The 72089-nt window shown below is 38.7% G+C and overlaps 1 protein-coding gene and 1 long non-coding RNA gene across 5 annotated transcripts in view; one reads left to right on the top strand and one right to left on the bottom strand.

Moving 5' to 3' along the window:
* Positions 1–13807: 13807 nt before the first annotated feature.
* On the bottom strand, positions 13808–33325 carry LOC122348372. The gene is made up of 3 exons (XR_006251319.1): positions 33220–33325; positions 15333–15369; positions 13808–13914 (listed from the first exon to the last, which is right to left on the bottom strand). It is a non-coding gene; the product is annotated as an uncharacterized LOC122348372 (long non-coding RNA).
* A 34955-nt stretch (positions 33326–68280) lies between these two features.
* hnf4b (hepatic nuclear factor 4, beta) overlaps positions 68281–72089 on the top strand; it is a 13200-nt gene continuing 9391 nt past the window's right edge. Inside the window, exons 1-2 of one of the 4 annotated variants that reach the window (XM_043245163.1) lie at positions 68281–68701; positions 71778–71985. In XM_043245163.1, the coding sequence (XP_043101098.1) occupies positions 68587–68701; positions 71778–71985 (323 nt within the window). In that variant the 5' untranslated portion in view covers positions 68281–68586. The remainder of the gene's footprint in view (positions 68702–71777; positions 71986–72089) is intronic. The other 3 variants (XM_043245165.1, XM_043245162.1, XM_043245164.1) reach the window with 3 other exon arrangements.

Raw genomic sequence — 72089 nt, forward strand, 5'->3', positions numbered from 1 at the left:
CAAATTGTGGAAATCAAGTCAAACACGTATTGTTCCGCATAGCCAGAACGATCAATATTTATTCCGTCGTATATGTATTTATTAGTGTGTGCAATTTCACTGGTCCAATAGGGGCTAGTTTATATTAATCGTATCAGTGGCACCGCAGGCTCCAAAACTCAAATTGAGATGTGGTCTGGAGCAAAACAAACCTTATAATGCAATTAAAGCCACATCTGTGGCACCGCTAAGAGATATAAATGATATCACATTATTCATGTTCTCGGCCATATTGGAAAAGCATTTGTTTGGTATTCCACGCGTTCGATACTTAGCAACAACGCTACGGCGTTGCTTTTCGAACTCGATGCATCATTACGAACGAGAGCGGTGCTATTTATTAATTCCTTTAAGGCAAGAAGCATTGATAAGTTGAAATATTTTCATCTCGGTAGGGGAACCAATGAGAGATGGATTGTGGGATGCATGTTGGTATGGATTAGAGTGAGCGCGTGTATGATTTGTAGATACGTTCTAATAAAGAGTGTTCTATGAGTGGTCATGCGTTTGCTTCTGTGTGTTTAGCCGAGCGGGAGGGAAGCGAAGCATGAATCCCAGAGGACCTCTGATCTGCGTGTGTGTGTGTGTGTGTGTTCTAGCTTGTGTGTCCCTGTTTGTGCATCACAGCCATAAAGCATCAAATCACTCTCTCTCTCACACACACACACACACACACATATCCCCATCCCCCTGGGTTCATGCAGCCGATTACTAGCACCAAACACATCCATACACTTTAGGCTAGCTGTCAGAGAGCGTCCTCATTACCCTAGAGTCCAGCGCTATACACTGCACCTCCTCAACTACTCCAACCGCGGAGAAACACACACAACACAAAACCCTGATTTCACCGTTCTCGGCCTCCCTCGCGCTGAAACGGCAAGCTCCAAAATCAAATTACAGCTTGATACATAAATCAATGAAATCAATGAGGTATTTGTACTACGACAGGAAACTCATTGATTATTCAGTTGCCACTCAGTCTGTCTGTCGAAAGAACAGGAAACATGATCATTTCATTGGACAGTTCGCACCGGTTCGTTTGCCTTTCAGCAAAAATCAAGTTTCTGAAAATCAGAGACAATTGCAACAATGACTAAGGGCAAGTTTAACATTAAAAAGCATTGTGAATCAACTTATTTAATACTTAAATGAAACATATAGAACCTATATTATTATAACTGAAATTAGTTGAACCGTTTTTCAAAAAAAATATACCAATTAGCTGATAATTTTTTTTTAAGGATTAAATTATACATAAGGAATAAATTATGCAATTTTTTAGGATTAAATCAAACAACTAATTTCAATAATTGCGTGAGTGTTCTGTGTGACTAAAAATGCTAATTTTAATTGTTCTACTTTAAAATTAATTATTTTATTAATTTTACTACAAATTTTGAGTGAAAGCAGCCAAAGTAGAGTGAAAATTGCTTCAAATTAAATCTTACACCATTTTTATTTTCAGTGCAGTGACTGTTAGCATTTGTCATGCATGTTAACTTAACCGACACATTAAAAAGCCTTAATGCATTAAAATATTGATAACTGATAAGGCAGATAAAAAATAATCTTAATAAATGATTATTTATTTATTCATTCATTTCTCAAGTAGAGACAGATTCTATCAAGCATGTGAAATCAGTCGAACAATGTTACAATTTTAATATAATACTCCAAATTATTATTTGTAAAAATGTGTGATAATGTTTCCATTTGTCTGCACTTTCGGTTTTTAGCCCCACGAAGTTCAACGTCAAACTTTTTGCGTCATTATCAAATTTTAAAGTTCACGTAATGAAATAAGAGAGTCTGTGTCCTAAAAAGGTGACAAGTCAGCGTTGGACGACTCTAATCAATACAGAGTGAGGGAAGTGAATTGAGCTGATAAAAAAAGAATAAAATAAAAGAGAGAAAATGAAGTTCGGAGAGACGGGGGACCAATCCAGCTGCCAGCCAGTTTGCTCAGGTGACTTGGTCAATAGTAGAGAGACACTCCTGCAATATGCTGGCAGCCTCTCCAGCCTGTCAGGGGCGGATGGGTGATATGTGTGACACACTCGGCTGTGTTCCCGCCGAGACCCACAGGAGAGCGGCCCGCCGTGCCTCCGTCTCTCTCAGCTTCATAAAACCACCGCCTCTTCCTGAACATCAATCAATGTGCGGCTCAACAGTACAAAGCCATTAACACACACACACACACGCAAGCCATCTCTCTCACCAGACTATGAGATGCAAGGTTTTAGGGACTTCTCGGTCCCCAAGGAGGTTCATTGTAGATTTTTTCACGCCGGGTTATTGCCAGAGTCTTGAGAGGTGCGAGGTGTGTGTGTGTGTGTGTGTGTGTGTGTGTGTGTGTGTTTTATAGATGAGAGTAGAAATGGTTTTAGGAGCAGCTACAGGAGGAAATCAGCGTGTCTAGTTATTGCAATGTAAAACAAACTATAATATACAGAGTTGAAGAGTTCATTCACACGATAGCTGTCAAACACCTCCTCAAAAACCAGCGGAGTAGATGAGAAAGAAAACGAGAGAAAGAGAAGAATGCAAAAATGACAGGAAAACTGATAAATGACGGAAGGACGAGAAAAGAAATAGTGAACATATATAGATGGAGAGAACATGCAGTGAAGAGCGAATTGTGTTTGAGAAGAGCAGAATACAGCGGAAATGGTTCATTTCTATTAGTATCAGAGCTGAGATCAGAGCAGAGATGAGATGATACGAGATTCAATTAATGACAAGTAATTGCCTAAAATATTATTTGCTGAGAAAAAATAGTAAAATCATTGAATTTGAAAAAAGAGTAAATCATTGAATAAACATTGCAAAATGCCCCTTGAGGTGCTTTTTTGTTTGATATCGCAACATATAGTCCCGCGACTGGCTCCTCATTCACTTTTTCTTTCAAAGTGTAGTTTTGTTGAGGCGCATCGTGGGCTGTAGACCCACAAAAACATGGAATTGATATTTTAATCTTAAATGCGCTCCAAAAATTGCTTATTATTAAATGGGACATAGTGCATGATTATTTATGTCAATGTTGTTTTTCTTGATGACTCTTCTGTAGGCTGTTCATATGAACGAATGATTGTTGGTAAATACATGAAACTGAAGTTTTACATTCAGTTTTAAAAAATGTCTTTGGACAACAAAATTGTTCAGAGTTGGACTAAAACACTTGTTAGCTGTGAAAACTATAAATATTTTTATTTTTACATTTCACGATGCACATCTGGCTGGTTGTGTTCATTGGCTGTTGAATTGTTTTTCAGATGTGGGAGGCAGATCTGAATGCGAGATTTTCTGCTTTTCTTGCAATTTTAGAAAAGGGGTGGAGCTTATGCGGACAATAACTGGAAAGCCCTGCATGTGTCACCAGAGAAAAGTCTGTCATTTTAACTGAAACAAAACATGCACGGATTAATTGTTTAAGAGCAATAATGAATATCATCTTCAGTATTCATTAGTCTTACTTTGTTTAAGAAAAACAGAATAACTTTACAAAAAAATTGGAACGCACCAAAAATTATCAAGAAAAACAGAACATTCGAATCGGGGAAAAATAAATGCCCTGATATTATTTTATCCAGGGTTATTATAATTAACTAAAACCATAAAAAAAAACTGTACTTTAAATAAAACATTGACCAAAATAAAAAAAGTAATAACCTTAAACTTCTCTTATTCGATTGGATGCAACAGCAACATTTATAATTTTAATTTACACTAATTTTGCTAATATAACTATAACTAAAACAGAATATAAATGAATAAACAAAGAAATAAATACACTTTAAAAACAATTATAATTAGACAAAATACAAAAAGAATAATTGCATCTCAATTAAACCACAATAACATTAATCCAATCAAGATGGGTCAATATAATACATAAAAAATTATAATAGAATGAATGCAGTCAAAGACTAACCTTTAAAGGTAAGTTAGAAAAAATAATATCGTTACATATTTATTAAACATTCACAGGCGGCGATTTACAGAAAAGTGGTGTAATGCAAAAAGGTGGACTGCAGTAAATACTGAAGAGAGAGGCAGTAAGGGGAGCGCGGTGGATCAGTTTCCCATGAGCTCCGAGAGCAGTGCCGCCCGTGCAACAGCTAAACGGCAGCGTTTAATTCATTACATCGTTATGTCATCTCATACTAATCTGCACAGTGCCTTCCACTGCTTTGACATGCAAATGAGGCTGAAAAAAGCCAGGGCACTTCAGGGAGGGGCGAGAAGCGCACGCGTGTGCTTGTGTGTGTGTGTGTGTGTTTTGGAGAGCGACGGGAGGGGGTCAGCAATCATCATGTCTTGTCAGTGGCATGAAAATACAGCCTGGAGCTCATACTGCCATTTCCGCTCTTTCCCATGCAGGTCGTATCTTTCCATCGCTTCTTCCCATCCCACCTCGCACTGCATCTCTCTCACACACACACACACACACACACACACACACACACAAAAAATGCAATCTGTCGAGCATCAGGCTCCCTATAGGGCGAGCGTAAACACTCCGGGCCCCCCTCGTGAACAGCACGCGCCCCTCATCTGCATATTCACAAAAAGGCCTGCCGCTAGTCGCAGGCATCAGACTAACCCCTCCCCGAAACCTCATCAGCACGTGCCGGCTGCACTAACGAAGGGCCACACGCGCGACCGGCAAACACAGAAGTAAACAGACCAAAATCACACCACGCCGTGTCGCTTTCAGTGATGCTAACCTCCCTGCATTTTTGTGCCAATTGTTCTCCTCGCTCTCCTGTTCCTCTCTCTCTCTCTCTCTCTCTCTCTCTCTCTCTTCTCTCATCATCAGGTACCGGGTGACGAGCCGCCCATGATAATCCAGAAGCGTGAACCAATCAATCAGCAGCATCGTAATCAGCAGTGCAGAGACAGGAAAAAAAAAAGCCCACAACTTACCCAGAGTTCCTCGGGTTCAGTCTCTCCTCAGCTCACAGCCAAAGCAATCTTTACTCTTCAACCAAAAAAAAAAAAAAAGAAAAAAAAAAAAAAAAAAAAAAAAAAAAGGGTTTCTAGCTCATGCCCTACACTGCTATCTGTATGGATGTATTTTTCACTGCATCATGAACGTGTAAAGCTCGGCTGTCTGTCGGCCCCTAGTCCTGCTTACTGCGACCTGTGGGCACAAACACACTATTGTAGTGGAGATATGTATTAAAACAGCACTCTGGTAGATATAAAATGCTGGCGACTACTGTATCCTGCAGATCTGTTGGCCTGTGTGTGTGTATGGAAGTGTGTGTATGTGTGTGTGAGGTGGAAGGGAGGAGAAAAAGCAAGGGAGGGTCAAAGCTAAATGTTCTACAAAGAACTGGGGGACTGAGAGGACTTTTTTCCTCTTTCTCTCTCTCTCAGACAGCCGAGCGCTCCCTCCCTCTCGGGCTCCTTGCTTCCTACGTTCATCCCCTGCCTCCCAATTCTCCCTCTCTTTTCCTATCTCAACCCTTTTTTTTTTTTCTCCCCTTTCTCCGGCTCACAGACATTCCCTCCCCACACTACAGCATCCTTTAAGGGGGTTTGCTTGTTTCTGAAAGCAGAAAGCGTAACAGTACCTAGCAGCCATGTACATTTTGCCTTGGGGCTCCGCTAGCTGGGAAGCCATGCGCTATCATCACTTTTTAAAGCACATGAGAGACGAAAGCAGGGAGGGAGAGGAAAAGAGAGACAGAAAAGCACAGTACTAGATCTGAATTTAGCATAGGATTATTACAAAGCCAAATCCTAAACCATCTCAACCCAGATTTCCACCCATTTTACAAGACGCAAGAACATTAAACCCTCCTTTCGGTATCACAGACAAGCGTGTTTCTACCTTTTCTGAAAGGGTTAACTTGAAAAAGTCATAACCTGCAATTAATTTCTGCTTGATCTTACCCATAAACACACTTAAAACAACCATGGGTTGAGCAAAGTGCTTGTCAGGTTGATTTAGTCAGTTTGAATCACATTTTCACTTGATCAAAACCATTTTATTTATTGTTGATGTTAACATGCAAAGTCCATTTTATGTTGTTTGGTTTATCATGAACATTTTATTTTTATTAGAGTCAAAATGTAACTTAGACCGAAGAGGACAACCTGTTTTTTTATTTGAAAACACTTAATTTTAAGGTGATGTATAGTTCTAAGTTACTATAACGATAAAAGTAAATTCTGCATAATTACTAGCAACGGATAATTTATATTAATGAGTACTTATTTGTGTAATTAAACTGCAACAGCTTAATTTTGACAGTGATAAAACCAGTCCTTTTTAAATGTTACCAAATAAATTATTTTTCTTACTAATACTTGATCACTTGGTCAAGACGTAATTATGATACATCATCTTCTAATGCAGTTTTATGGGTTACATCACGAAGAACATTTAAAGGTTTTTAGCGTCAAGATGTAAACCTGGGTTGATTTTCATAAAACTGTAAATCAACATTACTAAACAATAAATCATGTTTTCGATTTTTTGCTTTTTTTTTGAATTAAAAAAAAAAAAAGCGCTTCAACTGGTTTCATCCAAGTCAGAAATGTTATTTAATCAGATTAAATCAACTTGACAAATCATCATCAAATGCAATTTTATGGTTTATATCATGCAGACGATTTGCAGCTTCTTAGTGTGCAGCCTTAATAAACCAGGCAAAATTGCAATTTACCAGAGTTTATTTTGTTCCATGAGGGGTAAAAAGTATAAAGACGTGCAAAAGACCTACAGACCTAATTTACACATAAACGCAAGAGGACTTGTGTTTTTTACAGCTCATGCAATAATCATGCAACTTCATTTTCAAAGCTTCTGGGTTTTTTTCCCCATTGCATGTTGCATTTAATATCCACTTTCCTCCGCGTGCTCTCACAGTGTGAACGTGCATGATGCTTAAATCTCAATCCAATTCTCAAACTCGCCAGCGAAAGTCAGGTGAAGTTAAAAGCATAGGATGGAGCCGGTGCTGTGCAAATGAATGTGTGTTTGGGGTCACTGGAGCATATGAGAAGAGGCAAGCTGAGCGGATAACAAGAAGGAGCGGAGAGACAGAGCAGGGCCCGCTGCTCCTCATCCACACATGATCTTTGTCCTGGTTAAGTAGGAGTGCGTTACGAGAGGGAAAACACAAGCAGAATCAAACACGGTGCTGCCTCTGCGGGGCCCGTGGAGTCCGGTCTCCCGCTGATATTAGGGAGCGCCGGTAACAAGGAGGGAGGGGAGTTGAGGGGGGTCTGTTGGCTCCTTTGAGTCCCGTGCTGTTGTTTTATTAATCTAGTTTGTATTTCTGCTGCTGCTGCCTACCAGCCCGGCTCATGCAGGAGTCTCTGCTGGCCCTCTGACCCACACGCAGCTGCACATGCACACATCCGGTGGAGATTCTCTAGGCACCGTAGCATCTGAGTTTCGGTGAAAGCGGGGCCTGGCGAAGTCTGGCTCCACCTGCGGAGCACAAGTACTCCCTATAGTGCCCAGAGGAGACAAACAACAACACTAACCCTGTAAATCCCACCGTCTCCGGCCTCTACTAGCCAACCCCCAAAGGTGCATCACGCACCGTCCAGCATACAACCTACACTCTTCAAAACGCAGGTTTTAAAAGGATGATTTGAATAAAACGGTTTCATTAGGTGTTACCGTATGAAGCACATATTTTGGTTGCCTGACAAAACAGCGTAAAACACAATTTGCAGTCTAATGCTACGATTCAAATCCCTTATCCAATTCTGTAAAATCTACTTAAATACATTTAATCTCCATAAAAAAAAACTTCTTAAGCTTGATGAACAGCTAAACTGGTTTTGTTGGTATATTTGAAGAAATGCAAGTTTTCATCACACTTTTGTTGGTGTAGGTTGACGATAGCCATTGACTTGCATAGTATGAGAAAAAGTACCACGGAAGTAAATGGCTGCTGTCAACAGTTTGGTGACCAACATTCTTCATAATATCTTCTGTTGAGTTCCACAGATGAAAGGAACTCGTACTGATGGTGAGCGATGAATGTCGTTTTTAATTTTCAATTTTAGTGGTACATGTCCTTAATACAGTAATAAACAGTAAATGATGCACAATTACAAGCAACTAACTGATTTAGCCTGATGACGTAGCATTTGTAAGTTATTTTATATGTCAAGTTCATTAAACCAAGCTTATTAAGTTGATTTAGTCAGATTAGAAACTTTTTAATTAGAATGTTTTAAGCACTTTTTTTGTAAAAGTAATTGGCTCAGCATTTAAACCCAGGCTGTGAAGAACATTTGGCAACCGATCAGGTAACACTTGTTAACTATTAACTATGAACTTAATTTGCTGTTTACTAATAGTTAGTAAAAGTACATTTAGGTAGGATTAGGGATGTAGAATAAGTGTGATTAATTAGATTTAATAAATAGCTAACATTTTAGTAGTATGCATGCTAATAAGCAACTAAAATAAAGAGTTATTTTAATTATCTAAAGAGCTGGCTGCATGGCAAACAACAACCTTTCGTGCTACAGAATTTTTCCACGGATGTCAAAGGCTCTTCGTGGAACCACAGATGCAATTATTTCAAAGAGTGCAATGTTGCTGGATTTTACTGTAAAATCGGAGTGGTATTGGTTCGCTTTAAAAAATTTACATGACACAGAAATGTTGCATTGTATCGCGTCACGGCTCTGGAATCAAAACAGTCAGGTCAGTTGAACGTCATAAGACGGCAAATACCAGCAAAACGTCTCGAGGGCAAAAAGGAGAGTGTGTAGCTTGTGTGCACGTCTAACATGTATGTGTATTGCTGAGAGAATAGGTAAGCTACGGGTCTGTGTTTCGGGGGGGATGGGGTGGTCATGCTTCCCTGCGTGTCATGTATATAAGGAAAAGGATCCATCTTCCTGAAATACAATTTCACAGAATGTGACAGAGACCGAGTCCTCCAATTGAACACAGACAGAGAGAGAGGGAACATTGCGTGTGGACAAATGAAAGATATAGATGGAGAGAAAAACAGAGAGCTAACAAAGCCTAAAGCGATGTAATGTGCTGCACCACTTTGCCAGCTACATCCAGCCACATTACAAATGTAACATTTGATGTAGTAAAATAGTACATTTCCTATAAAACTTAAGTGATGTGATTGGCGCTATTCTATTCTGTGCATGGCCAGGGCACATCCGGAGAGCACGTACCCTTCAAGGACTTCATCAGTGTGATAAAAGACACGGGGTCAATCTACAACCATTGCTGAGTCTAATGCTATCCACGCTATTTTACCGCATGGAATCATTTTAGACCGCATTAAAGAGAGTTTCTCAATACGCGTCGAGTAAAATGTGGATATATGGACTAGCAATCTTAAAAATGAGCTCTTTTGTTGATGCAAGCTGACGTATCAGTGTTGTTTCAGTCATGTAAAAGTGATCGTTTGTCCAAAAATAAAAATCCTGCCGAATACTCACACTCAAGTCATTGATGCAAAACATGCACGTGGAACATATACAGTAGAACATAAATGAAGAGAATTAGATTTTTTTGTTTTTTACTTGTTTTTTTTGTCCATATACATAGAAGTCAAAGTGTCAAACTGTTCAAAAGAAAGCAATTCATACAGGTATGGGATGATGTAAATTATAAGTAAATTATATTACATAGTTTTTACATAGTTTTTAAAGTGTGCTATGATTCAAAAAAACATACATTTAAATTTCAATCTAATGCGACAAATGGAATTTGTTTTTGTTACTGAAATAAAAATGTGCATGCACCATGCATCTTTATTATCTATTCTGTCAATTAATAATGTCTAATTAAGCAGTCAGAGTTATCTAAACGAATCAGCTTCGTGCAGTAAAACTCATCAAGACTGTCTGTATTTAACGATACAACATAAAGAAGCTGTTATTCACATCTCTAACGTGAACTGTTAGTATAATCCGACTCCTCGCTAATTAATTATCTGAGAAAGTCAGAATTAACACATTCGATATACATTGTGGTTCATTAAATATGTGACAGCATTAATTGCAGGTGGGAATTTTTACAATTATACCTGCCATATGACTAATGACAATTAATCTCATTAACTAATTAAGCTTAATTACTTCCCCCCACTTAACTTATGTGAGTATTTAACGCTGTGAAAATCGTCTTAATTAGCTGCTGCAATTAAGAGTAATTAAAACCCAATTAACGCTCTCAGGAGAGGAGGCGATAACATTGAACGCTGCGACTGCGCGAGTGCACGGAGCGCAGCTTTTCTCCATCAAGGCACGACCAATACCACTGGCAGCGTTTCAAACAGGAATAAGAAATCAAATTATTTCCAGCGAACAGCACAGGGCTAATGGTAAATGACAGCTGTCAAAGAGACTGCGACTATCTGCCTGAAGATGAGGAAAAAATGCCCATTGTCAAAGTTAATCACTCCAGCCTCGTATAAAGTCATAAGAGAAAAAAAAAAAAAAAACTGCAAGAAAGAAAACAGTGTCAAGTTCAAGTTGAAGGAACAAGGTACAACAAAAGACATACCGAGCACATATGGGAACTCAGGAAGAGGAAATCTGACAACCAGCAAAAACCAGATGGAGTGAGAAAACCAAAACCACGCTGCGAAGATGTGCTGTTCTTATTTTAAAATGTTTTGGGGTTTTTTTTTTTTTTTTTAAATAAGTCCTTTTTATGCATAACTTTTACAATGGTGCCTAGAAAGAGCAGGACAGGCATGCGTTCGTGTGTGTGTGTGTGTGTGTGTGTGTGTGTGTGTGTGTGTGTGTGGGTCATCTTGCGGCCGCTCTCACACACCCCTACTATGCACATCCTGATGAAAAAATTGAGTGACAAGATTCATGGCTATCAGAGCAGCTGATGAGATGGAAGGGCAAGAAGAGAGTAAAAAATGGGGCCCACTCTATTTCTGATTATTATTCAAAGAAGAGGCAGAACATGGACGGTCCTGATACATCAGCAGACGCAAATAAAAATGAAAAATAAATAAGGGGCAACTGTCCACACGCAACCCCCTCCTCCTGTCCCTCACAATATCTCTGTCTCAACAACAACAACGACAACGCATGATGATTTTGCTCTAGTGGTGAATATACTTGCTATTTGCAAAATATTCATCATAAAGATTTAATTATATTCTCAGGCTTTATTTTGCCACGTTGTGCAGATATTATACTGCAAGCATGAATGATCCAAAAAAAAAAAAAGGAAAAAAAACACATGTTTTCACTTACTTAAACACAAATACTTCCTTCTAAAGTGAAATGCAAGGTTTAAAATTAATATGGCAAACATAAGAAAAATATTAGAGTGAGAGATGGTCTAGTTTTTTTTTTCTAACCGTAGCTGCGTGATTTCAGTTTTGCTCATGCAGGCTCGGATTCAGCGGTTTGGTCAAGATCGAAAAAAAAAAAAAATGTTCTTGTCTGTATAGACATTATTTTTTAGAAATATTTCCATTTATGTTTTTCAGGAAATATGCGAAAAACATTTTTATCCATAAATTCTGTTCTATCATACTGGTATTAATAATAATGATTAATAATAATTATAAGTATAAGATATGAAGTATAATCAATTAAATCTGTCAATGATTAATCAAAAATGTAAAAAACTGTTAATTCAACGTTAATTAAAACAAAACAATGTTAATTCCCTTATTTCCCTCAACAAAATCTCTACATCTAGTTTTATTGAAGGGCTGCTTTATTAGTGAACGGATACGAAAAAAAAAAAGTTTCGTTTTGAGATCTGTTCATTTCTGTTGCATAAATACAGTTTCGTAGTTTAGATTTAAATCCTTTTCTCTCTTGCAACAACTTGCTTATGACAAAAGCATGAATGTCTATTTAAAATAATTAAAAAGGATGTGAATTATAAAGGTGGTGTAAACTGTGGTCAGCAGGGTTTCTGTGAGGAAATACTTGTCGCTGTTGACTGTTTAAGGTAGGTTTTAGAGTAAGGGTAGGTCGGACTCTGAATCGCCCCGCATACCCCCCCGAAAGCCCCTTTTCTGTCAGCTTTCAGCAATCGGGAGCAGCTCTCTGCCCAGATTACTCCTATTGTGCTCGTCCAGAAAAACCAAAGCGAAAAACACCTCCAGCCCTCCAGCGGGGCTCACAAAAGCATTTAGAAATGACTTACAGTCAGGCACCAACACAAGCCACAATGTCCCCATCTCAGCTATTCTACATTCAGCCTTGTCCATAACAAGCACCTGAGAACACATTGTCCATCAGAAGAAAACTTTCAAAGACCCCCTCTGCATGTGCCGCCAGATCTCTTAAAGACGAGAAGAGAATGACATTGACAGAGACTGTGGCGCTTAGTCAAGAGCAGGATAGTAATGGCATTAATGTGAGAGAGAAAAATGTAGAAAATGCAATTCAATAAACACAAAGAATATGTTATATGTTAAAGAAGGACAGAGGGGGGGAAAAAAAAGCGGCGATTCTTTTCAGAATCAGGAATATAAGGCCCGGTGGTGCCATCAAAGGCTTTATATTCTGCGTGAACATCTGACCGCCCCGCTCGTGTGTGCAGAAACACCCCGACAAAACACTTCATCCCAGCTACCAGCGCTCCTGCCCACAGCAGTGAGCTACAAAATATCCTTTTAGAAAATTCGAAGCGGTCTCTGAGCGCCTCGGAAACAATACAAGCAGACTATTCAAACTAAAATAGAATTTTAAAAAATTAAGAATATATTTACTAATATAATAAATTAATCATTCATTGAAAAAACAATAATGTTGTTTGTTTAACAAAAATCGAAATAACCCCAATTGCATGTATACTTTTTTTACTAACTACAAAAATAAAAAAAAAGAAAGTAACGCACTGAATTACACAGGAAATTTTGTAATAGCATTTTCTTATAAAATGTACAACTGCAAAAAAAAATCATCATCATTAATAATCTAATATGTGAGATGTATCTACGTACACATTTAAAATGTAGTTACCGAAATGTTACTTGATATGACTTTTTTATGATTTTTAAGGGTCAGGCAAAAACAGCACCTTAACGCAGCAACTGCGTAACGCAACAGTACGATAAAACATAGTTGTTGAAAAAAAAAAAAATAAGGTTTATTAAAAATGAAGTGCAGAGGTAATAGTGTCCTCTTCGATAGGGGCAGAGATAGAGGGCTATAGCGCTATTACCTTGAAATAGGCATGCAGAGGTCTTCTCAAACTGGCATCTAGTGTAAAAGCATCCTGCAGAATAGACTGAGGGCCTGGGGTGAAGCCATGTTAACTCTGCAATTCTTTAAGTTCAGTGGAGCTGAAAAACACAAACTGTTCGGGAGAGAGAGAATAGAAGAAAGGAGCCTTTCTCATCTCGCTTTTTTGTGCCGGCTTTGCAGGAATTCTCTAAATTGTGGAGATGAGTGTAAATGGGAGCATTTCGGAGCACTGAGATGGGACAGATAGCGACAAAACAGGGCCATAAAAACAGCTGCATTACCATACATTATTATACACAATATTTTGCACTCACTCTCTTGGACGAGCAATCAAAATGGCCTTTCTCTTCACACCAGACACATTTGCCGCTGTAGATGATAACCCTGCTTTTATTTTCCCTTTGCAGACTCCTGCTCTCTCGGTTGAGGGGCTGCACAAAGCCCTTGCATCTCAATGTGCGCTGTGTGTGTGTGTGTGTGTGTGTGTGTGTGTGTGCGCTTGTTTGTGGGTCAGTGTGTATCTGATGTGATTGTGCATTGAGATGGCGACAGACTAAAGCTGCCAGATATAGGGTGAAGCCTGTGGTATATATATATATATATATATAGTGTGTGTGTGTGTGTGTGTGTGTGTGTGTGTGTTTCTGAGGTGACCTGGACCCAGAGGGACGAGCAGAGGCAGGAACAGACAGACTGCAAAAGAAAAGATGAGACGTCTGAGTCAGAAGAGAGAGAAATAACAGTACAGATAAATATATTCGTTTAAATACTACAAAATTAAATCTTTTATTAATTTATTTAAATTTATTTTAACTTAATTTTATATAATAATTATAACAATTATTATTATTGTCATTAACCTGGGTCACCAGCTTGAGCTTGTTATTAAATGACACATTTCTAACACTTTAGACTAAAACCGTATGACATAACAAAACCAATAAATCAGTTAAAACAAATAGATAAAAAGGGAAAATTCTTAATTAAAAATTTTTAAATATTTCCTATTTTTCTTTCTTTTCCCTAAACATTCTTATTTAGTATTTTTGTCTTGTTTTCCGGCTTAAATTTGTACAAATTCTTACATCAACATACATTTACTTTAAAAGCCAAATTATAAAATACGTTTTTTATTTGAAAATTAAAAATAAATAAATGAATCAGTGTGATGGAAAAAAAAAACCCACTATATTTCGAACGTTCCTGTAATGTATTGTTTGGATATTAATTATTATATTTTTGTTTGTTTTAATATGATTTGGACTAGGTTTACGTAATTCACACGAAGGGCCGCCACAGCTGTTGTGTTGCGATGCGTTTTTGCTTAGTGCTGTGTCGAGAAGAGAAACGGGGCATAAACATGGAGGCTGAGTGGAGGGTTATCCTTGGGCTTATCATGTCAGGCCATACAAATTCATTTCATATTCAGTGGAATGGCTGTTCACTGCAGGGGACTCGCTGCACTACCTATCCCGCTCTCCCCCCTTTTCTCTTTGATTTGCTTCATTTGAGCTCTGCTGTCCCCGGCAGCTTGTTAGAACTGCCACCTCACAGACCGGGGCCCCCTGGATCAAGAGAGAGAGACAGAAAAGATGGAGAAGATGCTAAGGGTTGGGGAGGCCTCGCCGAGAACGCTGTCACAAGCCAGAGGTGAACGAGCACGGATCCCGAGCGGAGCGGGAAGGATTGCTGAGCAGGGCACGCCATCTACTGATAAAACCCTGCTACTGAATCACAAAGACAAACAGGAGCGTGACAGACTTTCATCTTTTAAGGACATTTTTATACCGCTTTAATCAAACTATGTCGTTGTATACGTTCTTTAATGAGTTTAGGGGCCATGCTGAAACTTGCGAATCCTGGTCAACTGTGCTTGATGAACTATTTTATGGGTTTTTACCTATTGAAAGTTTTTTTTAGTTGCAAAAAAACGTATTTACATTACACTGTTCCTCACAGCACAAAATTCAATTACATTTGTGTAAAAATGTCTTTTTCCTCTTCTTGATATAGCCAATTTATTTGAACGGATTAGATATTTTATCGCAGGTAAGACGGGAAGCGCATCATTATTTTCTCCGTTTTTCATCTGTTACTGTATGTGTACTCACCATGTTCATTAGCGCGGCATCACACCGGTACATCGGTCTGCGTGCAAAGAAACACAGCCTTATTAAAGCGGGGATTTCTTCACAAAAAGCTTAATTGTAAAGTAAATCATCTGAAAATGAAGAAAACCTGCAAAGACAGAACAAGAGAGGCTGAATTCCTCAGCTACGTGCTCCTTTTTTATTATTTTTGACAAGGTGCAAAAAAATGATCCATTTAGGTCAGAGGGACAAGAGACATAACTGCCTCAATTACCCATAATGGCACACATATGTGGCAGCCGCCTCCATTTTACGTGAATCAATCTAAAACGTTCGGATTCGTGCCTACATTAAGCGCGGGGAAAATACTTGGTCGTCCGTCAATCCAGCGGAGGGTCAGAATCGGGAATGAAATTTTGCTAAAAAAAATCTAAAAATTATTATATTCCAACCTCTCTATTTGCCAAGGTCAGACTCATTCATCACAGTGGGGTGTGCTGGGAGACCGGACGAAGGCTTGAATGCATAATGACAGAGGACAGGAGGTGTGCCGAGGTGAGGATGAAGGGGGCACAACAAGATACAGACTCCCCACCCTTTCTGAACCCAGCCTAGATGATTAGATGTCCAGACGCGGGATAACCTTGGGCTGGAGCGCTTAAAATGTGCCGAAGGAGATGGAGCTAGACTTGGATGTGGACAGAGACGGGAGGCTAAAGCTATAAAAAAAAATGTGTATTTTCAAGAGGAAATCAATACATAAATATATACATAATATTCAGTATTTAAACTGAGATAGATTATATATATATATATATGAATGATAAAAATATCACTATCAAACATAAAGCAAGGCACTATAACTGAACCCCTCACCATCCCCCCTTTGTAGACCCCATGAAAAAAATAAATCTAATTTTCCCATCTCCGCCACCAAGCGTCATTTCCCTCCCGCAGGCTCCCCCCACCACCATCACCTTCCTCTTTTACTGCGCACCCCTCTTTTTTTTTTCTCTCTGAGCAAGGCTCCATTTTGTAATAAGTTCTGATCAGTGTTTCTACCAATTTGCATTCTACTGAGGAAATGGAGGAACATCCCTGATGAGGGGGAAAATGGAAAGAGATAGTGAGGAGAGAGAGACAGAGAGAAAGAGGGAGACAAAACAATCAAATATCCAATTGAATGAGTGTGTGTGATGGAACGGAGGGTGTGGTGTGTGTGTGTGTGTGTGTTTGCGTGCATCTCCGTCTGCGCGTGCGCAGGTGTGTTTGTCCATTTCCTCCGTGAGGCTGTTGGAATGTCAGGAAAGCTCATTGTACTATTTGCTTATTCAAATTTAATCAAACAGCTGTGCTGAGAGGGAGGGGAGATGAATGTGATCATCAGGCTGATCGCTCTTGAACTGGAGGTCTACCTGTGAGCCAAACACAACGGGAAAAACACAAGCACCCACTAGCTCTTGCCATTAAACACGTTTGTAATGCTGTGGCAGAAAGTACTGCCCACCGCCAAAAAACACTGATCGCTGATTTGCACCTCAATTTACACCATTGTACCAATGTACTACCATTTTGAATACGTAAATACATAAATGTAGGTATGAATATGGTGGTCATCGTTTAGTATCACAGCAGGGAATAAGTTGGTTAGTTGCCACTGATTCCTTAAAATCATCTGTATGTTTTACAACTTAATTTAAACTATTATAAAATCATACATGCATATATATTTTATTTATTTAATTTATTACGCACACATAAAAACAAAATAATAAAAAATAAAGTAGAAAAAAATAACACCCCTAAATAGCATTAATCAACATAATAAAATTATAATATTTATTGGTTGATTGAAAATTGTATAATATAAAAATCTGATATGGGTATATTTTGGAATAATTTGATATAAATATAATAAAAATTAATCCCACAGATTGTTTCATTAAAAAGAGTTTGCCTTTTAAACAAGGTAACATGAGAAACATCACCATATATTATTATTATTATTATTATTAGAATTTTAATTATAATTTAATTAAAAAATATATATATTGTGCTAATGTGTGACCAATGCCAAGTGCCAGTTTTCTGTTATTTTTGTCTCATAAAACAATTTTTAACATATGCCATTAATAAGTAACAACATAACTTTAATGACTCATGAATGAACTCTTATCATATTTTATTTGCTGCTAAATGGTGAAATTATATAACATTATTCATCCTCGAAAATATTCTTGTAGAAGCCATGACGTAAATATTTTCTTTAGGTTAGGTAGCATATTATATCTGTAAAATTCATCACATGCACATTGCGTTACAAATACCACAAACTGAGATGTTTAAGCAAGGTTCGATGCGTTAAATCAGAAACGTATACGCTGATATAGCCCAATCATGTCTATCGTATACACTGATAGACATTAGGAGTAGATTGGAGGTGGCTCAGGGTAGTTTTGGTGATAATGTTAATGGGTGTTCGAGGCTGTTCTCAGGACTGATGAGAAAGATAGAAAAGTTAATTACAGCCTGGCTGGAGCGACCCTTCCTTTGTCTGTATACAATACATTTTTCATTTATAGTGTGGAGATCAGCGGTTATCTCCACCTCTGGAGGGACAGTCAGAGAAAAACAATTCTCTCGCACAATTTCTCCATCCAATTCCCAACCATGCATTTCTGAGCAAAATTAATTTCCGTGACTATCTAATAAATCAGAAACAAGCGATTGCTGTTGATGTCAATCCAGATGGACACAATGAAATCTCCCTCTCTGTTCGACAGCGCTTCGCCCCTGGCTTTTCCTCTTTCTCCTCTCTTGTGCTGCAGGCTGCTGCGTCACACAGATAGCGGGCTCTGATTCCCTTCCAAGCAGACATTATGGGTGAAAATTCACAGTCTTGCATCAATCCAATAATATACATTCAAAAATGCACAGCATGTCTTCTCACTTGATTGTTGAAGCCGGTCTGCCAGCAGCGCTTTATCATAGGATTATAATTATTCATGGCCAAATATTTTGTATTGCATGCTTCATTACACACGGCTTCACTTCGGGGCGAGCGAATTCAAAGTAGAGCGCTAAGTTGCCATCCTCCCATGGAGTCCATATCATAAAACGTACTGCAAGGCAACCTGAAAACACCTAAAGATGTGAGAATATGAGCCTAGTTCCACCCAGCCGAGTGCTTTCCTTCCAGCAGGTGAGCAGCAGGTCCGTGGACGCGATGCAGGAATAAAAGAGAGGTTAAACGATGCTGCCGTAACACATTGATCTGCCTCAGATCCAGAGTCAGATATCCCCAATCCCCCTGTCCACACCGCCATTACAGAATTAGCCTAACTGCTGCCTCACCATGGCTCAACAGAAAGGCCACACTGAATACTTCTCCACCGTCTTATTGATTTTCACGCCCAGAGACGCCGCGCCCCCAAAGGCCACTGAATTACAGGCCATTTTACAGGGAATTACACCAGTGCTGGAAACTTTACAGAGATATGGGTGTCAGGGATCAGTCACAGTACGGGCCCCGCAAACAGCAACTCTATCCGACCTCTACTACAGACTCACACTGATCTTCCAGACATGAACAAAGCAGTCCAGCAGCTTTAAACATTTAAGATAATAAAGTGAAAGTACCATTGCCAGAGTACATCTTTGCCACTACAGCAGCCACCAACTGTAAAAAAAAAAAAATTACCACCGCGAAAAACTGCATTAAATGCGCTTGTAGTGTACTTCAAATCTTATACAAGTGTATTTTTAAAAAGTTGCTTGCGCGATAAAAACACCATACTATAGTATACCGTACTATAAACTATAGTTTAGATGATTAATATAATTGCAATTAACATAAATGTGAACTAAAATGCATTCCATTGCAATTAAAATGAAATTGGGTGCAAGAAGACATCACATTTAGTTCTCAATTAAGAATATTCTTTTGAATTATATTAATTTCTGAATTATATTATTTCTGTAATGCTACGCTTTATTCAGATTAACGGGTTTACTACACATGATATGCTGGGTCACTCAAACAAACAACAATATGGGTAAAGCCTTAATAAAATGTAAAATAATTAAATGGTAAACTTAAATATTAACACTATTATTTTAAGATCACTGTACAAGCTATTGACTGCTCCGTATATTTTTACAGATTTTTTTAAAAAGACATTCTTGTGTTTGGAACAACATAAGGATGAAATAAATTTTAAATTATAGCAAAATTCTCTCTCTACGTGTGACAGAAGAAAGTATTTTCACATCGAAAAAAATGACATGCTCCACCTTTCGAGAGAGTTAAAGTAGGCATGAATCCATTGGCACTTGTCAGCGCCTCATCTTCCACTCCTTTTTGGAAAGTTTCAACAGCAGTTAAGCAACAGATGCGTTTATAATGGCGGCCATATGAGAGCTACGGACGCAAAAAACACAAACGTGTTTCCCATAAACCCTTCCAAAAGGCTTTATCTGCATCATACGGTGCAGATTAAGCATTACGGTAATCAGGTCACCCTGCAACTGATCGCTGGGCTGTAGTTGAAGGCCTCGCTTCAGCGCACCTCCCATGAAGACGAGACACAAACATTCTGCGATTCTAATATGCATGTAGTACAGGCTGGCGTTAGATTCGTTGACAAGTGGTGACATGCGAAGCATTGTATCGCAGTGCTGCTAATGTCTGTGTGTTTCTGCGCGCCAACGAGCCTTTCTGATTTTATTTACGTCTGGGGAGGGCGTTTGATCCGAGCTCTGAAGCGCCGTTTACAACGGCGTGTGTCATGTCAAAAATTGTGTGAGGCAAAAGCCCTGAGGATAGAGGTTAATTCAGGGAGGGGAAAAAGAGGCTGCTGTGCCTCTTTAATGTGATAAACAAGATGAAGCTGGAGAGAACTTGACATGTGTAGATTTTACATATATACCGTTGATAAGTAGAATGACATAAAACATTGACAAGTCTTATTTTTGTTTCTTTTGAGTGAATGCAGAAGGCGGCAAAGGCCCGTAAGACATGCTGAGTGAGCCAGAGGGACGGCTCAGAGTTGGCTGACTAATAAAAATCTCTTTCTCTCTCTTTCTTTGTCTATCTCTCTTCCCTCTCTGTGGCACCTGGCAATCTCAGGCAGTGTACGGTTACATTTCATTTCTTCTCTAGCTTTGGCTTGTAAAACTCTCTTGGTGCACCGGCTCACATTGACCTCAGTGGAGACCCGTAAACATGAAAGGGCCTTTATCTGTTCCAGGTGTGTGAGCACTGACATCGTGTTAGGATGCGCGTGTTTGTGTGTGTGTGTGTTCATTTACAAACACAGAGAGAGAGTGTTGCATATTTTACAGGAAGGCCTTGTTTCTTGACTAACACCTACATTTTAGATGATAAATCACATGCTATATATAGTCTACATGTGCAACACTGTTTTTTAATAAGGAGAGAAAATGCTGTTTGCTCAAAAAAACTAAATCTGAAAAATTTTAAAATTCTAATAATAATAATCATCGTTACACAAAAACAGCCACATGTCATAAAGAAAAGATACGTCACAACTTTTGAGTCTACTAACAATATTTAGAAAAAAGGTTTATTAGATATGTATATAAATACAGTATCACATATAAATACTCTCTGTGCAATGATTTAAGTTCATTATTTAAGGAACAGATAGCTCATCTCAACATAGTTGTATACTCCAAGTTTATATTGATCTAATTTACAATTAGATCATTCAGTAGGCCTAGAAACCTACTGATAAATTTTGCATACTATGTCCCTATCCATCCATCTGAAACAAATTAGAGTGCCCTTAATTAACCATATAGCTTGGGATGGCGGTGAAGAGTGCACTTTTTGGACCCTCACAAATCATCGCTAGGCGGTGGCATGAAGACTGACAGCGAAACAGATAGAAATCAAATCATCTTTCAGAAGAACATTTTTCATGGAATCTCAATCCTGAACCAATCAGGCCACACACAAACCCACAATCAAGCTCTGTGGCTCCTTACAAGGGCTGATAAAATTTCAGATAAGTGATGGCAGGTCGAAGCAACCCATCCCATTTTTCAGCTTTGTTACTTTTTTGCTAGACTCATTATTTCACCCGTTCGGGGACTGGACTGTCACACACAACCCACGTTTGATATATGAACATCGGTCCATCACTAAGATCCCCTCCTGCCAGAGCCAATGAGTTGTGTGGGTATGCGGCAGAGAGCGGGCTGCCTCCCCGCCATGAGCAGACAGAGACTGATGGTTCGAGCTGGATGTGGTGAGGGGGAGCAGGGGACTCTGCTCTGGACAGGTTACAAATAGGGCTGAGAGAGTGAGGAGCTCAACCTGAATAAATGCTGATCTTCTATTGAGCCTCTCTCATCCACTAACTGTCATTGCAGCCCAGCTGCGGTAGCATTAGAGAGACTCAATCAGTGCTGTAGAGAGTGAAAGGGGAGAACTAAAGCGGGCCTCAGACAAAGACTTGGGGAACACCACACAAATAACACAAACCACAATCACTGCAGTCTTTGATGATGTAACACACCATAACCTATTAGCAACCAGCAGATCTAAACAAAAGTGAGCTTGGCTGAGATAGAGGAAGGTAAAAAAAAAAAATGGTAAATGAAATTGGCTAGTGCCGTGCATCATTTCCTGTTCTTTTGCTGCCAACCCCAATGTCTTTTTGCCCCACAATCAGTGTCAGTGAGAAGCGGTTTGCAAGAAACACTGATCTAACGTAGTGGCAGAGCCCTGTTCCTACACCCTTTATCTCTTCAGGAGATGGAATTCAATATACAAAACTCCCATAATGCAACTGCAGCATGCTTGCAACGGAGAGAAGGGCAGGGTTGCCAGGTAATTGGTTGGCGGTGGACGAGCACAAGGTAGGAGATTACCCGCAGAGGAGTGGAGTGGATGGGGAGGGAGAAAGAAGGGGTGTCTTGACATCCCCTCCAGCACCCAAACCCCTACAACCCCCCACAACCCCCATTCACCGACTGCCCCTCCCTCTCTGTAACGTACAGCCCCCACTGTACCCTGAATGCATCTGAGGCTCCTACTCAGCTTCAGTAATGATGTGTGTCACACCGCAACCACCGCAAGAAAGGGGGAGCTAGAAAATGGCTGCACTTTTTTCCTTTTCCTCCATTTAGACAGAAACCAAACAGGCAATAATTGGCAATAATCAATCAAATGCATGACATTCATTTTAAATCTCCCCAGATTAGTCATGATCGGAAACTGAATGAGATCAAGGAGTAAAAATGGTGAAACGTAAATGTTGTCGAAGTGGTAGCAGCCGAAGAGGCGGAGCACACGGGAACCCTGTTGGTACGCCATTTGCCTCTTTCTACCCGAATAAATCAAGCGGAGAAAAGAAAAACAGAGAAAAGAAAGAAAGAAAGGAAAAAAAAATGAATTTCTCTGATTTATTTATGATGCAATGAAGGCATGTTGAACGCATCAGAACAGGCAGCAGTGGTCAGACTGTCAAAGAAGATGAAGTGTCTTCATAGTTGAGCAGGCGAGGGAGAGAGAGAGAGAAGAGCAGAGCCTGAGGTTGTGTTGTGGCAGGGTGTTAACCATCTCGCTTCCACACACCCCCAAACTACAGACCACCAGAACCACCATAGGCTGTCTCATCAGCACATACCCTCAATCTAACACATGGGCAAAGTAAGAGATACAATAGACATGTGCTGATAAAAAAAATCTGAAATTGGTTCGATGGACACTGACCACCGCCGATAGTGATAGTGCAGTTTCATTTGAGAACGCAGCATTATTACTCGCAACAGGCATGAAAAACTTTCGTGGTTTAACATTTCGCCTCAGAGAGTCTTGCGCAAGTAGGGCTGAAAACAGATGAAGCACTGCAGACATTCAAAGTCATCATGTTTATTTTAGGATGCTTCTTAAAGGTGAAACCCTGAAGAAGAAACTATTTTTGAATCAGAACGTCCTAAACCTCAACCTCAACTTTAGGATGTTCTGATTCAGAAATAGTTTCTTCAGATTCTGTAATAGCAATTTCTTTGATTTTCCCAGATTCATGCACTGTCAGGAAAAAAAATGTGCAAAGATTGTATAGAGGGATACAACAGCTTGTCAGTGAGACAGAGTTATAATCATTAACCACAAGAAAAAACATTACAATAACGAGAAGATTAATTATTTGTATTAAAGTAAAATGAGCATGAACTAACATTAAATTAAATAAAAGTTTATGAATAATATTTCTTTCATTTTATTTTAACTATTTACCAAGGTAATGTTTCTCATATTCATTTTAAGATCAAGTTGTAAAAAACAAACAAAAAAAAACTTTAAAAAAATTAAAACTTAAAACATACACACACACATACATATATAGATATGTTTTCATGTTTTTAATATATATACTGTGTACTGTATATATATATATATATATATATATATATATATATATATATATATATATATATATATATATATGCGTGATTGTGTGTGTAAACATGAAACTTTTTAAAAACAAAAAATTATAATTAAGATAAAATTAACATTTATTTTAAATATTAAAAATTCTAATTAAATAAAAACAGTATCTAATTTATAAGTATATAACCCACAATGAACGAGACAATGCTGTGTTGTATTAACACCTAAAAGGTGCATATTGGTACTACATATCCTTGAAGTGCTATTGTGAAAGTACAATATTTTCAAGATATCAGGGAAATCTGACTTTAAATGAAATGAACACCGGAAGCTAAAACAGGTTATGAGACGGAAAACATTATGCAACAATGAATGTTTCAAAACGTATTACGCGTAAAAGTTGCCAACGTGGCTTTGTTTAATGTGTGGTGTTTTCAGATTGCTGCAGCTCCAACACCTCGATGATCTAACATTTCGTGTTGTGGCCAAATTAAAAAGAAAAAAAAAACAGTAACAGCAGCTGATGTTATTTCCAGTCAAAACACATTAGCAATGTTGGAATCGTTGCTCTTGTGCGCTGCACGTGTACTCTGTCATTCCATGAATACGCTTTGCATACTGTGCACTGCATACATACATGCTACACGCTGCGGAAACAGTGGTGGTATGACCATACATTATTCTGAACATAGTCTAAATGCACGTATGGAGAGATGAGCAGGTTTATGTTAAAGACAACATCGCCCTCTGCAGGTGGAGGACAGAACGCTTGGACTGACAGAACCAGAACATGCAACCACAAAGAGGCCACCGGCACACACATCTAACACTTAAAGAAAGAAACTTAAAGAACGAGAATTCAAATCTGACAATCAAATTTGAGAAGAAATACTTGAGATGGCGCGTAAGTGTGGCCTTCTCCGAGCTAGCTGCTAAACAACATTAACACTAACAAACTGGAAGTACCGAGATGTTTTCAGAGTTTGCAGTAGTTGCAAAAATCGGAGAACCTAAAAACCACCGAAATAAGCAACCAAAAGCAAAAAGTCCTTTGCTTCGTCTAATTCGACCCTAATTCCGTCCATTTTACCTCATCATTACTGGACGAGAGCAATTTCCACTGACAGGCTAGCTGAAATCACCTTTGACGAAACACTCATTTTTACGTAACCACTGCTCTCTCCTCTCTGCGCTGCTCATCCCAAGATTTATTAACAGTTTTCAACCTGGCATGTATTTGAAAAATACCAGTGATTTCATATAATTTAATGGGCTGCAGATGGGCCAGATTCAAACTGCTCGGTCAGAAAATACAGCCCAAAATTGCTGCGCTCTCTAATATTGCCGGCACTCCAGGCAGATGGGAATAAACCGGAATGGAGCACAAATGTACTTTTCATATTTGCAGGTCTGCTGTGAATCTCCACCTCTAAGGTGATAAAAATTGGACGTCTGCGGCACGGATTCAAATAAGTCGGAAAGGCACGGCACACATCCATCTTAATGCAGGGAGGGGGGCAGGGAGCGAACGAGAGCAAAAAGGACTTAAAAACGGATAGTTGTTAGTAGTTTTTTTTGTAAAATTGCTCTAATTTTCATTCAAATGTAAACAAGCTATCCTCTTTGAGACGTGGTTTCCAGGTGCAAGAATTATGACATGTCTCAACACTAATAGTCATTCTCGGCTCTCCATGCAACCATTGCATTATCTCCCAGCGCACAAAATGGCTTCCTCCCCATAGAGCAGCCCGCTGACCCGCAAAGACACAGGGGGGTTGGATTTGAAAGATCTCCTCCATCACCTGCTCCTCTGTTTCATGTGTCGCATTACAGAAAATTCCAGAAATCAGCTTGACTAGATTGGGTCTGAAGCAAGCCCTTTGATACCGCCGTGCGTCCTTTCATCTCTGTGAACGGTTCCCTTCACTTTAGTTTACCAGAACAACACTTTACACACTAGGGAGAATACCCTTGAAACTTGACAACCAAGCTGCCTTTCTTCTGAGCAGGCGCAGGGAATATTGGAGGCTTCTTTTCAAGTTATTTTCCTCCCCAGCAAGTTTTAGAAATGCAACAGCGAGATGCAAGAACGTCATGCTTTAGTTTTGCGGATACTTTTTTTTTTTAATATGCAAAGAGACTTGGGTTCAATCACACACCGGAATGAGAACTGACCACGTGTGAATGGATTTGTGAAGTTTGTCATAATGTCTTGTTACACAAACAATAAATGAATTACAAATATTAATAATTAAATGAATGATTCTTGGAATGTCAATTTACAGTTTTTTGCTAAATTATAAGATATCCTGTTCTTTTTCACTTCCAAAAACTGTTCATTTAATGGTATTTTGCTGTCCAGTTTCCTGTCACTGTTTTTCAATGTAAGGGAACTTAGAGTTAAGCAGGTTCTTTCTGTAGGGTTTTTTTTACATTACAACTGATTACTATGTTTTTTTCTTCTTTTTAACCCCTTTAAATATTTTTTTCAAAATAAAAGTCATGTTTTCTAATCAACAGGCAGAGAAAATAAAATAATAATAATAATAATAATAATTATAGAAAGGTCTCTTTCAAGCCTAGTATGACTGTGTGTCAAGGTCAAAGCTTTATTAAAATATGCATAATTTAATAAGGCAATGTTAATTGTCATGTGATGCAACTCCCCAAAAACATTCAATTATTTAATCATTCGGTCCCACTTTATATTAAGTGGCCTTAACTACTATGCACTTACATTTAAATTAATAATTTGGTACAATGCACTTATTGAGTACATCGTTTTACATTGTACTTATATTTATAAGTACAAAAAAAACTATATAAGTACAAAAATACCTATATGTAATTAATTTCTGTAATTACATTATATACATTATAATTACACTGTTGACCCATCCCTTACACCTTAACCCACCCTTAAACCTACCCATACCTTCAAACCTGTCCCTAACCCTACCTGTATCCCTCCTCAATAGCAGCAAACGTGTTTTGCAATAATATGACCACAATAAGTACATTGCACTTATATTAATGTGCATAGTACATAGTAATTAAGGTCACCTAATATGAAGTGTGACCAATAATCCATTATTTTAGTTTAATAAAAAAAAAAAAGAAATAATTTATGAATTACCCTTTTTTTTTTTTTTTTTTTTAGGTCAGCCTCATTGAGAATCAACTTCATGCAAATATACTCCCTCTATTTTAATGACACTTGTGGTGCTACAATTCCATATTTTCCCCAAAATTTTTATCTCTTTTTTTTTCTCTGGGAGCGAGAAATGAGAATTCACACACTCAAAAGCAGGTTTGATAGATTCGCACTCGAGGACTTCAGAGGGACTGAGAGGAGCTTTCTCATCTCCTGAGCAAGCTCTCCATGCATTTAAATCATTTCTAACCAGTTATCTGAAAGTTCATCTATCGATCACTATCGTCAGATATTACCATTCGGCTCAGAAAATATGAATTTGATAGGATCTTCTTTGCTTACGTTGGCTCTTTCTTTCCTCTCAAGATTTATCCCGAGATTGACCTGGTGCTTTCTGCGCTTGTGTTATTGAACACCTGGCAGCTGAGCCCTTTGAGTCGACTGATGCCTTTAGCAAGACCGCTCAGACTCCAGGGTTATTTCAGCAGGATTTCCTTTCAGTAAGACTCTAACAGTGCAAATACACATTATACATAAAAATGCAGCCAAATAAACTAACAAAGTTAGAGGATCGCGTGGCATCAAAGAGGGCTGACGTTAAACCAGACCTGACCGTGAGCCAGGCCTTTGTGTGCAGTACCTGGAGAGATGTCTCAGGGCACCTCGCAGCTTTTTCATGGGATTACACAGAGAACTTTGAAGCCCCAAAACCCACCTGGTCCAATCTCCACACCACCGCTTGTCCATTCACTTTGGATGATAGCAGATCAGGGGATGAGCTTCCTTTTAGCGAGTCTTTTGTGTGCGACACCAAACCAGAGCTTCAAAAAAAGTCACATCACATACATCCGATGACATGCTGTAATATACAGAACTGAATTTCAGACAGTGGTAAAGACACTTGTGAGCGAACAGTTCAAATTCAGCATTCAGATTTATCTATGGGGGGAAAAAAGGCTCTTCTGCTCACCAAGGCTGAACTTACCTAAATAAAAACTAAAACAGTAACACATTAATTTAGTGAAATATTATTAGAATTTAAAATTACTAGTTCCAATTTGATTTAAGGCTGTCAGTCGATTCAAATTTTGGTCTCAGTTTATATTAGGTGGCCTAACTTCTGTGTACTTACATTTAAATGAATCATTTGGTACAATGCACTTATTGTGTACATGTTTTTACATTGTACATTTTTTTAAAATACCTATATGTATTTACACATGTAATTATATGTATGTAATTATATTTACACTGCTTTATTTATTGATTTTATAAATAAAGCAGAAAGTGGTGGTAAATGTCTTTATGAGTCATTGATTCATTTGATTCATTCAAACCGCTGGGGCCTAAGTTAACAATTATATTATATTATTTATTATTATACTATATTATTTTTTTTGTTGTTGTTGCACCATTACATTCTTTGAAGGTAGGTATGAACTAAATGATTATAAAAGCATCTGGTCAGAAGTAATGGTTTAAATAAAATAGCAAACTGAGTAAAGCGCATCGATAGCATTCCAGTGTAGATTTCATAGAATCGCACCTCTCTTCTGTAAGACGGACCCATCGTATTTACCTTATTAATTAAAATGCAAGTTCTGTCTGTGTATTTGAAGTTTTCTTCTGGATGATTTAAAATAAAGTTGATATTATGCGACCAGGCATTACTTTACGGAGAACTTACAAACTATGTCCTGCCTTACGAACAAATGGTGCAACTGAAGTAATTACAAGTGTAGTTACAAACTAGCTAGTAGTTACTAAGCCTCTGGTGTGGACTTAACGTTCTAATTTAAGCAAGAAGTTAAGAATGGTTGGTGCTTTTAAATCACTGTTTCATTCATTCTAAACGCTATATTGCTCTCAGACGCACAATAGTTCTCAGACTTTCAGACCCAACTGAAAGCCTAGTTGATGTTATATTTCTATCTGTAGACAGAATTTTAATGCTGTTTGTGTTCTTCAAGATCGGGCATCTAAAAGGCCACCCCTGATTTCGTGGGTCCAAATACAGATCCACTCTCACAGACAGCATCCATCTTTACCACTCGGGTGACCGCTGACTCTTTTTCGAAATGAAAAAATAAGTCAGAAATAGAAAGCGGCTGCATGCGAATGACCAAAGCCAGAGCAGAGCCAAATGTCAGCAGAGCTACACATAGTCTCCAGCAGCCCAGAAAGAGCAAACACATGAGTGGGCAGGACCCTGCATGAGAGGGCGGCAATTCTACCTTCAAGGTGGGATGAATAATGAATGGGCTTGCGATGGACACAGAGAGAGACCATCAATATTTCACATCTCTCCTCCTCTAATTTCACTCTCGCTCTCCCAGACTGCTGCTTGCTGTCCCAACACAAATCCCGAACTGTTGCTGCTGAGATATAAAGGCGGTGTGTGTACACAAACCACCAGCACGAGACACGCTGTGATACCTGCACTGATTTCTGCTGAAATAACATGTCAGCCGTTGTTATGATGTATACATATAGCTTGAGTAGAGATCCAGTAGAAAGTATGTAGTATGCAGAAGTCCCTTGTGAAAAAGAATTGTTTGCTTGTACTAGTGGATATCATACAGTATTTTACTAGAAAGCCACAAGTTTATGTAAGAGGCACTTAACAAGTACATTTTATGAAAAAATCTGTCCCATTAAAAGTTTTACTCCGATCTATTTTAAATTATTATTAACAACATTTTGTCTTTCTTCAAAAAAGTGCATGTTGATATTTGGTCTAACATACTAAAGCATATATAAAACGGATTTAATTTACCAAATTACATCTCCTCATTACAAACAGTAATAATTTGTAATGTAATATATATATATATATATATATATATATATATATATATATATATATATATATATATATATATATATATATATATATACACACACACACACATACACACACACACACACACACATGTATATTCGTACGTACAATAAAAGTCATTATAAAATATATGTAGTTAAGTTCAGAATGCTCCAAAGTTTAGCTATATTTATTATGAAAGTGAAATATATCACATCAATTTCATATATACATATTTTAAGTATGCTTTAGTCTATGCCTACTTCTTTTCACAAGGGATCGTATGAAATAAAAATTAAAAAAGGGATCTCTTTAATAACTCAACTAACTTTTCTGAGGTATAAAGATTAAAAGGGAAAATAAGTTCCTAGTTTTTCATATTCATATGAAGTCTCTTGTGTCTGCTCCAGAGTTTCAGAAAAAATTACAACATCGGTGTCACAAATAGTGCTAAGATTTGCCTGTTCGTAGATTTCAATGACTTGAAAAACAGGATTAAAATACATGGTTCAAATTTTTTAGTTCAGGCATTCGATACATTTGATAATAACATGAATGAATGAATCTGCAGTATTTATTAACCGAGGTTCATTTATAAACACTAATACATTGTAATACATAAGTATTGTGTTTTATTAGTTCATAAAACTTTCATTTATTTATCTTTAATTTTCCCCTGCCAAGTTTCAGGTGAAACAGCCGTGACAAAGTTGACCATGACGTTTAGATGAAAAATAATCAAGAACTCCATTTAGTCTCCCAAGGAACGAAAAAAAAACACCTGGGACGGGTAATAAAACAAGCACTTGGAAGAGAGTTTGGAAAGATGTTAAATTAGAAGTCACGTCATTTATCTGAAGGTATTACGCTTCCCAGCACAGGCAAAACACTCAGCTTGCATTTAGGAGCCTGTCAGTATCAGCATAATCGAATGTAAATGAATGCGTGCAATCAAGCTAAATTGGATGCACTCAAACTTAATTTCTTCACTTTCTCCCCCATGAACTCATGTCCTCACTAATGACCACATTAGATATTCTTATGCTGTGCTTTGTGTGTAAATCCAATTGTCATCCCCATTTCATATAGTGTCACTGTCCTGATTAGCCTGCAGACCTCGAGACAACAATGAGAAGCGCCATGCTCACTGAACCTGCCACCATAACGCACACACACTCGTCTGATCTCATCACACTCCAGCCTGTCTGAGCCGGGCTGGCGGCCACCTCAATTCTACTGATGCTAGAGTCCTTTTCGCACAGACTGAACTACTGAAGTCTCTGTGAAAGACGAGAACAAAGAGGGCAGAGGAAGGGTAGCCGGGGACAGAAAGATGCAGACTGACATGCTAAAAACATAAGGGTCAAAATCTCAAATTTCAAAAAGCCAACAAGCTGCTCGGCAGAATTCCCCAGACATTCATTAACGGCTAATCATGCTGTTACACACTGTCGCAAAGCTCTGAAGGTTAACCAATCAATATTCCTCAAGCTTGGCGTTCATTAAAAAGCATAGCGCACTGAAAAAAAAAAAAAAAACATTCACTCACGGCTACAAACCCAAAGTTTTTGGCCCATTCCTTATGCAAAGGTAGCCGTACAACTTTAACAAGCTTAGAACACGCAAAAGTGTCACAGGGCTATTTTCATGGGGCTTTTATTGGTACGTTTTTGACTTTAAAGAGAATCGTTCTTCACTGACAGACATTCAGAATTAGCCATACTGACAGAATAATATAATGGAAAGCGCAAATGGAACACTTCATTCTTTCGTTGTTTTCTTCTATTTTGTTTCTTCTATTTTGAAAGAAAAACAAATTGTAATTTGTTTCAGCAACGATGCGTTACATTGATCAATATATCCTAAATATATTCTATTTTACAATTATATTTAAAAAAAATTACTAATTTACCAAAATCCTACGTAAAAAATGTTTTCCACAAAAAAATTAAGCAGCACAACTGTTTTCAACACTGTTTTCAATGTTCTCTTCTGATGGAAGGGTAAATAACGTAAAACGTGGGCTGGTTTTGTTTTTAGACATGGCAACCCTGCTTGGTGAGAGTTGAAAGACATTTTTTCACAAAAATGTAAACTTTATACACTATAATGACAAAGCAAAAAACTTATTTGAAAAAATTAATTATTTGATAAACTTTTTTTTTTTTTTTCTCGTGGCAATTCAGTTTTTGTGTTTTCATTATGGTGTATGAGGTGCAGACTGTTTAAAAAACCAAAAGAGGAGGGGTATGAATACTTTTGCAAGGCACTGTATACAGACTTAATGTATTTGCACAAACGCATTTCAGAAATTCTTGCCTGACACCTTTGCACATAAAAAAATAAATATGACCGAAAATGTAATCCATCATTAAATTCCATCGTTGGCAAACGTACTGATCACAAAATCAGAGTACAAAAATGTCAGACTCGGTGTGGAAGGATCTTAGACTAGGCTTTTGCCAGATATTATAAATTGCAATATGGCCAAATATGATTAGCACCCAGATCCTACTGTTGTAAGCTTGTCTACCAATTTTATTTTCTGCAATTTAGGGTGTACTTGCTCCTCCTCTTCCCCCACCTCAACCATTCTGCGTTTAATAACTCTCAAGTGGTACGTCTTGGAGTGGAACCAGCCACCCGGCAGAGGAAACGCTGCCGTCGTGCCCAGACCACACACCACGCGCAGCACAGCGCAGCGTAGAATAAGAGAAACATGGCTCGTCCGATCAAATTATGCCACGAGCTGATGATGCTAATTAGTCAGGGCAAATTTGTATTAGCGGATTATGTAATCGGCTGGAAGCGGAGCAGGGAGACGGGTGGGGGGAACCGAGTGAGCGTGGCACCAGCTATAGTCACAGCTTTAGTGGAACGCTGCCCTGCCACTTCATGCCAATGTGGGCATGAGCAATCAAGCAGAGAAGCTAGCAATCCCAATTAAACAAGAGTGGGTAATTTCGTCAGAGGAGGGGCTGGTGGCATGAGGGACCCTGTTACATGTCCTCAGGCAGCCTTGCGTCTCTGCCAATTTTAATACTTATTAAACGACGAGCCTGTACTCGCTAATGTACTCAGACAGACAGTACAACACACACACACTCATAATAGAAGGACGATCAAATAGGGGCAATTGAGATTGTGGAGAGTGGCGGAGAAATTGAGGGCATAAGGGATGGCGGCACGGCTGAAGTGGAAAAAGTTTTTCCACCTCTTCGCACAAGATTTGAACGCTAAAAACATACATAAAAGGGGTTCATTTAAAAGCGATAACAAAGTTTTGTATCGATGCAACGCTATAAAAGTAAGGCCATCAGAGCTAACAAGTGCTAGAACTGAAAAACAATATTTTTAAAGGTGTGAATTATCCTAATTCAAAAGATACGTTTTAAAAGCAGAGGAAGCAGCCCCCCTTGTCAAATTCTCCTTCATTATCTCTCAAAAACCAAAACATGGAAATATTACAGGAATATTTCACCTAAAAATTTATATTGCGCGATCATTTGCATACCTTCATCTTCTTCCAAACCAGATTTTCTGTCGTCCATAGAGAAATGTCAGTCAGGATGTTCACGCTGCTCTTTTCCACACAAAGTGATAAGAGGCTGTCCAGATCTAAAAAATAAAAAGAACAATAAAGCATAAATGTGGTCCATGTAACATATTCACTTCTTTTTCTGATGCTACACAACACTGAAAACTCACTTAGAACCTTGTTTTCTTGTCATCACTTGCTTCAAGCATGCAAGAATCACAGTAATAAACAAATCTAAATTTGATTTAATGAATATTAACCCTTATGCTCTGCTGAAAATATATATTCGTGATCCCGGTCAAAATTGCTTGGCTTTTTAGAAATTGCTTATAAATCACTCATTGTTCTTTATTTGCACCCAATTGTTGAATTCAGTCTTTTTGTCAACTTGTTCTTTCAATTACCACAGGTTTTATTTTTCTTTTTGGAACTGATTGGTTGCAAGCCTCATTGATCTGAGCTTATACATTTGTTTTTGAGTGAAAAAAGCATTATACTTGTGGATAATTTTGGCAATGTTCGCTCAAAAACTGAGGTGCGTAAGTTCAGATCAATGAGGCCTGCAATCAATCAGTTCCAAAAAAGAAATACAAAAACCGTGCTAATTGAAAGAAAACAAATTGATAAAAAGACTGAATCCAATATTAGGTAAAAAAATAACAAGGAAGTTGGGAAGTTGTTATACGCTGTGCGAGGTTTTAGTCCAATGCAATAACACATTATAAACAGTATAAAAATGTATTTTAGTTTCGCTCACTCCACAACGAAAGCTTTACATTCATTATGAACAGAACAGAAGTGAAAAGTAGAAGCTGCAATGTATACTATATTTCAGTTAAGGGTCGTCAAGTGCCAAAATGCAAAACATGCATATGACTCAATCATTGTAGTCCACATCTAAAGCCATACAACGTTTTTCTGTATTTGCGTTGTATGGAAAAAAGCAGCGGGCACATTACTCCAAACGTTTCCTTTGTTTATGGGGGATAAATTAACAACGTGAGGGTGAGTAAACGCTCGCAGAAAAAAAGAAAAACAGAGAAATAAAAATATGATACGAAGGAAGGAAGGAAGGATTTGGAGAGTGAGCACCACGCTGAGATATACACTACTCTTCATCAGACCTCTTCACCAGTCCACAGGGGGCAGGAGATGTACACAGACGGGGGGGGGAGGAAGAAGAGCAGCGATCCCTCGTTCACCCCTTCCCTCCCCCTACCGTCCCCTGCATCTCCAGATCTCCATCTTTCTCTCTCTGACCCCGCAGCAGGCCGGAGCAACCCGGGCCTCTCGCTGCGCAAATGCCCTCTTCTCATCTTTCTGAGGCCATTCCTGATTCTAATTGGTTCAGATCGGGCTTGTTTCTGTGTAATCCTTGCATGTTAATACTCCCACAGTAACATTCTCCCGCCTAATGGCTGCCCAGCGAGAGGCATTTTCAACCGCATTACCTCTTATCGAGTTACGGAGCCCCACCGTTCCAAATAAGACAAATTTAATTGATCCAGTCTATAAAAATCCCACTCTGCTGTGAAGGGCCTGGTTCTAGGGATTTCTTTATTTATTTATTCCCTCTGTTTTCCCCACTCAGGCTGAACTGCCTCTGCATGTGGCGTGGGGAAATTAGGTTTATTCAACTCCTTACAAAGAGGAGGGACAGGGGAGACAAAATTCAAAAGGCTTCAAAATTAGATCAATGGTCTCAACAATCAATCAACGGCCGGGCTACTAAGCCGCCTCGCTCAGGAGGAGATGTGAAATGAACCTTTAAAACAGCAGGCGCTTTGCTCCATACCTCTGCGTGCCGTGCGGAGGCGAGCTACTAAACTGCAGTATGATTCAATGGTTAACAACATTCATCGCTCTCTCCGCTGCGCTGCCAAAATATTCCTCGACCTAGAAGGAGAGCGCACACACACACACGCGGAGGAATGCATTCGGCAGTTAATACTGTACGGACTTTGTTTTTCGGCTCCGAAAATAAGCCCGATGCGCAGGAGAGTTTAAAGAACGCAAGTTTGCGGAGCAGTTGTGATGTGAAGATGTGCGTGCATGGCCTTAATTTCACCCACTGTGCTTTTTAATCCTGTTACTGCACATTGGTCTTATTGGGCTCAATGCAACACGGCAGGCTTATCAGAAATAAATACATTCGCTTCACTGTAAGAGCTGGGGATGAGGAGTCCGCGTTTCAAAATGCTGGCCTTAAACTTTCCTGGAGAAGAGAGGAGGAAACTCTTGACCGGAATATCCAATTAATGCACGTTTATCTGGAATGCTTAATTCTGAAAGGCCAATTTTGACATTGAATGTTCAAAAACTTATTCATGGTTTACTGCTGGTCCAAGGCACACAGTCCTAATTTTCATACCAACGTTCAAATAGATAATTGCCAGTTTTTATAGTCAACAATTCTCTAAAATACACCGCTGGAAAGAACATGAAAGTGATGAGAGACAATAAGTTAAAAGACAATTTAAAGCCAAAACAATTAGTATTTTACTTTATTTGTTTTACAAGAATGTTACAAAATTAAGTATAATCTTTTTTTAGGGCACAACTTTGAATGTAATCTTAATCATAATTACCATAAATACTTTACGTTTTATGATCAACACTTTAGTTTTTATTGTGTGGGGCAAAACATAATGCAATGAAATATAATAATGATTGAGAGAAGAACAAATAAATGTTCTTTATCGTATTTAATCATGACCATGATTGTTCTAAAAAATTAAAAGTAAACCAGCGAACCCAAGTTTTCTTGAATTATTACTAGCAACACAGTAATATTGCTTTTATTAAAAAATCTGAAGGGTTTAAATTATACTAAAAGGTCATTTACTTGCTAACTATCAATCAGAAAAAAAAAAACATTTGATCGGCTTGATAATTTAAAAATCTTATAAATGTATCAAATACGATACGTTAGGCTTTCATATTGTTATGATATTCATCTTTTCTGTAAGCTCATTGTTTTCTAAATAGCAATGGACTATTCTTCTTACAGCACAATGTTTCTAATCTACAAGCAAGTTTTACTTTATTCAACTCAATGTCTGTTTATTTAGTGGGCATGTTGCTGTGTAATAAGCAGTATAATGTACATTCAGCCGGTCATTATCGCAAAATAAAGCCCTTCAGGGTCACACAAGACCTGATCACCCTGTTGGGTTTATTTTGCGATAATGATCGGCTGAATGCGCATTATCCCTTACATAAGCAATGCTTACCATATGGAGTGCATGCAGCATCTTATGCCCAGCATCTACTTTGCACAACTAAGAAAGTAACTCTGAGAGGGGGCAGGAAAGGCCATGGACCTCGTGTTTCATTGAGGAACTATTGGCACAGCAATCTACTGCCCCTTCCTGCCCTCATGACTAAAACAGAGCTACCCAGCCGACTCTCCTGCCTTTCATCTGTTCATCAGACATTCAGAGGAGTGAGAATGAGAGGATGAGAGAGAAGGGGAGGAGACATGCATAACATGTAGAGAGAGAAGCCCACTGGAAAGGGGTTTCGTAAGATCTTTTGCAGCTTCTGGTGTTTGGAGAGGCGGCTAAATTAAAATCCTGTCCATTAAATCCTGTGTAGGCGTTCGAAATCCCTTCTCCCTGACCTTTTGGATAAATTTCCATCAATCTCATTTTACGCACGATTAAGGTTTTAATGAGAGATGGGCAGTATTAATGCTGGGTTTAATCTAGACAACCTATTCTTCGGTGCTGCTAGCTAGCCTAAACGGACCTGATAAAGCTAAAGCCTGGATTTTAACAAATGCGTTTTTAGAGGTAAAGTAATATGTTTTCGTCTTAAAGCAAATTTGCTCTGATTTATTTGGCAACGTAACAGTTTGGGGCATAACCACCACAGATCCATCGAGGAGGACAAATTTTTAGACAAATTTAATTTTTCACCAGTTTTAGTGGTTCATCTGTATCCACAGCCTGGTCCTCACCCCAATTCTGAAAAATCCACAATTTGGATATTATAATTGGAAAAGCAATAGAAAAACCTGCCTCTTCCAACACTTGCAAAACTTCCTTCAAATGTGACTACACACAATTCACTGCAGTTTACAGCTAAAATGAACACGAGTACCAGCAACAACTATAATTTCTTTTCACACAAACTATGATTACGGGGCATATTATCAATTAATAAAGGCTTCATTTCACCCGGATATTTGCACGATAATACGTTATAACCTCAAAACACTTTTACCAGTGGATGATTTGTATTACTACTACATTTTGACATTTCCATCACATAACCAACTCCATATGTACGTTTTTTCTGAAAAAGTAAACTTGCTCGATAGCTCACCTGGTACAACACTGAACTTGAGATGTGGAGCCCATGAATATGAGTCCATTGAAACTCGAGTCTTGATAAAGAGCTCAAAGACTTCTAGAAGCAAGCTTCCCTGAACATTTACATTTGAAAGCATCATGAAACATGCAAGAAGCAAAGAAACTAAATTTTACTGTAGTATCACTACAGGCATGTTTTTTCCAATAACCCTCGGTCGCACATACGAACGGCAAATACTGAGATAAATCAAATAATAAAATTTATCCTTATATTACAAAACATTCTTCGATTCATTACTGCTCTGAAATTCTCACATAAGGTGCTGTGTAATGAGTGGCTGTGCTTTGCAAGCCTGTGCTTGATGCTGTTTGCTAGGTTCTTCTCGCAAACATCTTCAGAAAGTTATCAGAGACATCCAGCTGAACATGACAGCTCCTGTTCTATTCACACATTTAAGATTGCCTTCCTTTGAAAACTCAAAGCATTCACCAATCAGCTTCAAAACCCGTTCCACAATGGGGCAGTAGATTTGAGTTATAAAACACACATCCACTGCCTTCAGCTGCAGCACAAAGCACAGTGCCATCAACAGCTACCAAATTAGACCTGAAGGACAAATTGATTCAATTTAGTAACTCAACAAAACTTTTCAGTTGTACAATAAAGGACAAGAGTAAACTGAACGAATTGAACATTTTTTTAAACTCAACTTTATCTGTATTGTGGGCCCAGTGCGTGGTTGATTCCACTGAGAACATTTCTGACCGTTTCTGGCAAATTTTTGTAATCCATGCAACCAATGCCATTACCTAACATGTCCACTAATGGTAATCAGAGGTATCCGTGAGTCTAGCATGCTCTATTGTACATTTGCATAAACAATCTACATAATGCATTACCATCATCTGCATAAGTGCTTTATGCATACTTTAGGCGGTTTAGAGTCGTAAACTGTTTACAAACCATTTAATGCTCAATGAAGGTTTAATTCTTAGTTGGCTGATTTAACTTTGTTTAATCCATGAGAGAAAAATGCCATAATATATTTACCTTACGGAACAATATGTTCAAATATAGAATTGGAATTTTTTACTTTAATACTTTATTAAGGCTGAATTTATAAATTCTTACGTTATTTACAAACTATGTATATAGTAGTTGTCAGCCGTTTATAAGATCATTCAGAAAGTTTAAGCAGTTATTAATAAACTATTTCACTGTATATTTGTAAGAACCAGATTACTTATATCTGTTAATGTTGAGACTCTGCTTTATAAAGGATGAACTAACGCTTACCAAAGGATTCATAGTGTGCATTTATTATAGTGATATCCACAAAGTTCACACAAAAGTTTGATACTTCAATTAGAATTTCTCATTACATTTTTCCAAATTCTACATACAGTAACTTCATATCCTTAATGTACAGTCAACAAGGGTTACATTAGTTTCTATTTCTCTCTCTCTCCTTAAAAATATAAATTATAAATAAAAAGGAGAAACATCTTAAAGTTAATACTTAAACTATATCGGTCTCCTCGGCAATGAAAGAGAACCCTCTAAATGATAACATTTTCATCTGGGATGCAAGAATCATCTCAACTCCTCTCAGGAATATTTATGTCAGAATATTTTGTTGATTCGTATTTTTTGCCATTTTTAACTAAATCTTTTTTAGGTAACAGCTTGGATAAAAACAGATGAAAGGCATCTATCATAAGCACCATGTTCCCTGGTGCAGTAGGTAAAATCCGCAGTGAAATCCCCCTCTTTGTATGTGAGCCTGGTATGGCATAGGGCTGATCCCTGGAGAGGTAGCTCTTTTGAATACATATTGATATGACTGAGCTCCTAAGACACAGCGGGAGAGCCTAAGGCCACTTCCTGTTTATTACACATGTACTCTGTGCGTGAGCCGAGGGTGTGGAGCCATGGAGCCTCGGGAGGAGGCACAGACTCTACACTTTATCTCCTGCTGTGCCAGGCTAAAGCAGCATGTACTGCCACATGGGGCAAGCACTCTCCAAGGCCCGTGAACATGCACTGAAAGCGCTGGCGTAGGGGAAGAGCGAAGCCATTTTAAAAAGCAATCAGGGATAAAGATGAATCATCTTCTGGTGCTGCTTAGATCACTTAGAGTTCATAACAATCTAACATTCGCTCTACAACCGCGCCGCTTGTGTGCAAACGAGAGGAAATCAGGGTGACCAGGTGGCACGGATAATGTGTGCATGCTTAAGTGTGTGCGAGAAGTCATCAAAGACATCCATGATCATTGCGAAAGTCCTTCAGAATTAATGCAAATGAGCCTTCGAGAGACTGAGGGGAAGTCGGAAACCGAAAAGAGGGAAGGGGGCAATTAAAGAATGCCCAAAGCAACAATATTGAGGACAACGCTTTTCTTCTATCTAATTATATTCTACGGCAGACACCTGCCCTTTCACCCCTCGATCTCTCGGTACTCGAATGAGGCAGTGAAACGCTCTTGGCCTCTTTGCCCACTGAGACGACTTCACAGCGAGAGAGATCCAGGAGAGCACAGCTATTCTGTCCCGTTTTCAAGGGGCACAGTTACACGGAGGAGGCCAGTGCTTCATCTGAAAGGAGGACAGTGAAACTCCAGCCTGTTTTAATGATGGTCTGCATTGAAACAAGGATCTGGTTGAAATACAGAGTTCCATCTTGCCAGTGAAAACTTTACATACATCTTTATACATCTATGAAATGTTCTGAGAGTGTGTTGTAGAATACAATGAAAAACATTTAAGGTACAATACGATGCATATATTTCATATATCCATTGTGAAACCAACCTACATGCCTACATGAGGTTATCACATGTCCTCTACAGCAGATCGATGGGTTTTTGTAACAAAAATATATTTCTAGTTTTTGAATTATTATTTATTTGTATCGGTTATTTTTTATATCAGAAGTCAGCCAAGAAGCCGTTACAATTTGAAAACTATAAATATTTTTGTTACAAAAACCTTAGTTTTAATATATCCAATTTATGGAGCTTCAAAATAATGGTCGATATCAAGCTTGGAAGAGCCATAATACATATTTTAAAAACTCTGACTGTGTTTGTCTGAAAAAAAAAAAAAAAAAAAAAAGAAAGTCATATACACCTAGAATCGCTTGGGGGTGAAAAAAAATATGCTGCAATTTTCATTTTTGGATAAAATATTCCTTTTACATTATATTATCTGCAAGTACAATTTTTAGAAATACTTTTTTAAAGCAGACTTGAAGTACACTATTTATTATTTATTTATTCACTTTTTAAAATGTATGCAATTCACAAATTTGTAAAATAGAACCAAAAAAAGATTTTTTGTAACAAATCATAAAAAGTTTCTAATCTATACTAGTCAAAAATTCAAAAATGCTTTCAGGTGATACATTTTTAAATAAATTTGCTTTGAAATAGCCTACAACCGCAAGTGCACATTCAATACAGCTAAGTGCGCTTCTTTTTCACAAGGGAGACATTTTGCACCAACCACTAAGCCACAGCTCAAAACAGCGGGTCGCATTTAAATTTAAAGTATAGCATAAAGAAAAGAGGAAACTGTGCATGTCATAACTTTCACAAACATATAAACACTCAATCAAATATAGTTTAGAAAAGTACATTGATTCGGGCGCTGAGCCCTGACTCAGAGTTCATTAAACGGGAGATGATCTCCCTTTGCCTCACTCCAGAGGAATTCTTATAGGTGAAACACTGTGGAGGAGTCTGTGGTAATGGCGCGGAAGTTCATAAAAGAGAGACCAGGTACTGGAGATTGGTTTTAAATCACTGGCCAAGTTGCTCTGCTCCGAAGGGAGACAAGTTTAGCTAATGAAGCCTGACAGCCTATTCCAGAGCAGCTCCGCACAGGAGAAGATTTCACCCGGATGCAGCCGCCCCCGGCTCGGCCCCGCTCGACGAGCACAGGGAATGGAAGAACTTTAGAGAAACTAACTGCTGCCCATTTCCTGCTTATTTAACACCCAATCCTACTTCAAAGCCTGTAATAGCAACACGACTGCCCGACATCAAACGCACTCACTTCCCGATCTTCCTCTCCCACTTTGACTCATTCAATAACTGCCTCTCTCTCTAATTCAATCCTGCTCTCAGGTGGCACAATTAGTTCCTAGCGCCAAGGCTTGAGGCTTCATCCCTGCAATGAAAATTCAGCACTAACTACCCATCACTTGTACCAGGGGCACGGAGTGATACCGTACATGCTGGCATTAGCATGCTGACTAATAGCCGTACTTAGGGAGATTATTACATAGAGAGAAGAAAGTTATACCGTATATATCTTCAAATGCACCGACTGGGCTGATCGAAAAGCAAGCGGATTAATAATACAGACTCTAGAGACAAAAGAGCATAATCAGACCTTTTGTAAACCTTTTAATTTGCAGTCGATTAACGCTAAAGACTAGTTAATCCTTGATACTAATAAGTGGCGTCTTCAAGGTTAATTGCGTGGATCCCATCGCACAACTGCTCTGGTATTACAGACAACAATGAAATTTCACAAGGGGGTAGAAAGTAAGAGCGGAGCAAGATTTACGGATTCCTTTTCACAACCTCTGGGAGAATCACGCCAGCAGGACATTTTAGACAGAGGAACCAAGACGGAGCGGAAAATGCTTGTGAACCTGGCCCTTAAACATATTTCACTGCCTTACTAAAATGAAGAGAGAAAGTGGCGGACTTTGAGTTGAAGGGTGCTGTTAATTTACAGCACATGGCAAAAACAGAGAAGTGAGGATGGAAAGGAAGGCTGGAGAGAGAAAGGGAACGCTCCGAGTTTAATACGATTCCCAGCTCCCTAATAATCCCCGGCCTCCCCCCTGGAGTGGACTTCCACTAACCCCTCCACTGCTCTCCTCTGTTTCATATTCTTCCAAGATGATCTGGAACTAATGTGCTGTTTATTTTTCCCAGAAGATAGCGTCTGGGCTGCTCGGCTCACGCAACCTGTCTTTATCCACCCACAGGTGGATGGAGAGAGAGAAAATGACACGGGGAGATGGAAAAGGAATAGGATTTGGACGGATATGTGGGTTCCTTGTTGGATTTAAATATTTTTAGATCATCGCTGTCCTCTATAAAGTTATATGGGAGAGGAGGTGCTGAAATCAGTGTTTGAAACGGTTGCTCGCTGCTAATAATATGTCCGTTTCTGATGACACCTTTTGTTTGGACAATTTTTTGAGCTGAGAGATATATCAGGTGTACGTGATTGACTTTGCAGAATGCTGAAGTAATACAGGCTCTCGTAGAGTCCTACGCAAAAAGCTCTGAATTTCTATTTCTTATAAAAGCAGAAAGTAATACAGGGCTGCAGCAGCACAACACATGTCCCAAGTTCTACGAAATGTACTCTTTGAATTCATGTTGGTTTCATGTTATTTTTTCATAAGGTAAGTATCCATTAACACCTTTTTAAGAGAAGTCTCAATTCAGTATTTTTTTAACAAACCTTTTTTTAGAAGCTGATGTTGTAACCTTTTACTAAAAAACTAAAAAAAAACATCTTACATAATCATTTTGTAATAAACTTAATAATACATTTTCATGTAAATGTTATTTTTTTACAAACATCATTAATCAAACACCATAAAATGTTAGTTTTTAATTATTAGACATTTTAAGAGAACTATAGACTTGTTTTTTTACTTTCTTTTATATACACAATCTTTTCACACAAGAAAATCTAGATGCCGCTGTCTGATTAGTCCTTTACATGTTTTTTGCAAGCAATGAGATTGAACAACAATTAAATAATCTTCCGTGTTTGCTTTAAGATAGTCATGCAGTGCATTACTCCTTTAAACCCTCCACCTCCTACAGCTCCACCTGTCTAGACGTGCTACTGAATTAATGCATGAAGCACTTGTACACAAGAGCAGCACATCTTACGAGCTCAGTGGCTTGCTAGCAGATATAGCCTACCAAACCAAAATACACTAACATCATATCCATGCTAAAACTATTCCGAGAGTTGCCTGCTAAGAAAGAAAAAAAAAAAATCAAGAATTGTATCAAGAGCTGTATCTTTCATGTATAACATTATGTTCCCCAGAAAGATATGATAATCAGTTTTAATTCAAAGATTAAAAACATGATCATCGTCATTGCAAGTATGAACTGCATTGTTCATACCCACATATTGACCCACATACTGATAAAAATACATGAAGGGTGTACATGCTATTTCAGCTTCAAAGTTCTGGTTCAATGCCATTACACACCTTCCTCATAAAATAATACCTGAAATCAATATGAAGGACTTGACACCTGACAGGAAACAATAATAAAACCTGCATTGAGAATATGCAAAACGGCAGGTGACAGGACAGTCAGGGCTTGCGTCTACTGTGTCATCTGTGTCACCGCCATGCTACTTCCTGTCTTCTACCGAGTGAATAGTTGATGGGTGCACATGGTGATTTGAGCTCTGACACAACCCCCTTTACTGTTGTTGGACAAAAAGACAAGCCAAGATGATTTCCAACAGACCGGCCCAGTCAGTTCCAATAAAGCCTGACAGCAGCTGTCAGACACTCTAATGCATGCTCTTTCAACACTCTCCGAGTGATAAAACATCGCCTCGGATTGTGTACCCTGATAAAAGTTCCCTCCGCTCACCCTGTAGGAACACAAGGAGATCTTTGATGTAGAGACACCAGGGATGCTGCGTTCCCAAGCTACTATGGGCGTCTGAGAAAGCAATGAGGGCCCTGTACTGGCCTTTTCTCTCCTTGAAGATTTGTAAATAAAATATCAAGGCATGGAGAATCCTGAAACAATCCCGCTTCAGCCGCAGCGGCATGCACCAGAGTGTGCGGTGCAGCTCAGGAGAGAGACGTGTGATTGAACTCCAGAGGTGCTGGGCATGGGCGTTAATGAGATGGGATTGGGAGCGTTTCTTCTCTGCCTTCCGCTCGGCAGCCTTGAAACCGGCCCCGACCGGGCCCCGTCCGTGCTGGCGAAAGGTACTCGGACTAATCTGCTTCATTTTCTGCCTCTTTAACCGAGACCAATGTATTTAAACGGCTGCTCCTTTGACAGATGCTCAGTTCAAATTATTCCTAACTGGAAATTTGCTGGAGCAAAATTAAATATCCTTCAGGCCAGGCCGCCTTAAGAGAACACTCAACATCAAAAGGGTGAACACTTCAAAAACTAAAACTAATGACCCCAGCCCACCTCCAGGGAGTGTCGTTCCAGCCTCAGATCCTGGCCAGCTAAGATTTCAGTCTTTAAATGAAGATTTTAACTGTTCCCCTGACTCTGGTCTTTAACACAGAATACAGAATAAGAAACTGACACTACGCTTTACCACCTTCCGTCAGTCTCAGAACAGAAACGAGGCTCTAATCTGATGCATCTATTCATGACTGATTTTCACTTTGTCAGTCCGACCATTATCACCTCCGCACACCCATGGTGTGGAATCGTACCGCCAGGGCAAAGCTCAAGGTTTGCCGTGGGTGACTACCATCTCAAAGCGTGTTAAAACTTTCGAAATCCCTCTAAAAATGAGGCTCCATCCCCACCGTGAGGCCAGAGGAAGCAAGGCATGTGAGAAGGGGAAAGAAGGGTTACAACAGCTGGCAACATTCATCTCGGCTCCCTGATCAGAGCCGACAGGAGTCATTAAGTCATAAAAACCACAGAAACTCCCACTCTCCAGATGAGCAAGACGAGAACAGAACAGCCACTTGGAGTAGAGAGGGAGGTCCGTGTCGACCCCACTTTTCCCTGCGAAATTCTTGTACCAAGGGTCCGGGTATTGAGCGAGACACATCTAAAGCACGGGTGAATTTATGCATCTGGGCAAAAGCTGAAAAACCCCAAAACACCAAGCATCAACAGCCACTGCTGTCTTAGAAAGTCTTAGACCATCTTAGACCGGCTGTTTTGAAAGAAAATCTTCGTTCTTGATTAAATCTCATTGCAGCTAGCTTCAGCGGTGTTATAAGATGCAATTTACACATCACTAAATATAACTCTACATAAAAACTGAACGATTACAGAAGACTTTGACACGGAGTAACGGTTGGAATAAAATAGATTGATAGAATTACATCAATGAGCTCTTGTTTTACCTGGAAGACTTCAATCCTTTAGTCATATATGCTGACATTTACACTTGTTTACATTTTAAGAGAGAGAACATTATGTGAATAAATTACTTTGCTTGCAGCTCTTCAACACACATCGACCTAAACAGCACAACTCTGTGTACACTAGCTGATGTTGTGCATGTTGAATAAAACCAAAAACATGTTTACTGTTAGTTATGTGACTGAAAATCAAGGATAAACTGAAATTCGAGGCTGCGTATTACTTTACAGAGGGCTTATGACCTTCTAGCTACGCAGTCTTAAGAAAAAATGCGTCCAAAAAAAGTTTATATTAGGTGGCCTTAACTACCATTTACTTACATAAAAAATAAGTACAATGCACCTATTGTGGTCATACTGTATTGCAAAACTTTGCTGCTATCGCGGTGGGTTACGGTTAGGTAAGGTTTGGGACAGGTTTGATAGTATGGGTAGGTTTAAAGTTGGATTAAGGTAAGGGAACAGTGTAAATATTAATTAAAGCGCAGAAATAAATTACAAGGAATTACAAAATGAATAATATAATATACAGGTTACTTACAAATGAGCTAGAAGTTACTAAGCCTCTAGCGTAAACTTTATATTCTTGCTAACTTACAAATGGCTGATGCAACCCTACCATGGAGACCAGCTATTTCTAAACAAATTGTCACAAAATGTAATGTTATAAATACAAAAAAAGCTGCATCATCTGCCGCTTTTGAAAAATACCAATCAATCACATCGGAAATTCAGAAAATCTCCAAAATGCCTTAAACATTTCTGACATAATAATCCATAAACATTTCTAAATCTGAATCCAAGGAACTCAGGCAAGCATTAAGATAACATGCGTGGCACAGCACGCCAGAACCGCCTCTGAAGTCGCTATAAAGACCGACCTATGCATATTAGTGAGATGTTGAAATATTGAGAGTGAAATGAACCGACAGTGAATGGTGTGCCATGTTTTTTTTTTTTTTTTTAAATCTGATCAACGAGGTGTTTCGGTCTCTCTGAAAAGCAGTATTTCGTTTCTTCAAGTAGTGGGGTTAAACAAAAAGCAAATGTTAAGCCCCGATCCTCTGAAGTTGTGCCGGGCTTTGAAAGCCAATACCCAGCTCCTCTCACCCAGACTAACCCACCATTTTACAAGTCAAATCAAATGCCTTCTCAAATCAGGGCACATAATTTGTGACATTTATGGCGGTTTGTTTTCCTGTTGAAGCATCATGGATAAAGACAATCCATGGAGACCAAATAGTTCACCCCACTGAAAATCAAATTCCACACCTGTTTCTTTTGAGTAAACAGGCAAAAATAGACCAGGATTTGTGTTAGCGGAGAGGTGTCCATGTGCCAAGTGCTAGTGCCCTCAAGAACACGGGGAGAAACAGACAAAGTGCTCCAGAGCAGCTTCTGACTGTTCAATCCCTCACTGTGATTTTTCCACGTGTGTCATCCACCTACCACTCGTCTTTGTGCAAAGCGATGTCAGGCATGAAAGAGCTTTGATAGATTTAAGACTTATTCAAGCACCAACTGCTTAACCAGGGCATGAGCTACAACGCTAACCAGGATTTAGACAGCAAACTTCTGCTTCTTAAAGGCTTTCTTAAGCTAGCAGTTCACGTGAAAAAAATTGGTATATTAAAAAAAAAAATATGGACATCATTTAAAGCATGTTAGGTTACAAGGCTACGTTTGAAACTTTAATTTTAAATATAGTTCTATAGTAATATATTACTTTACATTTTAATATATATATATATATATATATATATATATATATATATATATATATATATAACACTACCAGTCAAAAGTTTGGAATCAATAACATTTGTAATATTTTTTAAAAGATGTTTCTTATGTTCATCAATACTGCACGTATTTGATCAAAAATGCAGAAAAATAATATTGTGAAATATTTTTTACCTTTTAAAAAAATGGGTTTCTATTTTATTATTCCAGTCTAAAGTCTCACATGATCACAGAAATCATTCTAATATGCTGATATATTATTAGAATTATCAATGTTGGCAAAGTGTTTGCAAATTTTTTTTGGAAACTGCAATACTTTTTTTTTAGGATTCTTTGATGAACAAAAAGTTAAAAAAAGAACAGTATTTATTAAAAATATAAATCTTTTCTATCAATATCAATTTATCAATTTGACACAGCCTAGCTGAATAAAAGTTTAATTTCTTTCAAACAAATAAAAAAAAAGAATAAAAATGTACTGGCCCCCAAACTTGGATGGTAGTGTTTATTGTTAGAAATATCACATGTGCTTAATATTTTTTTTTTGTAGAACAACAGTTTCCAGCAGTGATAATAAATCAGAATATTAGAATAATTTCAGAGGGATCATGTGACACTGAAGACTGGAGTGATGACTGATGGTAATTCAGCTTTGCATGAAAGAAATAAATTATATTATAAAATTAATAAATATAATATTTATAATAATTATAATAAAATTGGTAAAAATATTTCACAATATTACTTTTTCTGTATTTTCGATCAAATAAATGCAGCCTTGATGAACCTAAGAAGCATCTTTTATATATAAATAAATAAATCATTTACATGTGCATATACAAATTTATTATACTAGTATTCTGTAACACTATGCCTAAAACACAGTATATTGGCTTTTAAAAAAACATTCATTAATATTCTTGTCTGGCAAAGTAATGTAATAAAGTATTTTAATTAAATCAAAATAAAAAAAAAATATATATATATATATATATATATATATATATATATATATATATATATATATATATATATATATATATATATATATAAAAAATCTAAAGTAAATAATAATTAACTTTAAATTATTTATAATTTATTTAATGTTAGCATTGTTTATTGGTTTATCGTCAAAATATGTAATAAATGTAAATGACATAAAGTGTGGTGATATTCAGTCAAAAATCTCAAATAAGAGATGGATGCATCACGAAGAAATAGAAATTCTGAATGAGCTAAAAACATTATGGATTTGTTATGCAGTGTGCCTACAGAGGCAAGCATAATGGCCATTTAAGGAAGCTTTTTTTCCCCCCTTGTGGAATGTGGAGAACAGCGGGACAGCGTGGAGGATAGATGTAAACCTGTGGGTGTTGACCCGGAACAGTCTTCTCCTGCCCTGCAAGCACGGCAAAGTCCACCGTCAGAAGAATAAACTCTCAGTCCTGTTAGCCGCTCGGCTGCATGGATTTAATTTTCACCATCTGTTGCCTTCATGCCTCCATGCTTTCCATTTCTGCCGCACATTCTTCACAAATTCAGTAGCTTCCTTCTTCTACATTTGTAAATGTTGTTGACTGTGGAAAGGGTCCATGTTTACTTTGAATCCCTGGCCATCTCAAGGCCTCCTCTAATCACCCACAGCTGTTCACTTCTCCTTTGCTTTCCTTGGCCCATCTCTTCAAACACACAGACTATATTTTCAATGTAAATTATAGATTTGTGACAGACTAAATAAAAAGTCAGATTGTTATTGGAAGCAACATGTCCTAGAGTAATAATGATATTTCATGTTTTTCGGGACATTTTCTTCCCTGGCATCCATCCAGAACAGAATGGCAGCTTTATTTTAATGCACCAGTCTGAGAAGTATTATTGTGGCGAACTCACAGGGCAGATAGAGACGTGATTCTTTTTTACAGCCTATACTTATACAAACATGCATCGGCGTTGTAAAATGTTTTTAACAAAACCCAAAACTTGTAAAAAAAAAAAAATAGATTTTTGAGAACTGAAAGTAAGCTAAAACGAAATCAACTGAAATAGTTAAATGAAAGATTTTACTTAAAACTCTTCATATAAAGTAAATAGCACGGAAATTAATAGAAATACTAACAAATATATTTTTTACCAACTTGTAAAGAGAAAAAAGATTACTAAAACATGTTTCATAGGAAAACTATTAATTCGGACATTTCTATTTAAAAATACACATTTTTTGTAGTTGTTTCTAAGTAAAATTTGTTTTTACATCTTTTACTACACAATTACAACATAAATTAAAGGTAGGGTATACAAAAATATTTTATAATAATAATAATAATAATAATAAAGTAAAATAAACGACAGGAATACAATACAAAATTTGTTTAAAAATGAAAATATTATTAATAATAGTTAACAATAAAACTGTTCAACTCTATATTTAACTGTTTATTAAACATTGTCAGTTACATTGTGTATTTTAGCAGGTATCTGAGCTGTGTTTTATTTCTATAAATTAATCGTGTAAATAAGATAAAAGGTTCGGTAAATATCGACACTTAATGGCGTAAAACCGAGCTGAAAATCAGCCCAATGTAGGCATACATTTCTTTATATTACCTATATTAAACAGATAACTTATATTAAATAGGCAAAGTATTGTGCATAATTCAAAATAGTTTGGCAGAAACCACACACACAAAAAACATGGTAAAAACAAATCTTACCTGACGCAAAAGTGTGACTTCGACGGCGATTTATTTCGATGTAATAGTTAGCTCCAAGACAATTTATAATGAACTTTCCGGTGTTGCTAAACAAACACCGTTTAAAATCCGTTTCCATTCTGTTGATCGCTCCAAGATGGCGGCACTGTTGATGTTATAATAAGTGAGTCATTGAATCAAAAAAAGAGTCATTGAACCGTTCGAAAAACAAACGATTCTTGATTAATTCAAAAACAAAACATCCCTACTGAGTAAAAAAAAAACATATAAACTGGCAATAATTTGTCTAAAATGTAAGTTGTTAACTTAAAAACAGTTTTAAAAAATCATTGTGCCGCTCTTCTGAATTTCACCTTAGCCATGTATGCAAGCGACGAAAAAAATAAGCTATATATTATATTTACAGCACATTGGTAATGAAGGAGCACACAGCAAAACTGTAATAAATGCTGTAGTATTCTTTAGTTTTCTGCACTATTATAGTACAATATACACTACCGAGATTACTGTAAAAAAAAATCTAATAAAAATTAGTAGGCTGCAGTATTGAGAAAAGTAATTTGTTTCTATTACTATAGTTTTTGTATTAGCACAGTAACTGTAAAATCGCCACAACAAATTAATTCAAGTATAGTATAGTGCAAAAATCGCTATTGTATTTTTACTTGCGAAACTGTTGTCTGTTCATCAACTAAATAAAAATAATAATGTGGAGTCGAGTTATGAAACAGTATTAAAAACGCAGACTCTTTCAACACACACACACACACACATACATTTATATATATATATATATATATATATATATATATATATATATATATATATATATATACATTCAGATCATCTTAGGTCTTGTTTGCTTATTTGTTTGATTTTGTATTTTAGGCTTCCGAACAGTAGGTTTAACCTGTCATGTAAAAAAGGTTTTTAGATGACCAAGGAAGAGACCAAGGAAATGAGAAAGAGAGAGAGAGGCAGAGAGATTTAAAGGACGAGCGCAAAACGTATAAAGAGTCGTCTGTTCTTCTTCCTGCCTGAGGACCTCGTCTGCTCTCACCTGCTCTGTTTGGCAGCGAGTGGAAAAGCAAATTTTACACAGTCTGGGACACAAATTGGCATTCTGAACCACAGTGATTCCTTGAGTGTAATCTAATTAAAGCACACAGCCAGTGGGGTAACGGCGAGAAAAAATATCAGTGCATTAAAAAGTTCAATGGATAGAGAGACATAAAAGTGTCTGGCACTCTTCTCCAAAGCCATCGTCAAGTTCGCTATCTGTAACTTTACAGCTCTTACCAGGAATGACAAGCAGTGGATAGTCTGGGACATCAAGGCAACAAGAAGCCCAGACCAAAAATAGTCAAGGGTATAGAGGGTCCGTGTAGTTACCGCATTGCAATTTCTGTAACCGTACACCCGTTTACAACACTGCTGGTTACAAATTCACCCGACACGAAACTCCCAAATGCTATTTAATTGCCTTTAAACATCCCATAACAGTTTAAACAAGCACAGGGTGCTTTGGTTTTCCATCGACCAAGAAAAAGGGATGCATAAAATCCTTTCTCCAGCTTTCAGAGCCATTGTAACTCTATAACTTGATGCAACATCTTGAGTTGAGGGAGGATCAGTTGAGTTTTACGCTAATCCCTGACATTATCCTCCGAGATCTGAAATATGAGCGTAACGTGTCTTTTTCAGAGTGGGGATGATCTCAGCTGCGGTAAGGTTTAATGTTATCGCACTTAAAATACTTTAGTTCATCCAGCGATGATGTTTACCGCAGAAACAGCTGAACAAAACACCCTTGGGTTGTTTCATCCAAACCTGGGGACACTGAGCTGTACAAAGAATATTTCAGCGCCGTGTAAGACTGGGGCTTAGTCAGTAAAAAGAGGTCGTGAACAGATCAGTGCTTTTTTCAGCCGGTTTTGCTTCAGGACCCAGATTGCACTTTGGACTTCAAGTGGTGATAGAACACAGTACCAAACACAAGCCGTAATGCAGTTTTATAGATTTGTTCGTCGTTTTCAACGAAAAAAGGGATGTGACACAACCTGTCCATGTTCGCATTTGGATTATTTGGCTGCAAATAACAAATAGCACCAGCAATATGGATTTAGAAAATGATTATTTGGTTTGGTTTGATTTGGTTTCAATTTATGATGCATGACCATATAGTTGCTGCAGTTTCATATGTGCGTATCTCCAACACTACCTTCATCAGAACAAACATGCTGTGAATCCTTTTAAAAGCTGATATGTAATTGAATTAAGTTTTATTTTATTTTACAGTGCATGATAAATGTTAGCTGCATTTTCATATTTTCATTTTGCATAGTTTTTCTATAAACAAAAAATCCTTTTCAAAGTTGTTATTTGTTGATTTATTTTTTTGCCCAGTTGATGGGAATGTGTTAGATTTTGATATATACGTAATTTTTCATCATTTTTTTACTGCTATCTGGACTCTTTATTAATTGATAATCTGCCCATCTAATCATAATTAGTAAGGTCGGCCATTGTGTTAATTTCAGCTCTAAACTGTAGTGAATTGCATGGGTATAGGTACATTTTTGGAGCATTGCAAAAGAAGCAAATTTTCTTCAACGAGCCTATGCGGCCTAATGAACTGATGCGGGCTCCCTGAATGTATTGTAAACAAAAAGCGATCCGCTTTCACTTTATTTTTAGTGTCATGCTTTTTTTTTTACTTCTTTTTTTTCTATCGCATGAAGACTAAGCCTCACTAAGGTGAATAAAAAAAAAAAAGCTCGCTTCATAAAGCGAGGCGATGCCAATCTTCTGTCATGTCAGCGAGGACAAACAGAGGCCCTGTGGGATTTCTGTAACAATAGCAATACATCACCGCTCCAATTAGCCCTGTTACATGCTCAATTAAGCTGTTCAAATGCATCATCTGTGCCAAATATCTGTCTACACACGTGCACGGATAAAAAAAAACGCGCATAATGAGTTTTAAAACATTACATCGGTACACATTATGACAACACTCTGTACGCCGATATTTATGTCACGGTGCTCTCCGGCGACAATAAAGAGGTCCAGAACGCTCTGCTTTGTTTCGCCTCTAGGCAGCATCACAGGTCTCTGATCGAAGTAAACAATCATCTAGATTTCTGAAAACAGGATTGATTAGCATTCAACAAGGATGGCGCCTTAGCTATATATCAGCCTTCAGTTTGCATTCTGCAAGATATCTAATCCTCCTTTACTCCGATTTGCATAGGCGAGCACATCTCTCACTCTTATGATGGAAAAAGTGACATATTCTTAATTCAAGAAGCCTCCCCCACTCTGCTAATATGTCATGGTGCATTCCCAAGGACCCAAACGAGACAGAATGAATCTGAGCGTAGATGTGGCCGCTGGGTTTCCCTCCTTCCCATTCTCTTCTCTTCCCGATCGGCTTTGGGTTTTTATTAATTTTATTTAATTATCCTAAAAAGCTCTTTTTACGCCATGGCGGCGGCGCTCCGCTCCCCAGTATGAGCTATGTAATTTAATAAAGCTCCATTAAAGGGAGGATTTGATTAAAAAATTAAGCTGCCGCGATCACTCCCTCCCCCCCACCTCCAACTTAGGACGAGATCCAATATTTCACATTATGAATATGTCGAGCAGAAATTATCACCGCAGGACAAATTAATACATTTCACGGGACCTCCGCGATGACAAGCGGAGGAGACGAATGTATAGAAAGTTAAAGAAAGGGAAAATGAAGTGTGAACTTCTTCCTTTATCTCAGGTGTTCCGCCTTTTTTACGCTCTTGTCTTTCCCATCGTGCTCCATGTTCAAATCTCTTCTCATAATTCCCCATTTTCCACTTCCTTCTGAGCGAGTGCGAATCAAATAACTCAAATGGAAGTCTCTCAGCCGCGTATGACGACACTGCCCTGCAATTTCACGAGGACCCGAGCAAAGTCCACGCTGGGACTTTCTGGCTTCGCCTTGGAAAACGTTCCTGTTGCCTAATTGTTTATACATAGCGTAGCGACCCTTTGAAATCCCATCTGCCCCGCCGTCCGGCCAGAACAAGCACTCCGCGCGAGACTCGCTGATAAATAAAACGTGCGAGCTGTCGATCGCCATCGGTCACGAGCGAGATGGAAGGATTTCCAAAAAGCAGAATAAACGCACGGCGCAGTTTCAAGTTAAATGACATTTTGGCAATACGCTTTTTCGGCGGAGAAACATAATCTGTGCAATTAATGCCTGAAAATTATAGCCTGGATCTAGCAGTGGTTTGAAGCATAAGTTATTGATTTTGAAATGAAAACCTGTACTCTTCAAGGTTAAATCCAGTCTACCCTCATTATGGCTCTGTCCTTGAGAGGACCCACATTAGGGGCCACAGCAAGGAGGAGAGAGGGGCTGCTTTAATGAAGGTGAATTTAATGGGATTTAATGTAGCTGGGGGCAATGGAGCAGCAGAGATAGGGTTTTAACAAAGAGCCGGGGAGCAGGGGTACAGCCCAGAGAGCAGCCATTTTCCATTCTTTTTATTTATTTCACCATTCAGCCAGATGGGATGAAAGCACACCATGTCTTAGTTGTAAGTGGGTCCCGCGAGTCAGCACTTACTCTTTGCTCTGGAGTCAAGCCGGCAAAAAAGAACCCGGCTTTTCCACCCCTGTCATCTACACAGCCTTATTGTACAGACCAATATAACATGATACGATTTTTTTTTTTCTCAATCTGTTCCACACACCTAACCCCTTCAACCTGAGCCGAGGACGATGGGACGTAACACGCCGTGCCGTCCAAGTATCTGACGGTACATTCCAAAATTCTTCTTGAAGAATGCATTTAAATGATTTACGAGTCACTGATGTGAAAGACACACTCATTTTGCGAACGCTCAGCACGTCTTGGCTCGGTCGGAGCTGTGGAATAATTGTTTTTATTGTACGACCAAGTTTAATTTCCATTCCTCACAATCCATTGTCTGCTGCAGCATAGCATAACCACTGCGTTCTTTCTTTCTTTTTTATTTATTTATTTTTTTTGCCAATGTCAGACAAGGTTAGTTACTTCAGTCATGTGGTGTCTTTAACCAGGGGTTACACCAGTGTTATTTTAGAAGCACTGATATGATATTATGTATAGTTAGTATTTTAAACTGGACTGTTTCTCTTTTTGTTTGTTGGTTTTTAGTATTTAAAGCTCAAAACTAAACACAATTAAATTTTTATGCAATGTTTATTTTATTTATTAAGTAATTTATATATATATATATATATATATGTAACATCCAGCCAGCAGAGGCCCTCTCCCGAGTACTGACCCGAGCCGCGCCTCTGCTGCTACTTCCGGGTTAGGGCTATTTAACCGTAGAGCACCAGGTGCTCTCTACGCGGCATTGCCAGCCTGTCTGCCTTACCAAGCGTTTATCCATTGTCCTATTGTTTATCATTGTGTATGACCATTGCTTTCTTCATCGACTCACGACTTCACGGATCTCCCTTATTGTTTACGGTAACCGAACTCTATTGAACTTTGTTATCGACCTTTGCCTTCTTTCGACTTTGCCCACGGATACCCCTTTGTGTATGTTTGCCTTCCGACTGATATTACTGTTGCCAACCCTTGCTTGTTTTCGACCATCCTCATCTGTGTGTGTGTTTCAAATAAAACATCCGCAAATGGAATCGCAATCGGCTTCCGCCTCCTCCTTACAGAATACTTCGCCTGACCAGACTCCAGCGGAGGTGACACACATGCAACAATTGATGGCATACCAGGAGGAGCTATTGAAAGGTTACCAGTCCCGATTGGATCAACTGCAGTCGGTGAACGAACACCTCACCCGGTACATTCAGGATCTACCCCTACTACGTTTTCTACAGTAAACCTTGCCTTACCCGAAAAGTTTGACGGTTCTGCTGAACGGTGCAAGGGTTTCATTCGCCAGGTCAGGCTGTATTTGGAGTTTCAGCAGGGTAGATTCAACAATGAAGAAGTCAAGTGTGCATTTATTATGACGCTACTGACGGGAAGAGCGATCGACTGGGCGACTGCAGTTTGGGATACAGATCCCCACATCAAGACATCTGCTAACTATTTCTTACAGATGCTAAGAGAGGTGTTTGAATATCCTGCAGGGGCAAGGATATCTCAACCCAGTTAATGGATCTGTCCCAGGGTAAACGCACAGCCGCTGATTATGCTATTGAGTTCAGGACGCTCGCTGCTCAAAGCGGCTGGAATGATGTCGCACTCAAGGCGACTTTCAAACGGAGTCTCACGGCAGATTTACAGACGGAATTGGCGTGTAGAGGTGAGGATTTATCTTTTTCCGATCTCGTCAATTTAACAATCCGTATTGATAATCTTAAGCGCCAGGCACCGCAACGTAAAGCGCCGTCTATGGTCACGAACCAGGAAAAGAATCAAATACGACACGAGTTAATGGAGAAACCGGAACCCATGCAAGTAAACTCCCAACGTGTCTCTATGGAAGAACGCGAACGCCGGCGTCGTCTTCAACTATGCTTTTACTGTGGAGAAGGGAAACATTATCAGGTTGACTGTCCTCGCAGACCCACCACTACAAACCGGGTAAATATGAATCATTTTCACGTACTCAGCAACAAGGCTCTCATGTTACCTATCATGCTCGGTCTAAACAATGTAAAGGTTATGTTGACAGCAATGGTTGACTCGGGCGCCTTGAACATCATCAGTCGTGAGGTAGTCGCCAAATATCACATTCCTTCTCAACCTTGTGAATCTGTTTTAAGGATCAAGACCATTAATGACGAGGACATCGGAGGAGGCATTTCTCACAGAACCAAGTCTCTTACTCTCCAGGTTGGCATGTTCCACAAAGAAACCATTACGTTCTATATTGTTGATTCATCCAAGTATGAAGCAATCCTCGGTTCCCCTGGCTTTCGGTTACACGACCCAACTATATCCTGGGGTAGAGGTGAGTTAACGCAATGGTCTCACATGTGTATTAACAGATGCTTCGCTGTATCTCAAAGGAACTGCCTCACTACCAGTATAGAGAGTCCGGAAAATCAGAGGAGAATCAAGATACCAGCATGCTACAGGCAACTGTCAGAGGTGTTTAGCAAATCACGGGCAACAGAATTACCACCTCACCGACCATGGGACTGTGCGATTGACCTCCTACCTAACGCCATGCCACCCAAAAGTAAGGTATACCCATTGTCATTAACTGAAAGCCAGGCTATGGAGGAATATATTAATGAGGCTCTTAGCTTTGGGTTCATTAGACCCTCCACATCACCTGCAGCAGCGGGATTCTTCTTTGTAGGAAAGAAGGATGGAGGCCTGCGCCCATGCATCGATTATCGAGGCCTAAATAACGTCACTGTCAAGTTTCGATATCCCCTACCTTTAGTTCCATCAGCTCTTGAACAACTTCGCGAGGCAAGGATGTATACTAAGTTAGACCTCCGGAGTGCCTATAACCTGATAAGGATCAAGGAGGGAGACGAGTGGAAGACTGCTTTCATGACGACTAGAGGGCACTACGAATATCTTGTTATGCCGTATGGGCTAGCTAATGCTCCGCTGTATTCCAGTCCTTCATCAATGAAATCTTCAAGGACATCCTAAACAAATACGTGGTGGCTTATATTGACGACATCCTCATTTACTCAAAGAATGAGGCAGATCACATTGGACATGTCAAGGAGGTTCTATCCAGGTTACTGAAGCACAGATTGTATGTTAAGGAGGAGAAATGTGAGTTTCATGTGTCACAAACTCTGTTTCTAGGTTACGAAATCAGCCACCAGGGAGTGAGGATGGACGATGACAAGGTTAAAGCAGTTACGGAGTGGCCTCAACCCACTACGATCAAGGAGCTCCAACGGTTTCTAGGGTTTGCAAATTTCTACCGGCGCTTTATCCGGAACTATAGCACTGTTGCTGCACCACTAACCTCTCTCTTAAAGGGAAAGCCGTCCAAATTGAGATGGAATGAGGGAGCAATTAGGGCGTTCTCCAACCTTAAGGAACGTTTCACCACAGCCCCTATTCTCAAACATCCTGATCCTGAGCTACCGTTTATCGTGGAAGTGGATGCATCGGACTGCGAATTGGAGCTGTTCTCTCCCAGCGTCCACGGTCAACCAGGAAACTTTACCCATGTGCTTACTTTTCCAGGAAACTGACAGCAGCTGAGAGAAATTATGACGTGGGAAACAAGGAGCTATTATCCATGAAAGCGCCATTGAGGAGTGGAGACACTGGCTGGAAGGAGCAGTGCACCCGTTCCAAGTCATCACGGACCACAAGAACCTGGAGTATATCAAGGGAGCTAAAAGACTGAACCCCAGACAGGCAAGATGGTCACTATTTTTTACTCGTTTTCAATTCACTGTCACCTATCGTCCAGGTTCCAAGAACAGTAAGGCTGGCGCACTGTCACGAAGATATGACGCACCTCAGAAGGAGGGAATCCCGGATAATATTCTGCCACCCACGGTGATCCTGGCTCCAGTGTCCTGGGATATAATGGAGGAGCTGCAGAGGGAATTACAACATGAACCAGCACCCCTCAATGTCCTCCTGGTAAACATTACGTACCATCAAACAATACGCCAACGCATCCTCCAATGGGTACACACTTCACTAAGTTCAGGTCATCCAGGCATCAACAGAACACTACAGTTAGTGAAGAACGCTTTTGGTGGCCGTCAATATCTCGGGATGTGACGAACTATGTCAAGGCATGCCAGGTATGTGCACAATGCAAGACCCCAGAGAATTGCCTGCCGGTTTGCTCAAGCCTCTGCCCATCCCTCAGCGACCATGGTCTAATCTATCCATTGACTTTGTCACAGATTTACCATTGTCTAACGGTTTCACAGTCATTTTAGTCATTATTGATAGATTTTCTAAGTCATGTCGATTAGTTCCCATGAAGAACCTCCCCACCGCCATGGAAACTGCCCTCGCCCCTGTTCGAGCACGTCTTCAGAATCTACGGATTACCCGAGGACATAGTGAGTGATAGAGGTACTCAATTTACTTCCCAAGTATGGAGGGCCTTCTGTAAACAGCTCGACATTAATGTGAGCCTTACCTCAGGTTACCACCCACAGGCTAATGGACAGGTCGAGAGACTTAATCAGGAGATCGGGAGGTACCTGCGGACCTATTGCCACAGAGAACAACACAGATGGTCAGAGTTTTTACCATGGGCCGAGTATGCTCAAAACTCACTAGTCAAATTGGCTACTGGTATGACCCCATTCCAATGTGTCCTCGGGTATCAGCCGCCCATGTTCCCGTGGTCAGGAGAACCATCCAATGTCCCAGCCGTTGATGATTGGATTCGTAGGAGTGAGAGGGTGTGGGATAGTGCTCATGTGAGACTACAAAGAGCGATCAGGTATCAAGAGACCCAAGCTAACCGCCACAGACGCCCACATCCCCATATCAACCTGGACAAAGGGTCTGGCTCTCGACGAGGACATCAAGATCGGCTGCCCAGTAAGAAGCTAAGCCCAAGGTATGTAGGACCATTCAAGATAATAAAACAAGTAAATGATGTCACATATCAACTGGAGCTGCCTACTAATTATCGTATATCTCCATCCTTTCATGTATCCTCCTCAAACCGGTCCACCCGGGAGCTGACCCTGGCCATGAAGCCCCAGAACCACCGCCGCCACTTGAGATTGACGGGAATCCCGCATATCAAGTGAGCGAACTACTGGACTCGCGGAGACGAGGGGTCGGCTCAGTACCTGGTGGACTGGGAGGGTTATGGACCAGAGGAGAGATCCTGGGTAGCCGCTCAGGACATTTTGGATCCATCCCTTATTGAGGAGTTCCACAGAGCCAGACCCGATCGTCCAGCACCACGACCCGGGGCGCCCACGCATCCAACCACGAGATTCTGCCCAGGACCAACCACGGCCACGAGGACAACCTCGAGACCAACCACGAGATTCTGCCCAGAACCAACCACGACCACGGGGCGCCACGAATCCAACCACGAGATTCTGCCCAGGACCAACCACGGCCACGAGAACAACCACGAGACCAACCACGAGATTCTGTCCAGGACCAACCACAACCACAGGGGCGCCCACGAGGACGTCCACGAAAAGCTCCAGGAGTCGCTCCTGAGGGGGGAGTTCTGTAACATCCAGCCAGCAGAGGCCCTCCCGAGTACTGACCCGAGCCGCGCCCTCTGCTGCTACTTCCGGGTTAGGGCTATTTAACCGTAGAGCACCAGGTGCTCTCGCGGCGAGTATTGCCAGCCTGTCTGCCTTACCAAGCGTTTATCCATTGTCCTATTGTTTATCATTGTGTATGACCATTGCTTTCTTCATCGACTCACGACTTCACGGATCTCCCTTATTGTTTACGGTAACCGAACTCTATTGAACTTTGTTATCGACCTTTGCCTTCTTTCGACTTTGCCCACGGATACCCCTTTGTGTATGTTTGCCTTCGGACTGATATTACTGTTGCCAACCCTTGCTTGTTTTCGACCATCCTCATCTGTGTGTGTGTTTCAAATAAAACATCCATAAATGGAATCGCAATCGCTTCCGCCTCCTCCTTACAATATATATATATATATATATATATATATATATATATATATATATATATATATATATATATATATATATATATATATATATATATATATATATATATATATACACATAAATATGTTTATATATGTTTCTTCATTAAGTTTTTTAAGTTGTAGTTTTTTTAATTTATTCACAACTTTACCTGAAACTATAGCTGAAATAAAAAGTTTTAATTATTTATTTATTTTATTTCAAGTAAAGAAAATGTTTTCATAGTTATGGATTTCATTTTATGCTCTCTGTTTTAAATTTCATTACATTTTGTTGCGTGTGTGTGTCTATAATTATGCATAAATACGCCTATAATAATTTTATGATGTTTTGTTTTTCTTGTTTTAGTTTATTTATCTTTAATTATTTTAGTACTTTGCCTTGAGCAAAAAAATTGCCTGCATGGGCAAGTAAAATTAAAGTTAACTAAAATTAAAGCTGTTTATATATATATATATATATATATATATATATATATATATATATATATATATATATATATATATATATATATATGTGTGTGTGTGTGTGTTTATTTATTTATTTATTTTCACTTTTTTTACGGTTTTAGTTTTAGTTAGCGATACTAACCCAGGGGTTTGCTCACGCCTACAGCTGCCTCTCACGAAACGCCCCAGACGAACGGCGATTCAAGAAGTTGTCAGCTTTCAGACCTGCTTCCATTATTAATTGCGTGTAGCTTGCATAACAACTGTTGAGGCCCCATCGGATGAGTCAAGCTGCACACTATAGCGCTGAGGTCACATCTTTCTCCGCCGTGCCCTCCGCTTCTCATGCGCCTGATGAAAACAATGTGTGCTCTCTGCAAATAACATTAAACAGCCCGCTTCTACAGTAATGCCCCATAAATATGCCCAAATCTTGAAAAGCAAAAATAATTACTTTCATACCTCGTACTGAGGCCGTCGCGCAGATTCATTTCTCTTCGCAGATCCCCCCCTCGTTCCCCAAATCCGCACACTTTTCTCCTTCTAGCCTCACAAATCAGCCTCCGTTGTGAACGCAGAGTTGGGATGCGTTAAAGAGCACAAACAACACATTAATTACGAGCGTCAGTGCAATGAAATTGCCCGTCGTTTTCTCTGTAAAGTTTCATAATAATAATAATAATATCGGTAACCCGTTACGCATCACTTGTATTTTCCCCCGTGCCCGGCAGACAGTCTAGTCTAAAAATGAATTACAGCTCATCTCCAACTTATTCTACTCACTTTCCCTTTGAGAAAAACTCCCGAGATGAGTTCACCCGACGCGCTTATGTCGAATAATACCTCTCCGCATTTTAATCAGCAAAACACGCTGTTGATGCATCGCTTCGCGCGCGTTCTGCCGATCTCAGAGGAGCCGCTCACAACTTTAGAGGAAAACAAGCAGTCCATTGCTAAGAGGTCAAACTCGGGGTATATAATTAAAGACATACACCTAGCGCAGTGGTGGGTACGTGAGAGGCATAATTAATGTACAGGCATGTGCTTCCAACTCACTGATCCTCTGCCAAGTTCAGCATGTGTGGACATGATGCTCCAGCCAAGGGCACTGGCGTAATGATGGACGGGGGCCGAGACGTCCTCCAAGACTCACCTTGCCCTTTAAACATTTGCAGAGCAACAGGGATATCCGCACGACAGGGAAACCCCGGGAGCCAAAGGTCACCGAGCATCTCAAATGCGAATGGAGTTGGAATGGAATTCGAGACCCTGCGAACAATTTAGAACTATTTCCTTTCGCTTTTAAGCGTATAGTTTCTTTAGCGGCACTGAAGGTCCGGTGAACATCCAGCAGTCGGGTTTTAGCACTTCGGGAAAACAATTTTTAAAATCTGTTCATCAAAAGCTTCTTTTTGGAGCCATACTGTACATACTGTATTTTTAGGAAATTATTATGGTTAGGTTTAGGAGTAAAATAAATAAATAAATAATTAAAATAAATACTATAATGTTTACTAAGCTGGTAATTTCCTGCATATTTCTGTTTGTTACATCCTTACATTTTTATACTCCTATATCGGTAGGTTTAAGGGATTTTAAAAATCTAATACATTTTTCAAGAAAATTACAAAAGCACATCTTTATATTTTTTTATTTTAGGATACAGAATATATTGAATTCATAAGCTGTAAATACATAATGCTTACGGCTTATATGTGTCATTAGGTCTTGCTAAAACTGCTATGTTTTGCAGCTGTATATGTTATATGTACTATTGGCCAGGCTGTAAAATAATTAAATGAAACTAAATTTAATTTAACTTTATTTTATTTTATTTTATTTTATTTTATTTTATTTTATTTAAAAATGTAATTTAATAAAATTAAAAATGATTTAATTAATTAAATTAAATAAACATTCAATTAAATAAACTGAATGGAATTACAAATAGCATTGATCTGGTTACAATTTATTTTACAGTCTACTTTCATTCTACTACAAGTAGCTTGCAACTACATGTCATTTAACTCTCATTAGACTAAAAGAGTATTAGTAGACCGTTAGTGTATAAAATGTCGACAAAGTTTGTTGTAAAGTTACAGTCAGCAGAATGTGTGTTGTGATACGTTTTTCTTTCATGTGAAATGATCAAGAAATGTCTTGTTTTAAATGAGAATGGGTCTATAAAAGGTGCAACCTTAACTAATTGAACATATATAATAAAGAGAAATAAGAAAACGTAATTTTTTCGTTAAGTGGAGGTAATAACTTGAACCCAGTCGCCCCTCTCGCGGACCCGAGCAACCCAGTCAAAAAGCAAAGTCAACATTAATTGGAAAGAAATTAGGAAAGCTTGTCAAACCCAGTTAATTTTTTATCCTTACTAAACGACAGTGATCACAATAAAACAAGCTGCATTGTTCGCACATCTGCATTTTCCATTTAATCCTTGACTTTCATTGGAGCTGTCTGTAATCCCTCAAACATGACTAATGGGAAACATTAAGTACAAGTTCGGGAACAAGTGGTTTTAATTAAAAGCTGCTTCATAGAGGCCTCGAATGGCTGGCGTTTTTTTTTATAATTCTTCAGAGGAGCCAGCATGTGTTTTTCCTTTTATTAGCAGTTATGGACATACTCGGTCAGCGCAAGGTGTTGCACATTTTCTGCAAAAACTTGAAAGCAAGGCACTGCTATCTAAACCACATTTCTCTTCGACAGCGGCTTTCAAGTTTCGGAGAGCGGCTAAATCGCGAAGAACGACTGAAGGGGAGAGCTGATGTAAACGGTGGCGTAAATGGAACGAAGATGGAGCCGAGCTCAAATAGCCGTATTTAGAAAACACAACGTCTCGTGGGCGAGACGAAATGAATGGTTAAAACATGCCGAGTGGCACATCGGAGGGATACGGGAGGAAAAAAAGAAATGAAATGTAAAAAAAATAAATAAATTTTACAGTTTCCGACAGAGGAAATAGTTAGGGATCTCCGCTGGAATCTTCATGGGAAACGTTCATGACCTTGCGCTGACAGCAGTTTGTTCCACCCACATGTAGTGAACTCAAGTTTATAAGAGTTAATGAACACTACTGCCATACCGATTTTCGGTATGAGTGTGTGACACTTTGACCTCACATTTTAAAGCAGGCTAGTCTGCTGCATATGGGTGTAATCACACAACCACGTCCATTTAGATCACGGCCTGTGTACGGCGTGTCATGGCCTTCAAATCCAACATGAAGCTGTTTTATGTTGATAACTGCATTCTGTATTGTTTTACGTTTAAAATAGGTTCAGCAAACCTTTTTTATTGTATGCATGCTCTACTCGTGCACTGTAAGAGACATATTTGAATAAAATACGTATTTATAATTATAGTACATATATAGTAAAATCTGTAAATAGTAGGCATATATAAATTTATATATATATATATATATAGGATAATATAAAGAAGATGTAAGGATGATTAAGCATACAGAGATTTTTATGTATATCTATATATTAGATAATAAATTATTTCTAATAATAAATACTTGTTTTTTTCTTGCATAAATAATAATAATTATTATTATTATTATTAGTGTTGTTGCTTTTAAAAACAACATATAATAATTTATATTATATTATTATTATTTTATTTTATTTTATTTTTATTTTAAATATTAATAATTTATATTATATTATATTATATTATATTATATTATATTATATTATATTATATTATATTATTCACAAAATAATGTACAAAACGCTAAAGAGTGTATAAGGACAAATTGATGCCAGTAGTTACCAATGATCTTATGAACTTAGTGCTACAGCACATCATCTATGGCTGCACTTATGGTTCATTCTATAAAATCTCTGCTGAAAGTCTCATGCAATCAAATGTAATTACTTCAATCACACGTTATGTCTTTGAACATCGAGCCATCCCATCAGTCCACTGATTTCACGCGGGTCAGGGCATATTTCTGCCTTTGCTCTGCACTGCTGTCCGTATTAGGCTTTTGTCCATGTGCCCGGAATCTCCCCCCCGTGTCCGTTTAGAAATGGCGGACAGTGCTGAGCGCTCAGCGAGCTCGTCTGCATCTGAAGACGTCTGGAAAAGCCATCGGTCCGAGCCGGGTTTTGGAGTGTGTGCGCGCTCTGAACCGCCTCCCGGACTTGGCGGTGTCCATGACAGGTCCTCTCCTGGTGAGCTTGCTCCCATGATGAATGGCCACCTTTCTATTCTTTATTGCTCCACTAAATCATACAACTGCCATGTGTTTATAACCCGTTTTTGCTGCTTTTTTTATCCCCCCCTCCGTTTTTTGGAATTAAACTACAGACGTCTTCTTTTTTTCTAATGAGGAACATACAGGTCCGTGAGACCTTTTGCGTGAAGTTTGCAGGCTTCTAATGCGCTTCTACTAACATCCGATAAGCACGTGCTAGCATTCGTGATTGGGATTGCTGTGGATATCAGAGAGCTTCAAAACACGATCAGTCTGAAAAATCTGCAGCTTCATTACTGAAACGGTAGCAAATGGAAAGCGCAAAAAGCATTATGTCCCTTCAACTAAAAGTCTCGATGCACTAACTAATAAAGTGAATATTTGGAGTGCTTCAATTTTGTTGATAATTCAATTGTGCAGCACTTAATGACTAGATGGTCCAATGCATCATCGTCCTCTATATCAAAAAGTAATTCTCATTCTACACCTCCTGGTCATGTATTTTTATGCACAAATTTTTCCCATTAGGAAACTGCCCCAGTAATGATACAGTGCATTATTTCAGCTACTGCTTTTGCAGAAATCTGTATGAAATCTGTAGCATGGATATGATATCTCTCCATAATCATACTTTCTACTGCCTGATTACCTCTAGCTCTGCTTTTTATAGTCATTTTCATAAATCTAAGCTTTATGTATAATTATCTGTGCATGTGTGTTAGTGCATGTGTGCATAGTTATCGATTGCACAGAATTTTATAATATTACTATATATAATTATACATTGTGATTAATTGCAATTAATCACATCCCCAAAAAAATTCTTTTTTAAAAAAAAATATGTTATGTTTACATATTTAATATGTTATATAAATGTAATACATGTCAATAAATGTACATTTTTATTTTATTTATTTTATTTTATTTTGCACGTGATTCGTTGCGGTCAATTGCGCCCAGCACTAAATATGCCCGCATACAGTATATTTTTAAACGATTTGACTCCACCGAAACAAAAGACACAAAGCACCAGGGCCTTCATTTATTTATGTTTGGTTAATAGCCCTAGCCGCATTACAGGCAAGGTTGTGACAGCACTGAGCAACAGCCAAGTCCAATTTTGCTGCTCTCCACACTTTACCTTTCCAAACTGCACAGGCACCGGGTCTGAAATACAGCCGCTCTCACCCATCAATCACTCTTCAGTCCACACACGCAGACAGGTAGAGCTGCCTCTAGTACACCTGTGAGGAGTAAATTCTGGTGCACTGACAGAGCCTTACTCTGGCTGTATAGGCGTTCAGATTTAAGACAGGTGAGACACTTCTTTCAGTCACTTGCGCCGCGATCTGAACCTTTGGTATCTGCCAGAGACGTTCTCTTCTTGTAATGGTAAGACGTGTTTCATGCTGTTTCTCCATAAAAAGATGCATATGGTTTGAGGTGTGGCGTTTGTTCTGTGAGTGCACTTCAAAAAAACATGTAAGTGAGGTATTGATGCATACTCTGTACTTTGTCTCCACCTAGTGATCACATGCAAAAACAAGGCCGCAAAAATAATATATATATATTTTTAATAAAATAAAATAAAATAAAATAAAATAAAATAAAATAAAATAAAATAAAATAAAATAAAATAAAATAAAAAATAAAATGTCATGCAAATAACCTACAAATTTCCAACTGCTGATTTTTTACTCAGTTTGAATAACTTTCTTGGGGACCATGCCACACTGCTCAGCTGTGCTATGACTGACAGATTTTTACGCGCTATCAATCATCTAAAGCGTGGTCTGTGTGTGTTATCGTGTGTTGGGGGAGGTCTGACACACAGCCTAGCCTGACATTTAGAGAAGGAGCGGTGCTCACAGAGGAAATCCCATCACAGCAAAGAATGACCTTTTTCTTCTATAAAAACAACATGCATCTGACATATAATTTTGTATCATTTGTAAAAATTAAAACGACTAGTTTTTTGGTTTTTTTCATTATTTGTTCCCTCTTTTAAATATCTTTTTTTTGTTAACGAGCTGAATAATGGCCTGAGAAAGACTTCTAATATCATTCAAATCTCAGTAGCGCTTGTAAGTTAACTTCATTGGTGAATTATTGAACAAATATTATAGTTCCTGTGCAGATGATCTTGCCCCGCATCCAAGGGGTCACTCATTTTGGGCACATTTTCTCTTTGGCCTTGTTTTTCCAGACGACACCATCTGCAGCCATTAAACAAGACCGACAGATAGATGTACGAATAAAGTCTAAAACCACCAATGCTGTTCAGAAGAATAAGAGATAAACATAAAAACTCACTGACCGAGCTTTTAAGAAGGCGGTCAGTGGCGTTCTTATCGATTGAGTTGACAGCTAATGCAATTCTTTGTTGAAGGGGCTCAAGTTAATCTTATTGTATGACTTGAAATGTGATACAATTTGAATGTGGCAAAAGAGAAGGAATGTAACGCAATAGCATGTTATCATGCGGCCTTTGATCAATAGCACCGCTGACCCGATAGCAAATAACCAAAAGGGCAAAGTTTGAAAATAAAAGCTACTGACTGTTATCCTGAAGAAACAAGATGGGCACCCAGCCACCAAAACACCTCTCGGTCTTATATAATTCACGCTATACGTCTGCAAGCGGACGATCTTCCGCAGGCCTCGGCGATATGGCTTCAGGCCTTAACACGCATCTCTGAAATAAAGCAAATCAGCCAACGATGCAGCTCTACGCTGGTGTTACTGAACAATAAAGACGAGCATGATGTTATTTCCTACCGAAGACTGAGTCATGTTTACCTGGTCCAGATCCCTCCCCTTTATGATTCCCTCTACACTGATAAGAGAACAGCAAACACATAGACATTTGGCAAAATCTCAGTCTCGCAATCAGTCTAGCTCTGATGAGTCTTGGACGTTAATTACTGTATCCTCAGCGAAAAAGTATAGCTCCTGATTGCGTATGGCAGAACAACGGTCTCTACGTGAATCCATCATTTGAAGTCCGTTGTTTGGGAAGGAAGGGTAGAAGATCCAAGAATGCACTGATATGTTTACAAGCTCGGATGGACTCGACAGGCCGTTGAGCGAAACGCTGGTGAGCTTTAAGGTGTGCTGTTGATTCTCACATACAGGCCGAATCCCCGACTTTACCATGAAGATCTCTGGGACTTCACTCGACCTGAGTGCCACAGACTATGGAATAACCCTGGATCCTACATTCACCATGCTGGAGTTTGACGGTCTACGTGTTCTCCCCGTACAAACAGGTACGTCTAACCTTTGCTCTACTGACTCATTACCCAGTTATTGACGCAAACGGACAATAATGATATCTGAAGATGGGCCTCGATCGATGTTGTTCCGTACTTGAAGATTCTGCGAAAAAAAAACTGCTTTAAATGTTTTTTTGAGAATGATTCCATTTGATGGAACCATGCTTTTAAATGTTCTCAAATATTCTAAACCAAGCAGTATTCAAGAAATAATACAAATTTATTTATAGCTGTAAAAAAACCTTGCCAAACTTGCCAAACAAAATTAAATTAGCGCTGGTTAGTGCTCATGAACCTTATCCATGTAAAACAGCACAATCTTTCTAATGAATCTGGTTAATGTAGTTGAGGTACTAACTTGTACATTAAGTATTTCAATGCAAAAGGAAAGAAGAAACCTTTTAAATATTTAATGAGCCCATATATATATATATATATATATATATATATATATATATATATATATATATATATATATATATATACACAGTATGTGTGTGTGTGTGTGTGTATGTGCTTTTTTTCATCACATAGCCTTTTAATACCTGATCTACTCTTGCCTTGACATAAAGGTCGAAATCATTTTTTAAAAATATTTGTATCGTTTTCTGTTTCATAATTTATCCTGTGCACAGTTTGACTTTGATATCGTCAGCAAAATGAAATATTAAGCACATTTTAAATTCAGATTTTTTCACATGCATTAACTAACATGAATAAACAATATATTTTAACGCAAAAAAAAAAAAATCTTTGCTAATGTGTGTGTAATTGTACTGCACGTATGTTAGAAGAAGATCATTTGTCCTCATTCTTTTCATTCCTCGTTGATTAATTTCCCTCATTATGGTATCGAGACATCTGCCTCACCCTGACATTTTTGTATTGAAATGGAGATAAATGGACAGATAAAACAAAAAACAAGTGTAACTTCACTGACCTAGTTAACGGTCCCACAGAGCATCCCATTCTCCAGCCCAGCTTCCAAAACACAATTTATGCTGTTGACCAGCAAAGTTGGTCTTTTCGGCAGGGGAGGCTTGTTTGAATATGATTGATTTTGCATTTGAGTTGCATATACACTACATGCACGGTTGAGTTAAAACATAAACACAAAGATAAATGTTTAAAGGCGGTCTGTCAGCGTTTGTATGCATGTCTGCTGCCAACGAACATGGAGAACTGCGACGCGAGCCAAGCAGAGCATGTGTTTAACCGCTCTCGTTTTTAAACTCTTCCATACTTGAGTGTTTAGGCCATTTGCTCAAAGAGCAGGGCACTAAAAGGTAACTTCGCAATGACATTAGTTCCTATAGCATGAGATGCTGCTATTTCAATTACTGTCTGGTCATAAGAGGACTTTTCGAAAGCCTATGCGCACCACTTCAACCTATTCCTGCTTCCCATTATAATCTCATTTTCTTTAATCATTAGAAGCACTGCTGATTCAGACATACTGGATCCATCTTACCAAAGCACACATGCGTGGGTGCCAGAAGCATTGTAGACTCTTAATATAATATAACTGCCCTTTGAACCCAGAGGCGTTCTGTATGTTAGAGCATATTACCTCTCTGAGTGGCTTTAAAGTGCTGAGTGTATTATTTGCATACATTAGGCTTTATTCCTGCGTGGTCTAAGTGAAGATGTGGCGTTCGCTGGCTTGGGATGCATACGGGTGGCAATCAAATTCTGAGCGCAATTTAATGCAACACATGAGGGAATTGAATTAAGTTTTAGCTAACACTGCGAAATTACCTGGGAAATAGCAGTAGACTGAGTCTTTTCACTGACCTGTTTAATTAAATGGAGTTTCACTTTCACAAAGTAATAAGTACAGACACTCCGTCGCCGGGCGGATAATCCACTGGGTGATTGGACACGTTTCCTCCGCCGAGTCGGAATTGCAATGATTACGTCAGGTATCTTCAACAGGGGGATTGACAATTATTAGCATTTCTTTTTTTTTTTTCGGTTGTATTTTACATGAAACACAATCCGAGATGTAGATTTTACAGCTTCATTGGAATGGCATTACGCTGCTTGCTCATCGACGGATCCTCCGCAGCGAATGGGTGCCGTCGGAATGAGAGCCGATTAAAAGATCACAATAAGCAATACACACAAGTTGACTTCTTTTGAAGCGAAAACCACCTTCATTGCCTCCAGCTCTATAATATTGCTTTCCCCAATGAAAAAAGAAAAGTCTGAATCAGGAGAGAAATATGCACAGATCAAAGACATTTAGTTTGCGAGTGAAATTTTGATGTGATAGAACAACTATATCTATATTACAACAATTATTTCAATTAAAAATAATTATTATGGATTGTGGATTAAGGATTATGGCCAAAAGTGATTGTTAAAAGTTGAAATGCCTTAATGATGGTAATGATTGCTACTGGGAAAAAAAAAAAAACTAAATGAAAGCAAAGAGTAATTAAACTCAGATAGTTTAAATTCAAAAGTGAAAGTAAAGACTTTTATGTTGCAACATTAATTTTTTTGTTAAGATGTTCTTTTGATTGTTCTATTCCTTAAAGCGTACTAAAAAATTAACACAATTTCCTCAAAAACATTAAGCAGCACAACTGGGTTGTTTTTTTTTTTTGCTTTTTTGAGCAACAAATCAGTTTATTAGATTGATTTCTGGAGGATTGTGTGACGCTGAAGGCTGGAGTAATAATGTTACAGCTTTGCATCACAGGAATAAATTACATTTTAACATACAATCTTAAAAATAAAGCTGCTTCCAAATTTATTTCCCAGTGATGCCTTAGAAGAACCATTTCTGGTTCCACAAAGAACCATTCAGTCAAAGAACCATCTCTTTCTTACCATTTTATAATGTGAAGAACCTTATTTTGCCACTTCAAACAGAAAGGTCCTTCAGATGTTATAGGAACCATGTTCTTTGGAACCATTTAAACAAAACGGTTCTTCAAAAGCATCACGAAACGCTTTCTTTTTTTAAGAGCGTATATTCCAACAGAAAACAGATATCAATAATATTTCGCAATATTGCCGTTTTCACTGATTCTCTGCTGTCCTTGTCAAAACGATGCTACAGATGTCCATTCTTTTTCCAATGAAGAGCCACTAATTCCAGGACACGTGCCTGCGTCAGTGCCGGTGGCTGTGCCGCAGCAGAGCGGCGTCAATCTCTGTGCTATCTGCGCAGACAGAGCTACAGGGAAACACTACGGCGCGTCCAGCTGCGATGGCTGCAAGGGCTTCTTCAGACGCAGCGTGCGCAAGAACCATGCCTACACATGCAGGTGAGAGCTCACATCTATCCACTTTGGGCTCAACACGCATACCCCCGGTTCCACAGACAAGGCTTAAGCTAGTCCCAGACTAAAATGCATCTTAAAATATGCCA

The sequence above is a fragment of the Puntigrus tetrazona genome, chromosome 7 (genome assembly GCF_018831695.1).
Source record: "Puntigrus tetrazona isolate hp1 chromosome 7, ASM1883169v1, whole genome shotgun sequence".
In the NCBI taxonomy this organism is placed as follows: Eukaryota; Metazoa; Chordata; class Actinopteri; order Cypriniformes; family Cyprinidae; genus Puntigrus; species Puntigrus tetrazona.